Source organism: Physcomitrium patens, chromosome 18, assembly GCF_059467195.1.
Source record: "Physcomitrium patens ecotype Gransden chromosome 18, ASM5946719v1, whole genome shotgun sequence".
NCBI classification, from domain to species: Eukaryota; Viridiplantae; Streptophyta; class Bryopsida; order Funariales; family Funariaceae; genus Physcomitrium; species Physcomitrium patens.
Window position 1 is genome coordinate 9,010,973 of NC_143427.1, and position 72,089 is coordinate 9,083,061.

Below are 72,089 nucleotides of genomic sequence, written 5' to 3' on the forward strand. Positions count from 1 at the left end.
GGAGCCAATTGGATCCAATTTCGATAATCCAATCCGGGTCCTCTTATCCAATATGAGACTTGAATTGGCCGGTCAACCCAATGCAGTCTAATTACAAGAAATCCAGGTCTTACTACGGGTCTTAGCCAATCTGACGCGAGGACCAATTTGACCCAATTACGGGAACATCCAGGTTACTACGGGCATCTTTCCCAATATAGGACCTGAATTGGTCGGGCGACTCAATGTGGTCCCGATTATGGGGTTCGATTCTGTTTCAGGCTGTCCTGTTCTCTGTGCCGTTTCAGGGAACGTTTTTTTCGGTAAATGGATTTCTTAAAGGTAAAAACGGAGGAGAAAGCTTGACAGCGAGAGCCAATTTCGGATCCAAGCTTGAGGTGGGAGCCAATTCCGGATCTAAGACGGAAGATTGAAGAAATTCAGAGGATAAGGTTAGGGAAGATCAGGGGAATTAGGGAGAAGAGCTTCATGCTTCGGGTCGGGGAAGGAAAGATATAGAATTTGGATTTTTCTTCTTCGTAGAGTTTTGGGACGACTGAGGCAATTGCTGCTGAAGTCAGTGTTGTAATGGTGAATCGGGATTTTTAAATGAAGTGGGTTTGAATACTCTTGACTGTTTTGTAAAATCAAGTTACGTCTGTGATTGAAGGATTAAAGGGGTGTCTATAGGATTGAGTATGCGGAGTGAATGAAATTTATTGGGTTAATCTAACAGGACAATCAGTGGATACAAGATCGTAAGTACAAAGGGGTATTGAAGATTAACAGTTTGGGTTGTTCGGGGTTCTCTGTAACGTCTAGAGACCTACCGGCTGGGGCAAAAAAAGGACTTCGACAAGCAGTCGAAGGGCATCAGTAAAGATTTACGGTGTATTCTTGCAGTCGTTTATATTTCAGCAGTAAAAACTGATAGACTGCTTGACTATCGGTGGATCTCCATACTACCTTCTACAACCAGACGCCCGACACGTTCTCGAGCAGGAAAGCACGTAATACGACAGCGTATGAAATTCTTAACCAGATTCTCTTCAATATATTTCTTGAGTTCAACCAACTCATTTTATGATAAATTGTAGATTGGTCCAAATGGCGATTGTGCTCTTTCTTGAAGGTCAATTAAACAATCATAGTAACGATGTTCTAAAAGAGTATTCACTTTTTTCTTTTCAAATACATGTTAAAAATCTTGATATTAGCTTAGAATGCTACTTAAAGTCTTTCCACCAATAGAAATAAGTGCAACATAAATGACACAAGGTGATCTTTCTTTTGCAACATGCAAGAAAGCACTTGCACCTACAAATACAGGTGTAATTATACTAGACTTATGACTTTCTACTTGATTAGCTATGCTCTTAGTTATACTTTCAAAAAAGTCAAGACTACGAGAAGTCCAATCTATTTTAGGATTATATTTTTTTAGCCATGATAAATCTAAAATAAGTAAATTAGAAAGAGATTTAATGATATTAAATATTACAAAGCTACTATGACCATTAGTTACTACTTCTATAGGAAAGGTTTCATGACTAACATCTCTTGAAGACAACAGACGACCATCTATGACTTCTACATGAACAGATTTAATTTTCTTCACTAAAAGTATGCTAAGTCTTTTAGCAAATTCTTCATCTAAGAAACATGCTAAGGCTCTTGAATCTAACAAGGTAGAGGCTTTGTAATGTTTAGGTCCTAAAATAATATTTATCGTAAAATAAGGAGAGGATACTGATAAGAAAATAGGACCTTCACTAGATGTTGTACAAAGTTCCAAGTATACAGTCCCTATTATAGCTAGACAAACTCGTTTTCTGATATACCATCTTTTTTGATAGATGTACTCCTCATTTTATGGTTGTGTCATTTCTTTGGATAATTTTGAGTAGTTTTATTAGGTTTTCCATAATATAAGTACAATCCTTCCTGACGACGACAAGTCTTTTCTAGCTTAGTAAGAAATTTGAAACATACCATATCAATTTGTATATCTTCTACTTTCAAATGTATATGTTGAAGAGATGTTGGTATTGCCATTGAATTATAGTAATGTTGAGGTCTACTTATATAATTTTCAGATCGAAATTCAAAAAGACGATTGTTGCACTTCACAAGAAAAGTTAATTGCTTGACTTAATGTTTGAGGATCAAGTAAGTTGAGCATTAAAATAAATAGAAGAGAGGACTTGAGAACAAAGAAAATACTAAGAATAATATCAGTGTAGAAGAGGGTAATCCGCAACTTCTAATACACTTATGTCTTATCAAGAAAAATAGATAATCTACTCTTAATCAAGATTAGATAAAGCTCTGATATTATAAGTACACTTTTGTCAATCTGCCAAGGACAAAAACTTGATAAAAATAAATAAATAAGTGAGACTTTTTTCAAAAAAAGATAAAAAATAGAAATAACTAAATATGTATATTAAAAAAAAAATTGGAATAGCTATTGCCAAAAGACAAGAAAACTAGAGACCTTTGAAATTAAACTAGAAGGAAGAAAGGAATTAACAAGAGTAAAGAAAGCTTCACTCTTGCCTCTATATATACTATCTATCTAAGAGCTATGTGGCAACATTCTATAGGACCTCCAAAAACATGGTGACTTTATACAACACGTATCTTAACTTACAAGACAAGTTTTCTATATGGATGCTACATAGTTAGCTTGTTTCACAAGCTATCAATATGTGTGGCACGTGGTTAACTTGTTGACCAAGTTTTTAACCTATCAATCAAGGATAAACACATATAAAGTCAAAACAGCATCTGTAAAGCTTCTAGGAAGCTTCTCTAGAAGATATTATGAAATTAATCTACTTTTACTTACTTCTACCTATTCATATCATCTAAGTAACAATCACAATAAATATATGTCCATGACACTTCTTCATCTTCATTGGTTTTTATTGCTCTTATTCTTTGTTCATTTCATTTCATAGTATCTCCTATAGATTATCATTTTTTCTTTATTGTATCAATAATAACTTCATAAAATTCATACTTTCCAATTCTTAGGATTTTATTAATTCTAAATTCAACCTAACTATTTAAAATCTGATCTTTTAATACTTTCTTCAAATTTGTAGTAGCTTCAATATTTAATTGTAATTTATAAGTAAGAGCCTTTTTTTCCTTATATATATATATATATATATATATATAGAAAAATATTTTTTATTATCTTTTATTGCAGTGCTTTTTTTTCTCATTTTAGTTCTTTTTTTTGGCCCTTCATTATTTTCATCTTTTCTTTGTTTTTTTTCTATTAATACTTCATTTGACTTCTTATAGTATGAACATGCACCTCTAATCCATCTATTAGATTATTCCACCCAATAATTTGTTGAATTTTATTGCCAACATATTTTAAATCATTTTTAGTAAATTTTCTCTTTTCAACATAATTGATTACATTTGACCATAACAAACTAGATTCTTCTAAAAAATTTAGATTTATTCTTAAATATTTTCTCACATCTGCTTCCATTCAATGTGTTGATGCTTTATTTCTTGAGATTTTAAATGCTTCTTTTGTAAGTACCTTTATCCCCTCCTTATCAAATTTTCTTTGAATTTTTCTCTAATTTCTTTTAAATTTATCATACCATCCATAATAAAAATAATATCTTTGCATAATACCTCTATAAAATCTTTACATTCTTTTCTTAAATGATCTACATTATTACATTACATGGACCTATGCACTACACCTTCCATTGGTTTTGATATTTGACTTATTGATATTCTTGATGATTTTCTTTTCTTCTCAAGTTTTATAAATTTTATTTATAAATCTCTCATCTCTTATATGATTTCATCAATGACCATTTCTTCTTTCTTTGTTGTAACCATTGAAGGTTGAATTATATATTTAGGATTAATAATAGGTATTTTTAGCTTAGATGCTTGTAATAAACTTCGAATATCTATTCTATTCTTTCTTCTTTTTAATTTTGCAAGCAATCCTATTGCCTCTTCTATTTACTTCTAATTTGTTGTCAATTCTTCAACTTTTTTTTTTTTATCTTCAAGGAAGATTTCCAACTTCTCTTGCAACTTTTTATAAGATGCTTGAAGAAAAAATTCTACTTTACTTGGATTCAATATATATATATATATATATATATGATAAACTAGAATATTGCTTTTTAAAATCTCTTAATAATTTTACTACTGAAAGATATTTTTTAGGCCTTTCAATCCATTCAAAAAATGACTTTTTTGTGACTCAAAATTAACCTATCAAAATAAATTTAAAAGAAGTTACAAAAGAAATATAAAAAATTCTTTAAAATACTAAAAATATAAATTTTAATTAAATATTAATTAAATTCTAATTCAAATCTTAATTAAAATCCTAATTGAACTTTCATCAAATCTTAGGTCAAATTCTAATAAAATTCTAATAAAATCCTAAATCCTAGACAAATCCTAAATAATTTCTAAATCAAATTCTAAGCAAATACAAATCCTAATCAAACTTTAGATCAAATCTTAAATAAATTCTAATTTTAATTAAATCTTATATCAAATCTTAAATCAAATCCTAATCAAATCTTAGATCTTAAATAAATTCTTAATAAATCTTATAGAAAAATAAAACATCAACAACTAATGATTGAATCATTGATATCAACTCAAAATTTATATACTTCTCAATTACTTAATAAGAAAAAATTACAAGAAAGATGAAATCAATTGCACTTATCAATTGAGAGAAATACAAGATAATTCAATCAGGTGTTGAATAGCTTCATATTTCAACTTGAATACTAAACTTCCATTGCCAATAGCTCCTTGAACTACAAAATTATTCTTAGATTTTATATAAACCTTAGAAATTAAGTCTAATATCTTTATAAAAAAATTTCACTTCAAATCAATTGATAGATTGCTACAGATCTTAGAAACACTCATTGAACTTCAAACTCCAATTTTTGAGACTTCAATCGACAAAAACCTTCATATACTTCAATCTAATTATTTGATTAACTTCAAAATTTGCATACACATTTAAAACTAGTACACCAGTATACTATCCAAATTTCACCTATATACACACCGCAAAACTCAAGAAACTTTCAAATTTATAAACATATTTTTATTTCTCAAATCCTAATTCTACCAAGAACATTATTAACTTTGAAAATCTCTCAAAATCTCAATATTGATTCAAAAAATATAAAACTAATTTCTAAAAATCTCTTATCAATTTTTCTCTCAAATCTCATTTTGTAATTTATAAAAAAACTCTATAGTCACTATACGTGTGTAGTTTTGTACCTTGAGGTTTGATTTTCATCTTAATTGACAACCAATCTTCTTTAGATATTAATTCTTAACTTTTTTAGTGAATTTTGCTAAAATAAATTTTTAATTCTCTCCTATACATGCTTATATTAATTAATTTTCTAATCTACTTCATCTTGCTATGATTGTCATTTTACATATTCTATAATTCCTTCCAGAATAAACCTGTATAGTAGAATTTGAACACAAGAAAAGACTAAGCACATGAGTTTCACTTGTTAGGATCACACAATTAATTGTATTCCGAACTACTAAAATACTAAGAAATACTACAATGCTTTCTCTGTGAGCTAAATTCCTCCACCCTTTATTGCGTTTAGTAGTCAAGTGGATTAACTTCACTCACACGTAATTTTTATAAACCCTAAGTTCATTCATAAACCCTAAGTTCATCCATAAATCCTAAGTTCATCCAAAAACCCTAAGTTCATCCAAAAACCCTAAGTTCATCCAAAAACCCTAAGTTCATCTATAAACCCTAAGTTCATCCATAAATCCTAAGTTCATTCATCCTAAATTTCCCTTCATCAATCATCCATCCCTTAAATCTCATTCATCCTATAACATTCATTCATTCAAAGTTTGTTCATCCAATTTTCATCTAAAGATTCATTCATCCAACCATAAGTCAACTTATCATCCAACTGACAATTCGTGCAATTGACCTAATTCATCCAAGATTCATTCTAAAAATTAAAGAAAATTGGAAGTCGCCACCTTCCAAGTCATGGTAGCGACCCCCTTGCACGAATTCCACTACAATGGTTGCATCACTAACTTGTTTATAACAAGCTTTGCTATTTTAGAAAGTAGACTTACAAGCGCTTGTCTTCCAACAAAATTCAATGCAAAACAACAATTAAGCTAAGAGAAATCTTGCCTCAAAGTTGCCTGACTTTCTCGGCCTAGTCAGAGCACCCCTGGCCACAAAAACCCTTGCCCTTGCTCCATTCCAGTTGTGCAACGCATATGCTTTAGCATTCCAGAAACTAGAATTGAAGCCGCATCACCTCCAACAATTTTTTCTTGAAAATCTTGAGTGAATTTCAAGATATGACCTTCCAAAGTAGCTTGAGTTGGCGGAGTGCTACATCTTCACCACGGCCGACTCCTCTTCACTCCAACCACCATAACTTCCTTGGCCTTTACTCAATCTAAGCGTGCAAATAGTCCTTGCAAAGCTGACAACAAGAACCATCTCCCACAAAAGTTTCAGCTCCAAATTCAATACTGTCCGCCAACACTCGCCTTCCAAAGTCGGACCTCCAGATCTGGCCGGCAGCTGACCTCCTTGTCACTAAAACCACCACAACTTTCTTCAAGCAACATAAATCTTTTTGAGAAGTTTTCTAATACCTAGTATATATTAGAATCAAAGTTGAAGGATTCTTCATTTTCAACAACAGATTTTTTGGAATTCTAACTTATTTCTCTCATCATTGATTTTTTATTCACTTAGTTTAATTAAGTTCGTTCAAGCTTTCTTATTGAAATTCTTTTATTCAACTTTTTATTCAATATCTTGTATAATATATCTATGATATGAAAAAAAAGACAATAGATATCAAAGATTATTAGTAGTTATTTCTTCTAATTGGTAAGATTTATTTTTTATATTCAATTTCTTTGTTTTTTTGCTAAAGATTAAAATTTCATAAAAAAATAATTGAAATAAATAATCCAATTAACTATTATTAAAAGAAACTATAAAAAAAATAATTAGAATTTATTTAGATTTCTTTAAGATTTTTTTAAGAATTTATTATGATATACTAAGAATTTATTAGGAATTTACTTTTAAAAAATTTAGAATTTTTAGGGTTTTATAATGATTTTATTATAATTTGGTTAGGATTTTGCTAGAATTTTTTTTAGATTTACTTAGGATTTTATTAAGACTTTTTTAAGATTTTTTTAAGGTTACATTATGATTTGCTTGAGATTAACTTAGGATTTATTTTAAATTTTAATTCTTAGTACTTCTTTAGGATTTCTTTATTATTTCTTTAGATTTTTTTATTTTAAATGTTAATTTTAGATTTTTTATTTTTATTTTTAAAAAAATTAAAATTAAATTATAAATTTTTATATTTATTTTGTAATTTCTTTAAGATTTCTTTTGGATTTGATTAAAATTAGAATATGATTGTTAAATTTTAATTTGAATTTATGTAAGATTCTATTAGATTTTTTAAGACCATATTATTATAACTTTTAATTTATCTTCTATAGTTAAGTATCTAATACATTCTTAAGCAAGAATTCACCTAATACAACATTAGTGATTACATGTTGAAGAAGTCTAAGATACAAAAAAATTGACTTTGTTTCATAGTTTGATCTTAGTTTTCTACAAAATTAGTTAATAGCTACTATTAGCTATCAATAGTATTTTAAACTAGGATAAAAGACCACTCTTTATTTGATTATTGTTAAGGCCTTTGTAGCACTTTTCAATAAAAACATTAGAAATACTATTAAAGGTGTTTTCTACCTCAAATAACATCATTAAATATTGGAAGTCTTTTCTAAGGTTATAATATCAAATATATTCTGTTTTACTATCAAATTAAAAAAGATATGTTATTTTTTGAGGTCTTTATCTCTAATATTAAATCTTCAAGGCTAAGACAATTTTAATGCATCATTGGATTTGATGATGTCAAGCTGCATCGGTTGTAATGGTTGAGGTAGAACGAGTACTGAAAGAAGGTAGATTGTTGGCATTGTGTCAACAAGGGCTAAGAGCTTGGTTGCATTTGGCTTGTATTGGGCTTTGACTTGACAAGCTGTAGATCTAATTCAATATTAGTATATGAAATTCAAAAGCAATTCAAGCTATGATGAGATTGTGATGGTGGATTGCTTCAAGCTGCCATTGACTTTCAAGGAGGTCTTTATGTAGTATTAAAGTACTATGAAATTACTGAAGTGATGGTGATTACTAGCAAGCTATAGATCTAGGCTATGAGCTAATTAGGTTAGAACTATAGAATTTAAATTTATGTATTAGTACAAAGGAGCAAAGATGTGATAGTTGAGGTACTTGGATCATTAATCTAGTAGTCCAATAACTCTTATATAAATTGATAGAATTTTAGTAAATCTACAAATAATAAGAATTATCAAAGACTTCAAGAATTTTTCAGGCCAACTAGTGATTGTGAACTCATAAGAATAATTTAGCATATCTATTATTGCAATGTTAATTCAATTCAATTTAGCTACAAAATCTACTTAGAAGCATTGATGAAATGATAGAACATTTAGTGGATTGTAACTAAAGAAAAATTTAGTGTGGTGAGTGAAAGAACGACAAAAGGCTACTAGAAAAGAAGATGATCTTGCAATTAAGTTAAGATACAATAAAATTAGAATTTGGGATGAATTATTTTCAAAGAATTTTAAAATTTGGATGAATTTAGTTTAAATATGAATAATAATTTATAGATAAATGGTTCTTTAAATTAGATGAATTTTTATTCATAGATAAAAAGACACTTTTGAATGAAAATTTGATTATAAGTGAAAAATTGCTTTAGATGAATTTTTAATTTTTGATAGAAAATTATACTAGAAAAAATTAAAATTAAAATTTCATGAATTAAAAATTAAATCATGAAAAAAATATATATCTTTATGTATATGGTTGTAAGTTATGCAAGTAATTTATATTATTATTATAAGATATATGAGGGTAAAATTTATATAATATTTAAAGCTTTAGGATCTTAAATAAAAATTAGAAGAATTTTTTTCTTATAACAAGAGGGTTGTAGGACTTGTTGGACATTATTTATAAGATATTCATAAAATGATAGAATTAAGAATTGATTAAATTTATTATAGATTAGAATAGACTTCTAATTAATAAGGAGTTATTTTAGTTCACATTTTGGTGCATTTGCTAAGAGCCAAGCTATTCTAATCATTTGAAAGATAAGTAATTTAATTTTTTTGGTTGATATTTGTGTGTATAATTGTGAAATAGAATGTAATCTTAAAGTGGCTAAAGAATTGGATTTTTTAGAGCAAGAATTTTTTTGCAAGGGTCATTTCTTTCTTTCTTATTAAATTTTTCTATTAAAGGTATCTCCTTAGTAGTATGAGGATTTAATCACCTCCTCTATCTCTCATGCCATTTCTTTTTGTCTTATAAAATTCTAGTGGAGGATCTTTTTTTAATTGTAAGAAGATTTAATTACCTCTTCTATTCTTTGTATCCTTTTTATTTATAAGAATAGTATAAGAGGAGTTAACAAGGTCCTAAAAAGATTTTTTCATCAACATAAGAAGAAGAAGAATTTTAAGAATAAGAATTAGGTAGAAAAGGTAGATAGAAGAAAGTTTGGAAAAAATAGGAAGGAAAGAAAGAAGAAAAGAAAAAATCTAAAATTCTAAGTTATAATTTAAGATAAATATTTCTTCAAAAAATTCATTAAAGCTTTAATTAACTTTATTAATATAGATTTTGGATTGAAGAGAATGAGTACAAGAATAAAGGAGTAGTATTAAAAGCTATAAAATAAGTAAATAAGTCTCTAAATTCTTATCAATTATTTCCTTCTTTGAGTTTTTGGCAAATTACTTAAATACGAAGAAAAGTAGCTAAGAATTAGAAGATAAAACCTAGGAAGAAGATGCAAGAAGAAATAACATCTTGATCTTCTTTTAGATTTTTTTTGGAATCAATAGAGTCTCAAATTTTTTTTTTTTTTTAATCTAAAAATAATTTTTAAAAAAATTAATTTGGAATTGATTAAGAAGAAGTTATATATTTTGGAGATACTTTAATAAGTATGAAGTTGGCAGGAGATGCAACCAGGTGAATTCTTTTGAAATATGGTATGAATTATTTTACAAAGAAGTATTTTTGTAATGTAAATTTTTTTGTTAACTATAGTAGTAGGTAATTTCTTTAATATCTTATTATGAAAAGGTAAGAAAAAGAAAGAACTTAGGCTTTTTATTATCTTAAAATAAAATTCTTTTTCATAACTAAGATTACTTAGAGTTACTTCTATACAATGGTAGTTTTGTATAATAATCAAAGACAAAAAAAAAAAAAAAAAAAAAAAAAAAATCTTTCTTAGATTGATATTTAAGCAAGAAATTTATTTTTTACTATTTTTGTTCTATTTTTCTTTCCTATCAAAAGATACTTTAAGTAAGTTACAAGTAGAGGGATTTAAATTTAAAATTCTTATGATTTATTAGATAAAATTATATTGTCATAATGTAACATGACTAATAGGTGAAAATAATGAAGAAATTATTATATTATAGAAGATCTTACTTCTAATATTATAGAAAATTATCTTAAAAAATAGGAAATAGTCTAAAAGAAGTTAAAATTAAAGATATAAATACTATATTTTTACAAAGTAGGCTTCTACTTACTTTATAAGGCCATAAATAAATAAAAAATAAGATATAAGCATATATAGGAAGAAGTAAGGAGTTGATTTTAGCAAAAATTAACTCAAAAAAAAAAATTAATACCTAAAGAGGACTGGTTATAAACTAAGGTCGAAATCAAACTCCAAGATACAAAATCAAGTACCTATGGCAACTCCATGGTTTTTTAGAAGATCCAAGAGTGGAATTTGATAGTAGATTTGATAGGATTTTTTTGGGCGTTGATTTTAATTGACTTTTCTTAGGATTTAGAGTTTGCTTAGGATTTAAGGATAATTTTTTTTTAAGCTTAAGAATTTAGATTAATTTTAGGATTTAGAATTTAGATTTTACTTAGGATTTAGAATTTTTTTGGATTTAGGGTTTGGCTTAAGATTTGATTGAAGTCCATTAAGATTTTAATTAGGATTAAATTAGGAATTGATTGAAATTTATTTAAGATATATTTTTATTTAATTTAATATTTCTATAGGATTTCTTAAGAATGCTTTTAAGATTTATTATACATTTCTTTGAATTTCTTTAAGATTTCTTATTATTTCTTTTATAATTTTTTAAAAGATCCTTTTGAATTTGATTAAAGCTTTCATAATATTATTAAGGTTTAATTATAATTTATTTGATATTCTATTAGATTTAAGATTTTATTGTTGCAACTTCCATTCTACTTTCCATAGTCAAGTGCCTAGTATATTCTCAAGCAACCTTTATATAATATAATAGAATTAAATTAAATGATAGATTGATAGTCATATAGATGCATCATTCTACTAAATTTAGGTAACTCAAGCTATCATCAACCATAGAAAATCCAAAAGTAGTAATGAAGAAAAATAAAAAAAAAAATCCAAATAAGAAGAGACTCAAAATAAACAACTTACACCTCCAATATTAAGAGATATTTTTATCTTAGATCCATTTGAAGAAAATTTAGTTAATGAAGTAAGAAAAAAAAGGATTAAAATTTGATTCATTCAACTCATTTATATAGATAAGTTAAAAAAAAGAAAAAAAAAAAAAAAAAAAAAAAAAAAAAAAATCAACACCTTCTTCTTTTCCAATGGAATCCAAGAGAGAAACTACTTTCAATCTTAAATCCATCAATTCCTTGATTCAACTAAGAGGCTTGTCAATTATAATTCTTAAGGATTTACAAGCAACTTCTAAACCTCACAACTTTTTAATATTTAAAAGAAGTAGAGATGATGACCAATTGGCATACATTGAGAGGCTCATAGAACTTCTCACAACACATTTAATAACCTATTGAAATTGTTACCTTGTATGATTTTCAAGTTTCTTAAAAGATGAGACTTACAAATGATATAGAAACCACCTCTCTTGTCCCTTCTCTCTTCTTCAAAATCTTTAAGAGCTATGATACAGTAATGAGAGCATTTTTAGAAAAATTCAAATCAAAAATAGGACAAAGTAATGCTCTTATGGCCTTTTTTTTTTTAAGACAAAAAAAAAGAGAAAAAATCACCAAATATATTTGTCAATTTGAGCTTGTAGTAACTCCATTCATGAAAAATCTTCTCATAGATGATACCGTCATCAATTTTTTATTGAAGAATTTAACAGTGAAGAAAAAAATTCAAAGATCTTTAAAAAAAAAGGCCAGATAATTTTTAAAAAATCAAGATAATTACTTAAATAGTCAAAAATATCAACAATTAGTAAGAAAAAATATGAAAGAAGACCATAGAATTCCCAATTTCATTCCTATACCTGCTCAAAATATAAGAAATTTTCAAGAATACTTATGTAGCATTGAGAAAACTCAATTTCAGCCTATAAATGACTATCCAGCATCTTTAGAGGTAAGACTACCTTCTATTCTTTACAAATTAGCATACTTAAAGGATAGAAATAGATGGAAGAAAGATATTAAGAATGAAATCCATTAAAACCAATGAAGGTTCTAAAATGAACTTTCTTAGAAAATGAAGACTATGAAAGAAAAAATAAATCTTTTCATTAAGAATTAAAATCCAAACCAAGCTTCACCTTCCATAGAATCCAATAGGTATATTTTAGAGCTTTGGTGCACTCAATATAGCCAATCAATGCATACATTTCAATTTTGCTCAAATCAACAAAATATTAAGTAAAATTGAAGAAGGCCACAATTGTATATTCCATCTTATAAGAACCAAAGTATGGTGGATTCTATTTTCCAATTTCAACCTCAAAAAATTTCTACCTATACTTTTAGAAACCAATAATGATAATAACAAGAGATACACCATCTTTGCAAAAAAACCACCCACTATATAGTTGTTGGATAGAAAATAGAATAGTATGTCAATACTACAAGATCAACCATCTTATTGATGTGTATAAATAATTTGATAAGATAATTCTCTTAAAAAGTTTATAAAGAAATTATCAACAATAAGTCTAGGATCATTTGAAGGAGAGAATAACATCAAATTCAAATAATAGCTTAAGACTTTTTAACCTATTTTATAATAATAACTATCAAATCTAACATCTTTCTTTAGGTTTAAATATACAAAGAAGACTTATTCCATTAAACAATAGCTAATTTCAAAATAGCCAACAAAATAAAAATAAAAATTATAAGATATAAAATATTTAAAAATACCAAGTAAGAAACAAATTTTTTAACCTATAAAAAAACAACTGTCATCATCTCAAATAAATTATATCTTCCATAAAAAAAAATTCTAATAATAACAAAGAACTTTGTAATATGCCAGCCTTGGTAATTATGATAAGGTCTAAGTATACTAGTTCTTTTCTTCCTACTTCAATAAAAAGTGAGAATATTTCAAAAGATTCTCTTCACTTCTCAGATCTAAACAAAGCAACAAGAGAGACAATGGATAATTTGGAGAAGTTAAAAATATTTTTTTTATATTTTAAATCCAATTTTCTTCAAAAATATAAAATAAAATAAAATAAATCATATAAAGAGATTTCTTTCTATAAAAGAATAGAAAGATCCTAGGATTATTGAACCAAAATATAGTATCTCATTTTTCTTAAAAATTGAAGATCAAAAGAAATCTTATGATTTATTAAAAAAATTTAAATGAAATTAAGGCTTATAAAATCATTACTCAACTATTGGAATTTTTTCTAATAATAAAAAAGATTTTTATAATAGACATGCTTACTAGAAGACATCAAAGGTTTAAAGCAAAAATCCAACTCACATAAAGATAATTTAAGGAGTACAAAAAGTCAAAGTAATAGAATTGGAAATATCAATAATTGATAAGATCATCTTATTGAAGAAAGAGAAGTTAGAAAGCACAACACTTAGCATCAACAAGATTACACACAAAGTGAAGTGTGGAATAAGATGTTTTTTACTTCAAACACCCATTACTTATAAAAAGTGATTGCTGCCCTAATGAATAACTTCCATTTTTTGATGAATACATTCATCCAATATTCTTCCAAGGCTATCCATTTCTATCTTATCTACCATAGTAACATCTTTTAATTCTTTGTTATCTTTTGACTATTAGCAACTTATTATGATTTAATTTTATGTGATAGCAAGTATGTAAGTTTTTCATGATCTTCAACACTCCCACTTTGCTAATTGTCAAAATACTTTCAAGCCTAATGCCTCTATCATCATATCCATTGCATCTCTTTTAGTCCTAAACATTCACTTAGAACCAACACTAGATCGATTTCCTAGAAGAGGTGACAATTTCCATGTATTATTATTCATAAAAGATTGGTACTCTCCTTGAGAAGAGATTTTTAATTATATATCTTTTTTGGATTAATTACCAAAAAATTAAGATTTTCAATAGTAATCTTATTTCTATTAAATATTTAATGGAGCTAAAATTTAAATGCGATCTTTAATTCAAAATAATTCAAAAAAATAAAATAAAATAAAATAAAATAAAAGTAACCTTAGTAGCTTTAGACAAAGAAAAATAAAAGAGTCAATATATTTTTAAAAAATTAAATATATATATATATATATATATATATATATATCAAAAGAAAAAAAAATAGAAAAAGATTCAAATTAACTAGTGTACAATTGACTATCATGATTACAATTAACTGCTAGTATAAGTAGAGCAATAAAATTTTGTGATTTTGGCAAGGCTCAATCATATTGTGATTGTGATTTAAATTGTAAATAGTTCCTTGTCCAAACTTCTTTCTTCTAGTTTTGATGTCCATATGATATGGAGGCAACAATCTTTAATTTTCAAGGAATTCATATTCTAATGCATCAATATCAATATTCTTAGAATCAACGGTACAAAAAAGTTCATATTGTTGATATTCTAGTACTTTTATTTATTATTGTAGTTTGTTCTAGTAGTAGAAATAACAATCTTATAATCAACAACTGTCTTATTCTCAATAATTATGATGTGATAGCTAGGGATTCTATGGATTTAATTCTTCAAATTGTTGGAAAGTAGCTAGCATATGCATTTGGTTCCTTCAATTAGCAGATGTATTATTATCAACTTATAAAGTTACAAAAAGATCCTTTGAAGGATGAAAGAAGCTTTGCTTGAGCTAATTGGTCTAAGCTTCTCAAAACATCTCTTATTCTCAATTTTTGTAAATATAAAGCTGAAGGTTTTTTCTCTGGTGAAGATTATAATATAATTGTCACAACCACCAAAGATCACATCAAAATAAGTTGTAATCTATATAAGAAAATAAATCAATTTTTATATGCAAGTCATAATAAAAGACACAATAATTCTTGAATCCAATTCTAGTATTAATTTAAAAGATATAGTACTTGAATATAAAAACAACTTAGACCTATTACCTGCACTACTTTGTTTTGCCATAAGAAAATTGTGGATTTGATCCTTATTCTTGTCTTCACCACTATTCTAGCACTCTATAAGCATTGGTGTGGATTTAATTATATTAAGCTACATTAGTTGTAATAGTTGAGGCAAAGTGGATATTGAAGGTAGATAGATTGCTAGCATTGTGTCAACAAGGATTGAGAGCTTGGTTGGATTTGGCTTATATTAGGCTTTGATTTTATAAGCTATAGATCTACTTCAACGCTAGTATATGAAATTCAAAAGTGACTCAAGTTGCAATGAAATTGTAATGGTGGATTGCATCAAGTTGCCATTGACCTTCAAAGAGGACAATATGTGGTATTAGAGTATTGTGGAATCACTCAAGAGACGGTGATCACTAGCAAGTTATAGATCTAGACTATGAGCTAATTAGATTAGAACTATAGAGTTTAAATTCATGTATTAGTACTAAGTACTAAAAAAGTGATGGTTAAGGTACTTGGATTATTAATTCAGTAGTCCAACAATTCTTATATAAATTCATAGAATTTTAGTAAATCTATATACAATAAGAATTACCAAGGGTACAAAAGTCTTTGAGGCCAGCTGGTGATTGTGAATTTGTAAGAATAATTTGGCATGTCTATTGTTGCAATAGTAACTCAATTCAACTTTAGCGAAAAAATCTACTTAGAGGCATTGATAAAAGGATAGAGCACCTAATAAATTGCAACTAAAGAAAATTTAGTATAGTAAGTGATAGGATAATAAAGTCTACTAGGTAAAAAAGACAATCTTGTTTACAAAAGATAATCTTTATTACAATACAGTCAATTTGAAAGTATGAACATCTTAAATAATAAATCAAGATGGAAGCGTCCCAAATTCACCATCAATTCTAAAAATTTGAATGAATTAAGTTATAAGTAAGGAATCAATTAAGTTAAGTTGAAATTAAATTAAAGTTTGAAATGAATTATTTTAGAGAAATTTTTAAATTTGGATGAAATTAATTTAGATATGGATAATAATTTGTAAATTAATGGTACTTTAAATTGCATGAATTTTTATTCATAGATGAGAAGTCATTTTTGGATGAAAATTTGATTGTAGATGAAAAATCCTTTTGAATGAATTTTTAATTTTTGATGGAAATTAATACTGGAAAAAAATTAAAATTAAAATTGGATAAATTGAAAATTAATTTATAAGAAAAAGAAAAATTATCTTTACATGTCAGGTTGTGAATTATGCAAGTGATTTATATTATTGTTATAGGATGTATGAGGATAAAAATTAATTAATATTTAAAGCCTCAATCTCATAAGGAAGAATTAGAAGGATTTTTTTTTCATAATAAGAGAGTTGTAGGACTTATCGGACATTTTTTATAAGATAATCATAAAATTATAGAATTAAGAATTAATTAAAAAATTTGTGGGATAAAATAGGCTTCCAACTAGTAGAGGGTTATTTTAATTCATACTTTGACACAATTCAAGTCCCTTTATTTGATATAATTTCTATTAGAAATTTATAATAGTAATACATATATTATTAAAGAAATTTTAAGCTATTTCTTCATATGTGATTATTTTTTATATGGTACAAAATATATAATCTTAAGAAAAAAATCTACTATCACAAATATAGAATAATAAGAAATTGAGATTTGAAGATCCATTATTATATTATAACATGGCCATTAGGTGAAAGAAAAAAAGAAGAATTATATTATAGAAGAGCTTAAATAAAAATATTTTACCAAATTATCTTTAAAATATAGATAATAAAAAAAGAGATATTAAAAATTAATAAATATTAATTTTTCCTTTTATAAAAAAGACTTCTACTTACTTTATAGAATCATAAATAAAAAAAAATAACTTAAAAAAAAAAAACTAATTTTTATAGAAATATTTAATACAAATTTTAAAATAATTTTTAACAAAAATTACCTTTAAAAACTAAAAATTGATACCTAGAGAGGACCGGTTATGAAGATCAAAATCAAATTTCAAGGCATAAAACCAGGTAACTATGCAAATTCAAAAATTATTTAATTGATTGAAGAGTAAAATTTAAGAGAAAAATCAAAAGAGATTTTTTAAGCATTGATTTTGAGTGAATTGAATTTGTAATGACTTTGTAAAGGCTTTATAAAATTAAGGTTATTTTTAAATTATTTTAGATTTTGAGAAATATTAAAAAAATATATTGAAAAAAAAATTATGTAATTAATAGATAATCTATAAAGGAAATTAAAAATATATATTTAGAATTTTATTAAATTTCATAGAACTATATTTAGTTGAAATTTCATAATTAAATTTTAATAAAAGTAGTAGATTTATTTCAAAAAATATAAAAAAATTAAAATCATTCAACAATGCAATTAAAAAAATTAGCACTTAGAAATTGACATTAAGATTAGAAAAGAAGTCCAACCAACACTTAGATAGATTTTAGGATTTATTTTCTATTTGATAAGTTTGATCTTCTATTTGCTTAATTCATCTATTCTCTTCATCTATTAGTTTGATGATAAAAAAACAAAGATAGTTTTATCTACCTTCAATATCTTAAAAATGATTCTTGATATAAATTAAGTTTTTTTATTTGATATAATATCTATTGGTAATCCATAATACCAATATATATTGCTAAAGAAAATTTTAGCTATTTCTTCACAACTGTTAGGTTTTTTACATAGTATAAAATATGCCATTTTAGTGAAACAATACATTATCATAAATATGGAATCAAAAGAACTTGAGATTAGAAGATTTGTGATAAAATCCATAGAAATAAAAGATCATGATTGTTTTGATATAGATAATAATTTAAATTCTAATTTTCTTATATGTGTACTACAAAGCTAATTAGTACCAAAATTGGTCAACATAATAAGACATACCAAACGTGTTGGCCAAGTTTTCAAGCTATCAATCACCTACAAAGACATAAAAATTCAAATCTGCATCTATGATGCTTCTAAAAAGCTTGTCCACAAGATATTATCAAATTTATTTACTTCTATTTATTTCTATTTATTTCTATTTAATCACTTTAATATAAATAAATATATATATATATATATATATATATATAATATCTTTTAAAGTATAAAAACATCTTTAGAACATAAAACATTATCTTTAAATCTAATCTTATTTAAATTTAGTAATAATTTTTTCTATTTTTAAATATAAGAAGATTTATTGATATAAATAAAATAAAAATCTTAAGATAAATACTATAATTAAATTTATAGTTGAAATATATAATAATTTTAAGTTTGAAATAAATTAGATATTATATTTTTTTTAATGAAAGTGATTAGTATATTGAAAACTTGGCCATGTATTGTTTATGTTGGTAACTTGTAACAAGAAATAAAAAATAATTATCAAAAGTTTTAAAACTTTTAAAATTTTTAATATTTATATGTATTTTTATATTCTTTATTTTTAATAATATTCATAATCAACTATATTATTCATACAAATAATTTTAAAAAATTATAAAAGATTTCTATAAAACGTACATAAATACTAAAATACTAATTCTAACATAAAACTATTATCAATTTAAAAAAAATGACAATCTATAGCAACTAGGTTTTTAAATTATATCGAAGCAAAAATAGGTTTTTAGTATCATGAAAAATAAAAATAAAACTAAAACTAAATCTAAAAATAAAACATAAATTAAATATTTTATTTTTATTTAAATATAAAATATTAAATTCTTAATAATATAAAATTAATTAAATCAATGAAATCAATAAATAAATCATATATTATTATTATTAAAATAAAAATATATATAAAAAAAATAATTTTTTTATAATAAATATTATTAAATCTAAAAAAATTAAAAATACTTGAATCATGACTAAAATATAAGAAAGATATTGATAAGATTAGAGATGGTTTGAGTTGTGTGTATACATAATAACTAACAAGAAAATATAGTGAAAGCTTCTTAAAGACCATAAGACTTATAAAACAAGAATATTAGTTGTAGAATCTTAATACAATATTATTGTACATCCAAAAGACTTTTAGAATAATTTTCTTTATCCACATGCAATATAAAGAGTTATTTATGAATATAATCTACATACACAAATTCTTCATAATAATTTAAAATAAACATATTATCAATCTAATATATTTCTATTACCTTATATATATCTAATTAAATAACATAGATATCTCTAATGTCAAAAAAATCTTTTAAGAATTAATTAAAATATAAAATATTTTATTATACTTAATCTAAAAAATATTAATAGTAATAAATATAATAAAAAATAAAATCTGTAAGTTTAAATTCGATATTTTATGAAAAAATATTTTTAAATTAAATTTTTTTTATTTAAATTCTATATATTTAATTATATATTTTTAATGAACTTCTAAAAATTATTTAAAGATTAATTGATAATTAGATAAATATTTATGCCATATTTTATTATTTGGTTAATTTTATTATATATTTATATATATATATATATATATATATATATATTCAAATAAAAATTTCAAATTTTTTTACTTGATAAAAATCTTATCTAGTTATTTGTAAATTTAAAAAATTTATTCTTAAAAAAATATTAGTATTTAGTTATATATATATATATATATATATATATATATATATTTAAGAAAATATTGCAAATATTTAAATTTGAGTTTTCAAGCATGCGAGGAATACGGTGTCGTAATACATGAAGTCTTGCTTGAGAATGCACCAAGCACTTGGCTATGGAAGGTAAAAGAAAATTGCAACAAAAGATCCTAATAATCTAATAGGATTATAGAGAATTTACAATTAAATGTTAACAATCATAATCAAACATTAAGCAAGATCAATTAAATTTTATTGAAGTTATAAAAGAAACACAAGGAAATCCTAAAGAAATATAAAAGAATATTAAAGAAAACTTACTCAAACCCTAACAAAAATCTAATAGAAACTTAAATTCTAACCAAACCTTAATCCTAATCCAACATTAATCAAATCCTAGATAAACCCTAAATCCTAAACCAAACCCTAATCAAAGCTTAATCAAATCCTAAACCTTAAACTAATTCCTAACCAAATCCTAAACCAAACCTTAAACCTTAATCCAATCCCTAAATCCTAAATCAAATCCTAAACCAAATCCTAAATCCTAAATCTTAAACCAAATCCTAAACCATATCCTAATCCTAACAAACCCTAATCCTAAACCCTAATAAAATCCTAACCCAAACCAAACCCTAATCACAGATTTGAAAATTAAATAACTAAAGATTGAACCGTTGATTCTAATACAAAATTTGCACACTTCTTGGAATTTAAGTTTGAAACGAGCACACAAATTTTGAAGAAAATCGCACTTACCAATTAGTCGATGACCTCAAAATTCCGCTCGGATGTTGGTTTGTCTCTCCTTCTCCAATCTTGATGCCAACTTCCAGCACTGATATCTCCCTTTTCCACCGTTAGATTTCTTCCAAATTTTACTTGCATATAGGAAATCAAGTCTTCTACTGATAAAACCAAAAATCTCTCCAATCCAACTGGCAAATTGTTAGATATCTAAGAAAACCTTAATGGTCCTCAAAACCCTAAATCTTGAGACCTTAGCCCACAAAAATCTTCATATGTATCGATCTAACCATTCGATTAGCCTTAAATCTCTTATACACATTCACAACAAGCATAGCAATAAGTTTCTAAATTTTCACCTGTAAAAATGCTACAAAAGACACGAAATCCAAACATTTGTAAACCGGTTTTATTTCTCAAAGATCTGAATTCACAAAGAACATCACTCGCTTTGAAAATCCCTCAAAAATCCAATACTAATCCAAACGATACGAAATCACCTCTCAAAAATCCCTCCACAAGTCTTCTCTCGAATTTGGCTCTTCAAAATCCCTCCACAAGTCTTCTCTCGAATTTGGCTCTTCGATCTCCCAAAGAACCCTTGAGTCGCCGTCAGAGTGCGGTTTTGTGCCTCGGGGTCTGATTTCGACTCAGGTTCATAACCGGTCCTCTTCGGGTATCAACTTTCGTCTTCTTGAGGTAATTTTTACTAATTTGCACTCCTAACTCCTTCCTACATATGCCTATATCCTTTATTTTTCTAATCTACCTTGTTTTGCCTTATTTATGGCCTTACAAAGTAAATAGAAGCATAATTTGCAAATAGGCAGTATTAGCACCTTTAATTTTTCTACCTTTTGACTAATATCTATTTTTCCAAGATAATTTGCTACAATATTTTTGAAGTGAGATCCTCAAAACATGATATTTTCTTCACCCTTTCACTTGTTATCCGTGTTACATCACGACAACGGTTTGTAGATATATTGATATCCATTTATTTTATACTTGCTTTAAATCTAAAAATATTAAAGAATAGTTTATTGCATATTTACTAAAAAAAATTAAATAAAATTATTAACATATATTTTTTATAGATTTTTTTAAAAACAAATATCAAGTTATAAAACACTCTAAAAAATATTTTAATTCCAATACAAAGGTAACAAATACTTACATATTGTAATGAATTTCAGAATTTAAGCTGTAAATTATAGGTTATTCTAAATCACAAATTCCTTTGATTTTTACACAAAAGTCACTATTCAAGTTTTGTATTAATATTTGCCAGCATCAAGTACATTTTTGGCAGCCAATCAAAAAAAAAAAAAAAAAAAAAAAGGTAAAATATCAATTATTTATAATTCAATTTTAACTGTAACAGTTTTACAGTATTGAGAACAGTGAAGGATCTGCGAAGCATATTACAGAATCCAGGTAGTATACTAAAAAAAACTTCAAGTTTTCTTTTTTCTATACCATAAATCTTTGATACCCAAAGGGGCAATGCAGCAGAATTGACAGTTTTTCAACCACATTTGCTGATTGGTGCCAAGTATTCCACCCTTGCAAAATTCAAGTGGCACTCACAGATTTACACTAGACAAAGAAAGACAAAGGCCACATTGACTCTTGACTAGTAGCTATAATAAAAGCAGTCAAAGCTGGAAAATATGCTTCCCAAAAGCTCATTATGCATATGTGAGTATTCACACATATAAAAGTAAATAAATAAAACAATGGACCATGCCCATCCCTCCATTGTTGGTACTATAGTAGGGGAGAAGAATTTTCTCTCTGGAGGATTACTACAATCCGTGAGAGACCATTACAATTTTTTCTTTGTCTCGTCATGTTGTATTATATATTTATTTATTTGTGTATGTTTTGAAATGAAACATAAGAAACTCTCAATTGGAATGTATTAAGGTAAAAATACTCCCAAACCAAGGCAAGTCAAGTTTGCACTCCAATCAGGCCAGGAAAACAGAAAAAGTTGAAGAAGACAAAGGATATGGTCCATCTTAGTCATTAACACATAACTCTCACATCTTTGTCTCCTACAGAAACACACCTGTTCTAGTGGACCATATCTTATCACAAAGAACAAAACCTTGAGACTAGGGGGGTTATTGGCCCCATGATGCTCAAAAGGAATTGGGGCCAATGCACACATTTCAAAGAACTTGGGACTGCATTTGCCTTGTGGCACACTCAAGAAAAATATTCACACTGAATCTTTGTACATTGCAACCATCATACAAACATCTGTTGATGTATGTGTTGGAAGACTGTATATCTTTTAGGCAGTTTTTGACTCCTAAAACACTGTTGAGTTCAAGAAAATGAGTTCATCCAAATGGCACTATGTGGGTCCAGGAGATAGTAGGTGAGAAAACCTAGACTGCTCTTTGGAGACCAGGAGGAGGAGGGCTGTGAGCTCTGAGTTGAGACTGAGATTGGCTGCTTAAGTGGCCATAGTGTGGGATGTACATTTGGATGATGGCCTGCATGTGTTGATGGCCAACTTGTAGAGTGGTCCAAATCTTTCTCAATGACATGCTTTATTCTTACACCAAGTACTTTGATGTGAAGCAGCCATACCCACCACTAGAAACTTCTTATTCTCTACACCATGTGACCACCAACATGAGTATATAAAAGGGGCCCTGACTAGTTTGCCATTGAGAATCAATCAATCCCCTGTTTGGGTACAAAAAGACAATGAATGTTTGAAATTGGAAATCGCCCAAATAACATTTTGGACAAGTTTGAAAGTTTTGAATTGGTACATGGTACAAGAGTCCATTTCACAGAAGGAGGCTGGTATGGCCAATAGAAGCCCAAGCAAAAGGATGCAGGAGAGCAAAGAGATCAAAGTGAGAGCAATTGAATGGTAGGAGGCTGAGGAAATTCACAAGAATATTTTGTCTTGTAAACTTGAAAAGGATAAAGAGATAAACCACAAGTTTCAACTAAAGGCTATAAATCAATGACCTCTCAAGCAATAAGATCTCTCTATTAATGTGTTAGCAAGCCTCTATGGCAAAATTAGAAATGTGAAAACAATTATGAGTACATTTGGTTGTCTCTTGCTTGTTTCTCACCTGTTACTCCTTGGGGCAGTAGGCAAGGGGCACCCTATGGTTGTTTAACAATTTTTTTGAATAATCTATTCTATCACTATACTAAGAAAAATCATTGGAGGTTTTAAGCTTTAAAAAATAATAAAAAATATTTTTTTTTTTAAAATATTGTGCATTCATTTAAAATACTATATTTTATTTTAATTAAAGTTTCTATTATTTTTTGCAAACATTCATTGTTCTTGGTAAAAAAACTAGATTGTATATTTTTTATTATAAAATTTTATATTATTATAGATATTTAATATTTTATATTAAATAATAATTCTTGTGTTTAAAAATCTATAAAATCAAATACACCATATATTCTTTTAAAACTTTGATACATAATATGAAATATATTTTTATTATTTTTCAAAAAAATATGTACATTTATATATTATTATACTATTAAAATTAGACCAATAATGATGAAGTTTAAAAATACAAGAAGCATAAAGATAATAGCAGGAACAATATTTTGATTTAAAAAAGACAATATTATCACAAAGATATAAAGAAGAATAATGAGATTAATGATTAATTTAATTTATAAATATTTTGATATATACAAATAAAATTTAAAAATAATATTTAAAATAATCCTATATTAAATATTATTTTAACATTTGTCTAAATAAATTTCAAAGCCCTTTAGAAAAATATCATGGACATATATATTTATTTCAATAATTACTTATATAATTAGATAGAAGTAGATAAAAATAACTTAATTTCATAATATCTTCTAAACAAGCTTCGTAGATACAATTTTGACTTTATAAGTGTTTATAGTTGATTGATAGATCAAAAACTTGATTAATAAATTAATCATGTGCCACTTGTGTTAATTGCTTGTCAAACAAGTTAATATATTACCATTTTTAAGTGATTTTTTAGTCTTTTCAAGTGACACAAGAGTGTATTAAGGATTTCTTTTTTTGAGATTCATGTCCTTAAAAATTTGACAAGAGTGCTAACTTATTATTCTTATCTTCTTTTAGAAGTAAGTAGATTATTCCACGTTTATTATTGTATTTAATTTTTTATAAAAAAATAACAATGGATGCTATTTTTAATAAAAATGAAAATAGATTTATAACTATTACAGATCTTCAAAAGCTTATCAATATTCTAAGAATAAAAATTTTATACATTTTCAATATGAAACATAGAGATACTATTCTTTTACATATAGAAGAAGTCCAGAGTCTATGCTAAGAAGTTGTATAATTGAAGGAAGCAAGTAGATGAACTTCACAACTAAATTCAAGAAGTCTTATTTTTATAAATATGACAAAGACAAAAATTAATATGCTAAAGAAGTTTCATGGACCAAGTCAAAAATTTTGACAATTTTTGCAACAAGCCAAGGTCTATTTAAGGTTGCATTCTTTTTAATATCCCAATGGATTTATTCAAGTTAGATTTATAGGTGCACTTCTATTGAAAAGTATTTTTTTTTGGTTTGTATCTTTGATAGATAAAGATTCACAACTACTCTATGATTTGAATTTATTCTTGAAAGTATTTAGGAATATATTTAGAAAAAGTAATCAAAAAAGGATAGTAGAGACTCAGCTTATATTGCTACAATAAGGATCATGTTTAACCACCACATATGCTGTTAAATTCTAAAATCTTTCTTGTAATATGGATTCGAATGACAAAGCTCTTGTCAATAAGTTTTGATATGGATTAAAAGATAATATCAAAGATTTACTATTAATAACTCCAAGAGCAAATTCATTGAAGCAATTTATTACTTAAGTCATTGCATGCAACCATTGATTCTTTCAAAGTTGTCAAGAACAAAGATTTGATTGGAGAAGTACAAGTCAAGTCTCAACAATATTATTTAAGTTTTTTTTGAAAGCTTATTTATTTAGGCCAAAGCCTATGCAAATTAATATGGTACATTTTAAACCTCATACTAAGCAAAAAAAAGACTTACAATTATCAAAAAAATTTATGCCTATATTATAAAGAATCAAAGAATATTCCTTAATATTATTCTAAAAAACAATGCAATCACAAAATGAAGAGTATGGTTGCTAAAGAAGATGATGTATTTAAAAACAAGTTTTTTCAGCTACAATAGAGACTATATGGTTGAAATCTTGTATAATACCTAATAAAGATCTTATTCTCTCTTTAGATTTATTACTTCTTTTTACAATAGTAGTTTATTTAGGACCAAAAAATCACAAAGTCTTAGTCTTCTTACATTCAAGAGCCTCACCTTGTTTTATAGTTGAAGACTTTCTCAAAAATATAGAAATATCATTAATCAAGGAAACAAAATTTATACATATAAAGATCATAGATAGTCGTTTTTTATCTTTAGGAGATGTTACTTATGAGACCATTTCTTTAAATGTAGCAATTAAAGATTATAATAGCATAGTAATATTTAATATGATAAGTTTTTTTTTTTTAATTTGATTATTTTAAGATTATTATAGTTAAAAAAATATAATCTTTAAATAAATTGAATTTCTTATAAATTTCATTTTTCTTATAGTTTGATCCAAAATTCTATTAGTCAAGTAAAAATACTTAAGTCTAATATATCCAAACCTTTATTGATAGATACAAAAGGTTTTATTACTATGGAAAAAAAATGGTCATCTTTTATTATATATGCTATGCCTATTTTTAATAATAGAAAGATATCAAATAATATTTCTAAATGTTATTAAGATTTTTAAGTATTTTTTCAAAAAAAATAAAAATATTCTCTAGAGCATCAATCTTATGATTATTCAATTGATTTATAAGAAGGAGCTCAACTACCATTCAAATTGATCTATGGCTTATTGCAAAATGAGTTGGCTCAAATAAAAGAATATATTGACAAGAACTTGGCTAAAACTTTTATACACCATTCAAAATTTCTAACAAGAGCTTCTATCTTATTTATGAAGAAAAAAAATGGATAGAGATACAGATGTGAATAGACTATCAAGAACTTAATAAGATTACCATTAAGAATAAGTATTCTCTACCTATAATTTTAAGACTTCTTGAACAATCCAATCAAGTAAAGATCTATATAAAAATAGATCTATGAGGAGCATATAACTTGATCTGCATTAAAAAAAGAAATGAATAGAAGATTGTTTTTCGAACTAGGTATGAACATTTTGAATATAATGCCTTTTGGACTCATGAATGTACCAAATGCTTTTTTAATATGTCATAAATAATACTTTTTGAGAATTTCTTGATGTTTTTTTTGTCTATTATATAAGCAATATTTTAATCTATTCTAAAAACATAGATAAATATGAAATCTATCATCATTGTATGTTACAAAAACATGGATATACACAATTATATGCCAAGATAGAAAAGTATATATTCCACACTACTCAAGTTAATTTTTTAGAGTATATCATTTTCAATGAAAGGCTAATGATAGATCCAAAGAAAGTCCAAACTATCATAGATTAAAAGATTCCAAAAACATTAAAAAAAAAGTACAATGTTTTTTGAAAATTACTAATTATTAGAAGATATTATTCAAAAAAAATTCTCAAATTATGGCTTTTCTTATATATCTAACATGTAAAAAAAATTAAGTGGAGTGTAAGCTAAAAATCCTCCCTATCCATTTTAAGGAAAAAAATAATTACACAATAAGTTTAAAAGATAATAAAGACCAATTATGAAATTACTTTTATGATTTATTAATTAATCAAGAGGTTTTAGTTTCAACTCTCTAGATAATGCCTTCCAAATAATAATTACAATTTGATTTAACTTATAACAAATGATAAAAATTAAAATAAATAAATAAATAAATAAAAATAGTTGAATGAAAAAAATTGATAGAATAAAATAGCTAGATGGAAACAATGTAACTAGATGAAAACCATGCAATTAAATGGAAATAGTTTAGTTGGATGAAAATTATAAAATTAAATGGAAATAACACACTTAAATGAAAAATATACAATTAAATGGAAATAATACAATTGGATGAAAATTATGTAATTAGATGGAAATAACGTAATTAGATGGAAATAAAACAATTGGATGAAAATAACAAAGAATAAATTAGCAATTGGAATAAAATAGTGCAATTAGATGAGAACAAAAAAAAAAAAAAAAAAAAAAAAAGCAATAGCAGTAGAAGCAAAAAAACCTCTCAACTTTAAATCTTCATAATTTTTAGCTCTAAATTTGATGATTCTTTTTTCCAATCTAACTATTTTTTTTCTTCTACATAATGAATATATTTAAACACAAAAATAATCCTATTAACAATGAACTTCAAGAAGATCAACAAGGATATAAATCAATCAATTTATAATATTAATTTATAATAAATAAATAAATAAATAAATAAATATAATTCTTTGGTGCCTTAATAGGCCACCTTTATCAAGGGCTCAATCAAAAAGTGAAAGAAGAAGAATAAGGTTTTGAGAGGGCCTTATATAATCGAGCCTCAAGCCATTTACTAACAATTATTGTTATTAGTAATTTATTAGTGATAATTAATTTGGAAGCCTTTCTATTAGCAAGTCCATACAAGTAATATAACTTACATGCTACCTAATCTTATTTTAAGTAGTTTTAATTACCAACCAATGGTTTTAAAACCACTTATTATTAAGATGTCAATCTACACCTCCATGATTTCCAACCAATACTACTTAGAAGGAGGTCTAATGGTTGATATCTATTTGTCACAAGGTAATGATAAATTATCATAAATACCAATTAATGCATAGGTTTTAATTTCTAATAATTTAATTAGCCAAAATAATTTATCAATTTACTAATAGAAAAATTAAACTTTGAGAGAGATTTGCTAAGAATCAACTTAATTTGTTGTTGTAGGAGTAATGGTGAAAGGTAGAATAGATAGCTAACTTCTTCATTTACCATCACTTGTGGTTTCAAGAGCAAAGAAACTTTCTATCTTCTTCTTTCACCATCTCTTTTGGTTCCAAAAGTAAAATATTTCTTCATCTTCTTCTTTTACCATTTCTTGTAGCTTCAAGAGTGAAATAATTTTCTATCATATTTTATCCTACTCTAAGTACAACTAGATCCACCTTTCTTAATAACTTTATTTTGAACAAGAATTAATATTTTTTAAATATAATTTTTATAACTAGATTCTATTAACACCGATTTGATAATTTAAATTTTTGATTTATAATTTAGGCCAAAAATCCTATAATTAATAAATAAAAAATATTATATCTTATCAAAATACTAAAAAATAACTAAATAAAATTTTGGTGCATAATCTTAGGTCCACATAGAGCAAAGAAGCTAAAACCTCTTTTGAAGCTTTAAAGATAATATTTATTTTTGTACCAATTTTATATTGCATCAATTTTTTTAAAAAATTCTTCATAGAAACAAAAACATCAAATTTTGCTATAGGTATCATTTTCTCACAAATAAGAGAAAATGATAAATTCTACTTGATAGCTTTTCATTCTAAAAAATTTTCAATAGCTGAGATTAATTATGTGATCTATGATAAAGAGCTTTTTTTAATTGTGGATTCATTTTAAGAATGGCATCATTATTTAGAAGGCACCTTGAGTCCAATAATTATATATATAAATCATAAGAACTTTGAGTATTTTATGTTCGTATATGTTTTGAATTCCTACCAAGTTTGTTGGAGCATATTTTTATCAAGATTTGATTTCAAGATCACTTATAAACTTGAAAAACAACTAGATTTGTTAGACGTCCTTTGTAAGCATTCATATTTTGTATCAAAAGAAGAAGATACATTTTTTTTTATCAATAAAAGGTAATTTCTTTTGAAACTAAAGCATTTTTACCTTTGAGTAATAAAATCAATATTGACTATTGATTCAACCTTTTTTAAGCAAATTCAATCAAATATGTCCTCTTATCTTTTGTTTATAATATTAAAAATAATTCTTTCAAATTTCATGATACTTTTAAATTCAAATTATAAGATAATCTATTTTATTTCAAAAAAGAATTATATATTCTAAAAGGCAAAATACAATTACATCTTCTTTAAGTTCTTCATGACTTTTTAACAACAAGACACTTTAGATACAACAATACTTTTAGAACTAATATCTAAAGATTTTTAGTGGCTTCAAATATAGAAGACAATTATAGACTTTGTACAATCATGTGATATTTATTCAAGATTTAAAACTCCTAATCATCAATCTTATGGAATTTTTTAGCCATTATCTATTTCAAAAAAACCATAGTCTTCTATTTCTAAGGATTTTATTAAGGATCTTTTAATCTCAAGTTTATATGATTCTATATTCATGATAGTAGATTATTTTATTAAGATGTCACATTTTGTATCATATACAAAATCTATCATAAATGAATAATGGCTAAGTTTTTTCTTAATAATATCTATTGCTATCATGGATTGTTTAAGGATATTATATTAAATAGGAAGATTCAATTTGTATCAAGATTTTAGAGAATCCTTTTCAAGATTTTAAAGAAGGATGTAAAGCTATCTTTGGCTTTTTATCCTCAAATTAATAGACAAATAGAATAGATGAATCAAATTTTGAAGCAATATTCAAAGTGTACTATTAATTATCATCAAGATGATTAGATAATTTTTTTACCATTGATAGAGTTTGTGTATACTAATTTAATACATATTTTTATTCAATATTTTTTTTTTATTAATCATGGTTACCATCTATAACTTGATACTTTTGATTTTTTAAAAGTTAATAATCTTGCAATCAAAGATTTGGAAAATTGTTTATCAGAGCTACATGCAACAATGAAGGCTCAATTAAAAGAAGTTCAAGAATGACAAAAAATTAATGTGGATGCCTATCACAAGGAACAATTAAAATTCAACATGGATAATAAGGTATGATTACATTGTCACCATATTAAGACTATTTAACCTTGTAACAAGTTAGACTTTTATAAGCTTATATCTTTTCATATTTGTAAATAAGTCAATTATGTTACTTATCAATTATATCTATTAGAGTTTATAAAAATCCATCTTATATTTTATGTATCTCTTCTTCAGCCATATAAAATAGAAAATATCTTAGGATGAAGATAAATGCCACTTCCTCTTATAGAAGTAGATAATAATTAAGAATTTCAAGTAGAAGAAGTCTTAGATTCAAGGCAGCTATAAAATAGATTAGAATATCTTATTCATTGGCATAAATATAATATTAGTGAACGTTTATGGAAGTTAGCAAAGAGGATTAAAACTTCTCATTGATGATATTAATCAAAATCAAGATGAATAATTAAAAAAAAATGTTATAAAACAAACAAGATCCAAAAAAAATATCATTCTATCTTTTATCTTTTTTTGTAGCTTCTATATAGTTGTCACACTAATGAGATGGAGAATCAATATCTAATAGATTCAACTCAAGTGCTATCATTTGTTGACTTATCAAATGAAATATTATAATTGTCACAACCTTCAAGATGACATAATTGAGATGAAGATCCTTAAGAATGATATATTCTTCTTTAAATAGAAGGTAAGTTGTAACATATTTAGTATCACGACCTTAGAAGAAACTCTCAATATTTGGTGATTTTATTCGAGGTAGGAATAATTACTAATGGTATTCCAAATGTTTTATTTGAAAGAAGTTACAAAGGCCTACACAATAATCAAATAAAAATGGACATTCAACCTTGATGTAAGATATTATGAATAGCTGAGAAAATCTACTAATTATCTTAAAAAAATAAACAAAGATTCGAGTATGTGGCAAATATAATTTTTCACATTTTGGATTTCCTCAACATATGATGACCACTCTTCATCAAACTCATTCCTAAAAAAAATGATAATATCATAGATATAAATATTTATTCCAATAATTACTTATATAATTAAATAGAAGTAAGTAAAAATAACTTAATCTCATAATATCTTCCAAAGAAGCTTCTTCAAAGCTTTATACATATGGTTTTGATTTTATAAGCATTTATAATTAATTGATAGATTAGAAATTTGGTCAAAAAATTAATCATGTACTAAACGTATTGATAGCTTGTTTGGCAAGCTAACTATGTGGTATACATATAAAAAACTTGCATTTCAAGTTAAGATATGTATCTTCCAAAGTCAACACATATTAGAGGTCCTATAGACCATTGCTATATAGCTCTTAATTAGATAGTATATATAGAAGCAAGAATGAAGCCTTCTTCACTCTTGTTAATGACTTTCTAGTCCTTAGTCTTGTTTCAAGTCTTTCTAATATTCTTATTTTTAGTAATAGCTATTTTGGTTCAATATATTACCATCTTTAAGTAATTTTTTAGTCTTTTTGAATAACACAAGAGTGTATTGAGGATTTCTTTTATTAAGATTCATGTCCTTGATAAAAAAATAAAGTAAAAATTATATATATATATATATATGATAATTATATATTTTAGTATATTTAATTTTTTCATACTTATTTTTTATAATTATTTACAATAAAATATCTTATAATTTTTACTAATATTATAATATTAATTATTTTATTTTTTTAATATAAAATTATACTTAATATTGTATCAAATATATATAAATAGATAGATTTAAAAATTAAAATTTTATTTTTGCAACATAAATTACTTCTTGAGTATGTAATATGGTTTGATTTAAATAAGTATAAAAAATCTAATTTGATATCAAATAATTTTAAATTTAAAAATATTTTTTTATATTATGGTATTTAAATTTAATTCTATTTTTGTATATCTATATATACATATATAATGATATTTTTACTTTGATTTTTATTTGATATAATAGTCTCTTTTAATGGAATTTTAAGACAAACATATAAAATATCTATAAAGTTAATAGTTTTAAAAAAATAGTATTTTAGAGATATACAAAATATCAATCTTTTAGTAAAAAAAATATAAAATTTATTTTTTATATTACTTTTAGTATGTCGATGTAAATAAATTATAAATAGATTTAATTATTTTTTAATTAATTATTTATTATTTTAATTACAAAATATTAGAAATAAATAATAAAATACTCCATAATTATCTTAATTAAATATTAAGTATTTTTAAATGACAAGTATAAAATCTAGAGATATTTATTAATCCAATCCTAAAAGATATTAATAAATAATATAAGATATATATTCTCATAACTTTCAAAATCCTTCAAGAACTTTAAAATTATAATTGAAAATATAAGCTTGGTTTCTTTCAGTTTATTTTACTAAAATAAAACATTTTTTTATAATAATTTTTGTAATAATCTTGGTCTTATTAAAGTAATCAAAATTAGTATCATATTTATTGATTTTAAATCTAAAAGAATAGTCTTATGTACAATCTTTAAAATAATAACTAAAAATAACTTAAATATATATATATATATATATATATATATATATATATACATACATACATACATAAATATAGTACAATTCTTCTATCTAAGCTAAATCTATTTTTTTTTATTAAATTCAAATTATATAATTAATAAATTAATAAGAAAATAATAATAGTTGTAAGAAATTATTTCTTACAACTAATTAGAATAATATGAAAATATTTAATTTTTCTAGTAAATTTAATAAAAAATTTACAAATTTTTCTCTAAAAAAATTTTATTTTATGGAATTTTTTATATTTTCATATTTATTTCTATAAAAAAATACTAATATTACTAATACTATTAGATATTTTATTTATTGATAAAATATAGTAATTAATATTAATAAATATTTTAGATAGTACATAATATTAAAATATATATATATATATATATATATATGTATATATATAATAATATTTTCGGCTCTCATAATAATCACATATTAGCAAAGTCTTTATATATATAAAAAAAATACGAATTTTTTATGGTAATCTTAGTTCTTAAATAAACTTTATTAAATTATATTCAATCCATTATTATTATATAGAATATTATTAACAAAATTCATTATTTCTCTTGAACATATAATACATTCTTTCAACAACAAAAACTTAAAGATTTCATTTCATGTGCAAATTCTCCAAAATATGTCTTCACTACAATTGGTCGTTTTGAACACCCCCATATCCAAAATTTCAACAACAACAACAAAGAGAGAGAGAGGTAGAGAGAGTTAAGTGAGGAAGAAGATATTATTCCAAAGATATAATGAAGTGAAGAAGAAGACATTATTCCAAAGACACAATGAAGTGAGGAAGGAGATATTATTCCAAAGATACAATAAAAAAAATAAAATAAAAAAAAAGATATTATTCCAAAGATACAATGAGTTGAGGGAAGAGATATTATTCCAAAGACACAATGAGGTGAGTAAGAAGATATTATTCCAAAGATACAATGAGGTGAAGAAGAAGATATTATTCCAAAGACACAATGAGGTGAGGAAGAAGATATTATTCCAAAGACACAATGAGGTGAGGAAGAAGATATTATTCCAAAGATACAATGAAGAGAGGAAGAAGATATTATTCCAAAGAAAAAATGAGGTGAGAAAGAAGATATTATTCCAAAGACACAATGAAGTGAGGAAGAAGATATTATTCCAAAGAAACAATATGGTGAAGAAAAAGATATTATTCCAAAGATAAAATGAGGTGAGTAAAAGGTATTATTCCAAAGATATAATGAAGTGAAGAAGAAGATATTATTCCAAAGATACAATGAAGTGAAGAAGAAGATATTATTCCAAAGTTACAATGAGGTGAGGAAGAAGATATTATTCCAAATACACAATGAGGTGAGGAAGAAGAAACTATTCCAAAGATATAATGAGATGATGAAGAAGATATTATTCCAAAGACATGATGAGGTGAGAAAGAAGATTTTATACCAAAGACACAGTGAGATGAAAAAAAGATATTATTCCAAAGATACAATGAAGTGAGGAAGAAGATATTATTTCAAAGACACAATGAGGTGAGGAAGAAGATATAATTCCAAAAACACAATAAGATGAAGAAGAAGATATTATTACAAAGACACAATAAGGTGAGGAAGAAGATATTATTTTAAAGACAAAATGAGGTGAAGAAGAAGATATTATTTCGAAGATATAATGAGGTGAGGAAGAAGATATTATTATTTTAAAGACACAATGAAGTGAGGAAGAATATATTATTCCAAAGACATGATGAGGTGAGAAAGAAGATTTTATGCCAAAGACACAGTGAGATGAAAAAAAGATATTATTCCAAAGATACAATGAAGTGAGGAAGAATATATTATTTCAAAGACACAATGAAGTGAGGAAGAAGATATAATTCCAAAAACACAATAAGATGAAGAAGAAGATATTATTACAAAGACACAATAAGATGAGGAAGAAGATATTATTTTAAAGACAAAATGAGGTGAAGAAGAAGATATTATTTTGAAGATATAATGAGGTGAGGAAGAAGATATTATTATTTTAAAGACACAATGAAGTGAGGAAGAAGATATTATTCCAAAGACACAATAAAGTGAGGGAGAAGATATTATTCCAAAGTTACAATGACGTTTGGAAGAAGATAATATTCCAATGACTGAATGAGGTGAAGAAGAAGATATTATTCTAAAGACACAATGAGGTGAAGAAGAAGATATTATTCCAAAGATATAATGAGGTGAGGAAGAAGATATTATTTCAAAGACATGATGAGGTGAGAAAGAAGATTTTATGCCAAAGACACAATGAGATGCGAAAAAGATAATATTCCAAAGATATAATGAAGTGAGGAAGAAGATAATATTCCAAAGATACAATGAGGTTAGGAAGAAGATAATATTCCAAAGACACAATGAGGTGAAGAAGAAGATATTTTTCCAAAGACTCAATGAGGTGAGGATGAAGATATTATTCTAAAGAGAGAATGAGGTGAGGAAGAAGATATTATTCCTACGACACAATGAGATAATGAAGAAGCTATTATTGCAAAGACACAATGAGGTGAGGAAGGAGTTATTACTCTAAAGATACACTGAAGTGCGAAAGAAGATATTATTCTAAAGATACAATGAGGTGAGGAAGATGATATTATTCCAAAGAAATAATGAGGTGAAGAAGAAGATATTATTCCAAAGATACAGTGAGGTGAGGAAGAAGATATTATTCCAAAGACACAATGAAGTGTAGAAGAAGATATTATTCCAAAGACACAATGAGGTGAAGAAGAAGATACTATTCTAAAGATATAATGAGGTGAAGAAGAAGATATTATTCCAAAGATACAATGAGGTGAAGAGAGGAGAGGGAGAGAGGGGCCACGGATGCCTAGATCCTACATGAAAGTTGTTCCAATGTCCCCCCTAGGCAGCCTGCTTTCATCCCCTTCCCCTATAGGAACAATTTTCCTTTATTGTTCTCCACCACCACTGCCACTCTAACTGCAGTGATGTATACACATGTACCAATGTGAATATGTGGCAAGTCGATGTGCAATGAATGTGGGAAGCAGATTTCTCTTGTAAAGGACTTTAATATATCTTATTCAATTTATTATTATTTTTTTTTGATTCCACATGATAATCATTTTTAAAAAGGTTGATGATAACATATGTACCTTTAAAAAGAAATAAATGCATTATTATTTTTTATTTTTCTATTTATGATAAATTATACACAATAGCTTGAAAGTCCCATTTTTATATTCTCAAAAATTATTTTTACTTAGAAATTATATGTATGTAATATATTCCTCATTTAAATTCACTCAAGAATTTACATGTATTGATCCTCAAGGACTAATTTTATATATATATATATATATATATATATATATGTAAATACATAATTTAAACAGCATATGTTAAAACAAATACATATTTTTTAATGAGTTATTTTGATTTATAAGTATTTGGTAGCTTTTATACAACCATATGTCCAAGTTCAAAATTACATGAGGATGTGTACATACAATGCTATGAATACAAGAAGAGTCCTAATCAATTCATTACTGAACTACGTTTTTTAATAAAACTTGTGCTTCGCATTGACCCAAGAAGTCTCATACATTATACTTTTATTTTCAGGAACATTACATAAATAAATAACCAACTAAACGCACACGTTCAATAAGTTTATGTGTAAAATAGTATGCAGGGCATCTGATTACGCATATATCTTAGTTTCTTTTAACTTGTGTACACATCATTTAATTCAAGAATTGTACAGGAATAATGTGTAAGAAAAAAGTTAAAATGTGGTCCGAATTATCAACTGAGTTTTAAAATCCGCATTAATCATTTGGAAGACTCCAAAAACAAACATGACGTTCTTGGGATGCCCGACATTGAAGTGCTCACGACACTGCAACCTACTTGAGTTACCTGCTATACCAAATTCCTTACAAACCAGTTTACAACTAGTTGCCTCATCTGCTGATTTGTAGCCTACTGAAACAAGCAACGTGACCCTTGTCCACAGAATCAACTGACTATCCAAATGAGGATCTTGTTAAGGATCTTTGCTGTTTCGGGTCATCTAGTCTATCAGTCAAGAATGTCCTGAATGTATACTACGACCCACTTTAAAATGGCGTCTTGGGAGGTGCAGGATTACCACGAGTGCCTATTTGGAGGACTGCTACACAAACAGAAAAGCAGGTCGGATGCTTCTTGGACAGCTGATCTGTATGACTAATGTACATCTTCCTTACCTTCTACCACCACGCTCCTTGAGACCCAGGGTTAGGATATCTCCAGGACCAATATTGTAATAAGCAAGAGAGAGATTGTCTTTTAAAAACCCAGCTTGACTGCTCAACTTCTGTTTGTTAGCTGGCAGTTGAACCTCCCCTGCAATTCTCTCTTTGAGACTTTTGATCGATTCCGACAAAGATAACACCGTCAGCTCCAAGGTCTGGCCTCTGAAATTAGACTCGCCTTCAACCATTGGAACTGAAACACGGATTCGTACAGCACCCTGTACCAAGAACGATAAGTCAAAGCATTTTTTTTTTAGTTTTCAGAAGAAGCAAATGACTTCAGAAAATCCAGTGATTCCAGGACACACTACTAAAAGAATTAAATCAAAACTGAATAATGGTACAGACTGCCAGGCAATTTGAGCAGTGATCAACAGTTGCATCATTTCGGTCCCAGAAAACTTCGTGCAAGGTGCAGCAAACCGTGTAACGTCTGCTCAAATGGATTGAAAAAGAGCAGACACTTGTAGACAAACCTGCTTGTACTGTATTACCAGTTTAAACATCGAACTCAGAGAGACTGTCAATTGCAGAAGAAAACTCGAAGCGGATGAACATACAATAACTTGTGTAACTTACAATGACTTCGGATATAGGTAGATACCCACATTCCAGCGAACAGAACATACAGATACAAGGAAAACAAAGGTGAAATGTGGGCATACCGGATGTTGAGCAAGAAACTGGTCCTCCGGCAGAAGAAGAATTTCATCAAGTTTTTGCCTCTTCGGTTCGGGCTCTTCTGGAGGTGGCGGTGGAGCTTCATCAGGGGGAGGAGGAGGCATACCCAACTGAGGTGGCGGGGGTGGCAATGCCACAGGTGGGAGATATGGCCTTGGAGGTGGTGGAGGCAATGGAGTATACTGATTAGGTGCAGAACCTACAGGGGGGATCAACATATGAGGAGCAGGAGGGGGAGGACGAACAAGCATCACAGCTGGGGTGGGAAGAGTAGGAGGAGCGGGTGCAGGCCTCACAGGAGGTGCAGGAAGAACCATTGCTGGTCGAGGAGGGGGCTGGAGTGATTGGGATCCGCTCGAAATCTGCCCTGCTAGATTGGGAGGCCGAGGTATATTTAATGCCAGACCTGGAGGAGGCATAGGTGGACGTGCTGGTGTGGGAGCTAACCTTGGGACGGGGGGTACAGAAGGTCCAGGAAGAGGTCTTCCATCAGGAGTCAGATTGGCTTTCTCTCTATTTATGGCAGCTATTTGCTCATCGCTCGTCATCGTTTGAGCCAGAGCTTGAGAAGCTGTGCGACCAATGCTACCCGTATGACCATCCCATATAACTTGTTTTGGCTCGTCTTTTTTTATCTCTATCTCTGCCATCACCGCGTTGGATACTTCCTCTTCAGTTGTCCCGAAAATGTCCGGTCGAGTGCGTGCTAACCCCACAATATTCCGTGAAATCTCGTCGTCTGTAGCCAGTGTAGTCTCCCGCAATTTCGCCATCATGCGCTCCTTCTGTTCCTTGTACTTGGGATCGATAAGCGAGATGCGCATGTGCTCCGCCATCTCATTCACAGGTATCAACTCACCTGTGATCGGGGACACAACCACCTTCAAGACATCCTTCTCTGCTGCCACCCGCTCCTCGGGTCGTTTCCAGTTCGTCACAATTCTCATGGGTACGTCCTCTTCCTCATCTGCTTGATCATAAGCTGGATCCTTGCCCTCTGAAATCGTCGTAGTTTTCATACCCTCCTCCACTAATTGCAGCTCCTCTTCGTCCATGTCCATCTCCATTTCTTTGCCTTCTTCGGTCGCCTCCACTTCCTCCTCATCCGCGGGCGTCAACTTGCTTCTGGCAATTACCTCTTCCAGAGTCATAGGTTGCGGCAATTCACCGTCTTCGTCTTCAGCGAATTCGATTGTCTCCACAACCACAAAGTCATGCCAATCTATCAAAGCCATTTGCATCCTCTCTTGCTCAATTTCATCTTCCGCTTTCTGCCGCGCTGCAGCCTGAGATCTCTCCCATTCCAACCTATTCAAACAACGCTCTAAAATACCCGTTTTACTCCCCACGTCCTTTCTCAGCTTGTCCACCAGGCCCTTCGGAGGCACCAAAACCTTCGAATAAGCATCGGCCAACGCCGTGAAGAAAGTGAACATGCTGTGAGTAGGCTTCAAAAAGTAAAACTGGGGATTCGAATGCTCCCTGCTCGTCAACCCTGTGAGAAAACTTTTCCCATTTCGTGCGACATACTGGGCTGTTAACTTAATAATATCCACATCTAAGGTTGTAGCCAGTTCAGGCACATGCACTGTATACGCATCTGGTTCCGGAGGCTCCAATACTTTCCCAGGGGGTTTAACGGCACCCACTTTTATTGCATCAACATCTGCTTGTTCCTGTGGAGGTTTGGCTTCAGCTTCTTCATTCACCGACACATTCATCGGCCCAGCAACGGCAGGTGCAGCGAGCTGCGCCTTAAATTCCGAAACTCTATGCTGATAATATGCATGATATGGATCCAGAGCATTCAAAAAATTAAACTTCACATTGTTCTTCTCGTTCGCAAGAATTCTCTTCTCAAATTCAGGGCCGTTCTTGGCAACGAACTGCGCCGTCTTGTCCACAATACTACGAATATCGGGAGGAGGGTGGATCATACCAATCGTCTTCGTCTGCGTAGCTACCATCTGCGGCGCCTTGTGCGCCACTGGCGCTTCTTTCATATTGACATCAGCAGGTAGCTGTGCCTCCGGCAACACTCCCAGCCCGCCCTCGGGAGGCGCTGGCAGAGCCAGTACCTCGCCTATTCCTGGCATCTCTAAATTGTTGCAAAACCTCAGCTCGAACCAGCATGCGACTGGAAACACTAATACTTCTTTTACTTTTTCCTCTTTCCCTTCAAATGCGAGCAAAACAGAAGCAAATACCTGGTGCAACAACGGCTCTTCCTTCAAGGCGCCATGTCCAGAGGGTTGAACCAGATCCTCCAAGTTCCCCAGCTGAAGCCTCCTCTGTTTATTGTCCGGGCTTCAAACCCTATAAAGGGCCATCGGGGTTTTCGAGGTCCGACTGGTCGCGACGTCATTCCCGTTCGAATGTGACAATAAACCCCAATACCGTATTCATATGATATATAGGAGTCTATAAATACGTTAATCTTTTGTGAATGCGTACACACGGGCTAAATAGATGATGAAGTAATCCAACTTCAACAATAAATCTCAGAATCATATGTGCTGAAAAACTTTTCATCAAATTAGTGGGAGGTTAATGTGTTGAGCGTTTTCGAATGTTTGAAAATTGTAGGTATCTTTTTTGATCCTTTACTGTTCTATGACATTTTTTCAATTATAAATTTAGAGATTCCGTGGTTTTCAGGAATGCAGATACATTCTTGTGCATGAGTTAAATAATTTCATTAGTTCTTAACAATCATGTTTTTAAATTTGATCTTGCTATATCTTGATGTAAATTCAATCTTTGTATTACAATCTAGAATTTTGAGGTTATATGTAGATTGCACACCTATTGAGAATATTATAGTGAGTTATACTTATTGAATGAAAGCATAAAATATGAGCTTGTTAATTTTTCTAATTTCACTTTTTGTTTGCTTGTTTTTATTGAATGAAGGTGCATAATTGTTATAGTATTGGTGACATGTGAAATCTAATAATACATGACTCACCTCGATAATCATCTTTATTTAGAAAACAATATTGGTTCAACATTTTAATACCGCAGTGATGAATTTATTTAAATGGAAAAGAATGTCCATGTTTTGTTTTTACATTAATATAAATTTAGATATTATTACATTCAAACACAACACGAAATCGTATTATTTTAAGATTGAAAAGTGGACGTGCTATCAATTTTGCAGTGAGGGTACAATCATGAAGAACGACAATCATTGACAAATCCAGATGGAATTGTCGTGTGGTCGACGTCGTTGACTATGACCGCCTTCGGGTTCCTTGGTGCACAAGCTCCTCCGGCAGAATGTGCGTCCACTGTCGTGGCTGGACGACAATTCCGATTATTCAGTTGCCCATTCAGGAAAACAAACTTCCCACTTCGTGTTTCGCATAGTTCAGCTGAGCAGTCCTCTAGAGCTCAATTAGAGTATTCTTCATGTGAAGGTCGATTTTAGGATTGACCGATGCTGATAGAGCTCATGTTATGTATTTCTGCGTGTGAGTTGATTGTTCCTGCTCATGTAGTTGAGGGTTGGATTGGATGCCCAGAATTTAGATAATTTTGCAAGCAACGCCAGTTCCGGTTGTCTGTGCTCACGTGTTTTCGTTTGAACTTTTTGATTGTTTTTTTTGTTTTTGTTTTGTTTTTTTGTTTTTTTTTTGGTGAAGGTCCTTTCATGCTAGAGTGAGGTTGAGCTACTGAGTTGAATTATTTTAGGCGTATTCCAAGTCTACCTGAGTTGAATTGGATGGGTGCTCGATTTTGCAATAAGATTGAAGTTGTAAGTTATCGACGATAGAATTCATAGTTATTTTGCATTGAGGATAGACGATTTGGAAATATGTTGCAGTTTCATGAGCAGATTGTTGGAGAGATTGTGGAAGAAAATGGCGTCACTGTAATTGCAGCAGGTTTAGGGTTAGCTAAAGTTTTGGCTGCTCTTGTTAGAATACATTCTGCAGAGAATGGCTTGGTACTACTTCTTTCGACCTCGGATGTACAACGCCAGGCACTTGTGGAAGAAATTCAAGAACAAGACGCTGCTGCCCCCCTTCCTAAGGATATCAACAATCAGTATACGAGTGCAGAGAGGATTGAAATGTACAACAAAGGGGGTGTGTTTTCCATCACGTCGAGAATTCTTATAGTTGACATGCTGAATGAGCGTGTTCCATTCAAAAAAGTAGCAGGAATTATGGTCAACAATGCGCATCGTTTGACGGAAACTTGCGCCGAGGCATTTATTGTAAGGTTATTCCGACAAGCAAATAGAACAGGATTTATTCGGGCGTTTTCAGATCGACCTCAAGCAATGAGTTCCGGTTTTAACAAAACCGAAAGAATAATGAAATCATTGTTTGTGAGGAGATTATATCTTTGGCCAAGATTTCATCTCTCAGTAAGCGACGTTCTTGAGGAGAATCCCCCCTGTGTTGTTGATATACGGATGCCGTTGACATCCGCCATGGCTGGCATCCAAACTGCCATTGTAGAAGTGATGGATGCCTGTTTGAAGGAGCTTAGAAAGACGAACAAAATTGATGTAGAAGAATTGACTGTTGAGAACGGTCTTTTGAAATCCTTTGATGAGATTGTTAGGTCACAATTAGATCCTATTTGGCATACTTTAGGATGGAAAACGAAGCAGCTAGTAGGCGATCTCAAAACTTTAAGAAAATTAGCTGATTATCTACTTCGATACGACTCTGTGACGTTCTTGAAGTACTTGGACACTTTGCGAGTAACAGAAGGTGTGAGGTCAGTGTGGATTTTTGCGAATCCCACCCACAAGATCTTTGAATTAGCAAAGAAACGGGTTTATTCGCTAGTCAGGGCGGATGGTACTCGCGTCGCTCAAGCGAAGACTGGTCGTGGAGGTCGAGGAGGAAGAGGCCGAGGAGGAAATCAGGTGCGGTCAAAGAGAAAAATGGGAGGTGAGCTAAAAACATCAAAGAAGTATCTTCGTGTGCACGTCTCTTGATATGGATTGGATGGAATAGACTGTAAATTTGCAGCAGCACTGCGGCCCTTGAGTTTGAGAATTTACATATGTGTTGTGCATTTTGCACAGCTTTGTGCTAATCTATTTCTGATATCCTATTGCTTCTTGTCATTTAGTCCATCATTTTTTGTTTTGTTTTGTTCTTTTTCAGGTCAGTGCGGAATTGGGTAAATTCAATTGTTTCAATCTTATGAAAATTGTGTCCTCACTAAGCTGTTTGTGTTCAGGTAATGGAGAGTTAGAACATGAGAACATCAGTGCAACCAAGCTAGAGAAAACTAATTCTAGTACAGATGTCAATTCTGCCGCTTCTTCGAGCTGGAAAGATCCTCAGCAGGGTGCAAGTGCTCAAGATGGTCCGGCCGAACTCTCTGATGCTACAGAGGGAACTCAAGAAGTTCAGGTCGAAGTTTTTATAGAGGAAATGCCCAAGTGGAGACTTCTGCGGGTACTCTTCCGTCATTCGATTGTGTCTTTTTTTGTCCTTGCTTGGCTAATACGTACTAAAAGCTCTGAGAAATTTACCTCCTCATTGTCGTTCATAAAATTTCTCTCGCGTGCAATGCAGGCAGGTATTGCGACTTTTGCACTAATTAAGATGCGAATTAGGTTCTCAGTCAGACATGTATTATGTGTTTCGGTAGTCGACTCTGATTCGTGTTGTTCGTTGCGTAATTATTTGCTTGAACTTTCAGTTCTAATCTTCGTACTATGATATCGTTGCACGAAAGCATTTACTGTTCATCGTTTTCAATGGTAGCGACTTCTAGCCTCATTTTCAGATAGTCTCTAACATCTACTGCGTGGCATCAACTTTTTTTGGGGTTTCAGGAAGTGCTAGAGGAGATTGAGGAGGAAAGGCAAAGGTCAAAGGCTGAAAAAGCAATAGAGGGATCGTCAGAGTGTGCTGGAGAGGAAGTTGAGGATGTAGTGCTTGTAGCATGCAAGGACGAACGCATGTGTCTACAGCTGCAAGAAGTTGTGCATTATGGACCTGAGAAGGTAATGACGACCGTAGATTTTACTTATTTTATGCCTCTTTTTTCTGATGAATACTGTCAGTACTAGTTTAGTTCAATAGAACTGCTGCGCAATACATAAAACATGTCTTTCTCTTTTTTATAAATCAATCCACATGAGATGCGTAAAATTACTTGGCTAATTAAACTCACATGGATGAGTGGTTTGGCAGCTTTGGCAAAATTCCACATAAGATCTTATTCTTTTCCATGCTTTGACATGTGCTTTAGACGATTTCGAGGATAGCCCCTCTGTGGTTTCAAAGAGTTCTTGTTTTATATGTTGCAGGCCATGCGAGAGGAATGGACAAAGTACTTGCTAAGTAAAGCTGACCTTCAGAGAATGAAGACGCGCACCAAGAAGGTACCAACTGGTTCCAACCCAAAGTGGGCTGGGGTTATGATTGGAAAGGGAGGTCATCCAGTATTCCCAACAGGCGAGGTTAGGAATCGAAACGAGTCGAGTGAAGAACTGAAAGCTTTGGCGGCTGCTGCTAGTGAGGTTGCCCAGGCAAATGTGGAAGTTATTGGAGTTGGAGAAGATGCGGCTCCACGAAATGAAACAAGTTCCAAGGGAAGGGCTACAGGCAGAGGAAAGGCAAGGGGGAGAGGAAGAGGAAGAGGAAGGGGAAGGGGAAGAGGCCGTGAAGTAAGCAGTGAAGATCAGAAAGGTACGTCAGTGTGCAACTTGGATGCTATTTGACATAGATTACACGTCCTGTAGATGTTTCCTGCTCTACATCATATTTGTTTTTGAATATCTTCTGTTATGTAGCCATCTCGGAACTTACTTCCTGGAGATGTTTCAATTTGGCGTTGAGTATTCCGCTTACAGTGCACCGATTTACAGGTTCCTTAGATTTGAAGGTTGCTGATGTGGATGTTGCTTGCATAAAGCAGTTCAATGTTGAGGTTGATGGTCTTTGTCAAGGCTTATGTTAGTTCTTGTGACTACATTTTATATTTAGTGCTTCCTGTGTATGTTGGGTTGAAATACATGAACGTGTAAGCCACACTTGTGTGGCTTCTTAATTTTCACGGAGATCATTGGCGACCTTTGTAGGAAAGGGATTGAGTTCTGCTCAAGGATCCAGCTTGGAGAACAGTAATACCATCGAGTCAGCAGTTAAGATAAGGTTGACAGGGTCAGCGCTAGACCCTTCCGAAGTTGCGCATGTTAGAAGAAACACCTCAATCTCTGAGTCTGGAAATGAGGTCTCGGAAACGGAAACGTTCTTGTTAGGAGAGAAACAACCCAAGTCAGTACCGCCAGTGCATTTCTATGCTTTAGAGAGTGAGCAACGAATTTTGGAACTTTTGCGGCCATTATATGTTATAGTGTACGATTCTGACATGGCGTTTGTACGAGAATTGGAAGTGTACAAAGCAATGAATCAAGGTCGTCCACTTAAGGTGTATTTCCTGTTATATGAGGACTCAACTGAAGCCAGCAGGTTTGAATCCAGTATAAAGAAGGAGAATGTTGCTTTTGAAAATCTAATACGGCAAAAAGCGACAATGACCATTCCTGTGGACCAGGTATTGCATTGTCTTCTATGCTTGAGTCGCTAACGTCTTTGATAATTTCAGGTTGTCTTGTATTTTTAGGGCTTGTTTCGTTCATCCTCTTAATGTATTTGTTTATAAGTTGCAGCTCTTAGAAGTCTTTGTAGCAACATCTTATCTGATGATAACTTCTTCTTTTTCTCAATATAGGATGGAAGACTGTTAGATGCGTCTCCAACAAAAGCCACTGCAACAGGTGTGACGTTGGATACCAGGAAGGGTGTTGGACGTAAGCAAGCTCAAAAGCAGATGCAGGTAGATCCCTATACGCTAAGATATTTAGTTTTTTTTCAGAGAATATTTTTTCCGTTTAAATGTAAACCTAGGTTTTGATTTTATCATTTAACTTGCATTGTCTCTTATTCAGTTTCTGCTGTCCAGTCTGCTGAAAAAGTGATTGGAATGTGCAGGTGGTGGTTGACATGAGAGAGTTTGGAAGTAGTCTTCCTTCCGTGCTTCATCAGCAGGGTATGAAGATCTTGCCAGTTACTCTTGAAGTTGGTGATTACATCCTCTCTCCTGACATCTGTGTAGAACGGAAGAGTATTGCAGATCTATTCTCCAGTTTTTCATCTGGACGATTATATCATCAAGCTGAAACCATGTCGCGATACTATAAGTATCCAGTGTTGCTTATTGAGTTCTCTCAGGATAAGAGCTTCTCTCTCCAGGTAAGCTGATTCATTGTGAACATCTGTCTATTCTTCGTCATCTTTTGGGAAGTTGCAAGTGCTTTCATGCAAGGATATCTGATATTGTTGACTGTGCACTCTTCAGGCTGCCAGTGACATAGGGGAAGACATTGCACCTGCCAATATTATTTCGAAATTATCATTGCTGGTGCTCCACTTTCCACGTCTACGAATCGTGTGGTCCCGTAGCCTCCATGCAACTGCCGACATATTTATGGCACTGAAGTCTAACCAGAATGAGCCAGACTTAGACCGAGCCATGCGTGTTGGGGTACCTACTGAAGATGGACTTATCGAAGGTGATATCAGGTTTGAAATTTTCACTACCCTCTTTTCTGCCACCATACTAAAATTCTGAGCGATCTTGTTATATTTTAATGATTAGATTGAACGATTTTTTGTTTTTTAGCTTGCTATGTATGGGCGTCATGTTGGACAATGAAGGGATAGGTTTTATTAACATTCTTGGCCTTTGATTGTTTTGTAGAGCTGAGAATTTCAATACCACTGCCGTGGAGCTTCTGCGTAGATTGCCAGGAGTCTCGGATGCAAATTACCGGTCACTTATGGCGGGATGTAAGAGCATTGCAGAAATGGCTTTGCTTTCAGTGGATGAATTAGCGGAGTTGATGGGAGGCAAACAACCGGCGCGTATGCTTCGAGAATTTTTGGATGCGAAGTGTCCAACTCTGGTGTAAAATATTTAATGTAATATAGTTTAATTAATGGTGGGTTTTCAAGCAGTAAGCTGCTGGATTCCAGATGTCTTTTATCCAGAAGTATTGTCAAAACTTTACAACTTCCAAGGTCGATGCATGTCAAAGTTATTTGCTTGCTGAATCATTATGTCAAATGGTTAAACAGTAGGAGACCCTTTTTAATGCAATTCATTTGCCAATTGATTCTTGTATCTGAACCGAAGTTGCAACCCTCATCAATTGTTACTGGCTGTATGCTTACCACTTTTATCCTTGTACTCAAGCTAGAACTTCTCATGCTGTTGAGTCTTCAAAGTTCTGTTGGGTTTGTTTCATCCATTGAAGTTCCACATATGAAATGCATTACAGAAGATGACCAGGAGAAAACGTTTTAGTAAAAGCTACACCTAATAGAAGGATTACGTGTGGAGATTAATGGGAGAAACAGTTTGTTGGAAAGGAGGAAATTCGTTTTTCCATGATGTGACCAACCTAGACTGTGGTATCACGTCACAGACAGATGCTCTGCTACCAGCCCTTCTCCAATTGTCCAACATGAAAACTAGGTGACCCACACTCTATTTCCATTGTCATGGATAATTTGACTGGTGAAAAGGGGGGTAACTTGGAGACATTTCTTGGGGAATACAAAAACCAATAGAATGTGACTTGTTATCTCTTCTTTAAAAGAAAAATGTAATATTCTAAGAACAAGGTATTTAAACTATGTTGTTTTAAGGACAGATTTGATGAGGGGTTGTGAATTGGATTGGATTATTTATTTGTTTATGTATAAAATAGTATTGGGATTCTATGATCATAGTCTTCAAAAGTATTAAATTAGTCTAAATTTATTGTTGTTAGAGTGGTCCACACGGTTCTTCATATTATTTTTATATTTATTTTTCTTTGTTATTATTTGATAATACAAAATTATTAATAACATCAAGAAATAATGGTAGGCTAAAGAGAGAGCATTGTGTTTTTTACAACTATTGTTCACAAGAAATCCCTTATTTATATTGATGTCTTATAACATCCATTTTGAGTTTTTTTATAAATAATCTTGATTAGAATTTGTTAAAATTGGATACTTTCTATTTCAATTAATTTAATATAATTTATGATTTTTATAGATAGGATTTTATAAATAATCATATTAATATATATTAGTTATTATATATTATTCATATTAAACATATAATTCTTAATTTAACAATAAATCTTTGTCATAATTATTATGTAGAAGTATAAAGAGCATAATATGAAGTTTTACATAAAATACTAATTTAATCAATGTATCTCTACTTCTCAATACTTCATCTATGTCTTTTACAGATTTTCACCTTTCTTAAGAATAATAATTTGTTAGATATAAATATAGATATATTAGATATATTATAGAAAAAATATCAAAACTATCTTTAATTTTTTTTGAAATACTAAGAATACCCCGTATTCTTGATAATAGCAAACATACTCCTCAGTTTTGTTATGATATCAAATCTACCCCTATGTCTGATGAGTTATTTCAAAATCTCCAATTTTAGGTTGAAATGGGCCCAAGCCGCGTGTAGCGCGTTTTATTTATTTATTATTATGATTATTATTATTATTATTATTTTATATAGTTTTTTTTTACCGTGTCTGCAGTTGCCTCCAGAGAATTGAGCTACGACACGCATTCCCTGTCGCAGTCTTTGGTGCCACTATCACCATGCTCGCCTCACCGTGCGCCTCACCGCGAGCTTGCTAGAGGCAAGTAGAAACTTAAAAAGCGAGATAATGCACGCAACACTGCAATGTGATAATTTAGGGTGGCAAGTCCACGCATCAGAAAGAAACACACCTAGTTAGTAGAAAAATTAAAATCATGTTCAAATCAACAATACTCCAACTTTATTTTGCACTTGAAAGATGTCAAAAATTGTCTTGACGTCGCTGTTCACTTATTGTGTTGAATCGAACATCGCAATTAATCTTAGAAAGACATTGTTACTAATATATCCATGGTACGTTGATTGAGTCTGATAAAGATCTTGGCTCCTATTCGGCTCTCAAAGCCATAACGGAAGTTGCATGTTTGCAGAACTTCTTTCTGAAACACTTGAACAATGTCAACTTCTTGCAATGAAAATTATAAACGATGGTTACGTGTGATTAGAGACTTGAGAGAAGAAGTACCTGAATTGCAAGTTCCTGAGCTTGCGTATCCAATGCACTTTGGTGTCGACTTGGCTCATCCATTAGCCCGGTGGAGCTGGTGTGGAGTCCAAACCCAATGGCATCACATGGGACACCATGCCTTCGTTACGGGGATCATCATCGCTGCAACTTAGAATTTGCCGTCGTCTCGTCACCACTTGCACTTACAGATCTAAAGGAGTGAGTGAGTGAGAGTGGTGCTGCAGGACACTACATGCAAGGCCACAATCGGGCTATTCATGTGATTGAATCTGATGCTCCTGCACTACAATCTTTTGATCAGGCTTTGTGCACTCACTTGATTGTAGGTGTCAATGGAGAAGGTAGAGGAGAATATGTGTTGAATTCAACAGTTTCAAGACATGGCGCATGAGTCACTGACTAATCGGTGGATTGCCACATGTTTGTTTATTTTTTGGAATGTAAGTGAATGTCTCTTTGCTGTTGATTTTGAAGGATAAAAAGGTTTAGTCAAATCTTTGGTCTTATCCAACATTTTAGAATAGGACAATAAGTGCAAATCTTAGCAAGTGGGTATTTATTTCACCTTAGATTTTTTTTTTTTTTTTTTTTTTTTTTTTTTTAATAATGTCTAGTTTTATGATTCCAATTCACCCTTGAACAAATTTTAGATAGTTTTAGAAGGTTTTATAGGTTTTTTTAATATGAAGTTTTTTTTGTAATCTATAACAAATATGTGTTTATTTTGCTTCAATAAAATAATGTTAATAATAATAATAATAATAATATTTTTTTTGAATATTTTAGTATAATAAAGCTCTTATGAAGTCTAAAAGCAAGCATTGTCATCAATGATTGTAATATCTTCACATAGCTTTGCTTGAAACTATCTTTTTTAAATTTTCCTTATTATTGATTAAAAAGATTAACATGCTTATGTATAAAATTTATTTTCATATTATATATATATATATATATATATATATATTTATATTTATATCTATATTTGATAATTTATATTGAAATAGAGATAATATGATTTTTTAAATAAACTTCTAGATTTTTTGTATAATAGAAGTCTTTTAGATTATAGTTTAGTTAATTTATTGGTCTATAGAATATAGATGAAAAATATCTAATGTTTTCAAGACTTTGGCATTTAGGAACTTTATAGCTAAGTATCACAAACATACATATTTAATCCATTAATTATCTATATTTTTAAGTAGAAGTAGGTAAATATAGATTAATTTCATAATATCTTCTAAAAAAGCTTTCTAGAAGCTTCATAGATGTTGCTTTGACTTTACACATATATATGGTCAATTGATAAGTTAAAAACTTAGTTAACAAGTTAGCCACGAATCACACATGTTGATAGCTTGTAGAAGAAGCTAACTATGTGGTGTATATATAGATAACTTGCCTTCCAAAATAAGACATGTGTCTAGCAAAGTCAATACATATTGGAGGTCCTATAAAACATTGTCACATAGCTTCTAATTAGATAGTATATATGGAAGCAAGAATAAAGCCTTTTTTATACTTATTAATACCTTTCTAGTTATTAGTCTTGTTTCAAGATTTTTTAGTCTTCTTATCTTTGGTAGTAGCCATTTTATTTCAATATATTATCATCTTTGAGTGGCTTTTTAATCTTTTTGAATGACACAAGAATGTATTGAGTTTTCTTTCTTTAAAATTCATGTCATTTACAGTTTGAGAAGAGTGATAACTCTTTATTTTTTTATTTGTTTGTTTTTTTTTTAGAAGTGAGTAGATTATTCTACTTCTATTATTATCTTTTGAAGATTTTAGACTATCCACCTTCAAATAAATAGTTTAATTTTTTAACACTGATTTTTTTTTAAAAAAGCAGATCACCTCTCTTCGTAAAAATTTTCATTTGACATTAAAGGTTGTAGATTATCCTCTTCTAACTTGATTTGTGGAATTATTAATTTATTTGAAATAGAAAGAATAATCATTGATGCTATATTTAGCAAAAGTGAGAATAGATTTGCAAATATTGTAAATCTTTACAAGCTTGTCAACATTCTTAAGATAAAAAATTTACACATCATTAATGCCAATTATGGAAGCATTATTCTTACACCTATGGAAAAGTTCTAGAGTTTATTCTAAAAAGTTATATAATTAAAGGAAGCAAGTAGATCAATCTCACATCTAAATTTAATAAATTTTACTCCTACAAAGATGATAGTGGCAAGCATTAGTATATGTAAGAATTTTGATGGAATAAGATCAAAATTTTGAAGATTTCTTTAATAAATTAAGCTCTATTTAAGATTACATCTTTTTCAATATCAATGGATTTACTCAAGTTGGATTCATAGTCATACTTCTTTTTGGAATTTCTCTCTTTTGATTTGAACCTTTAATGGAAAAGAATTCATGACTCCTTTAAGATTTTAATTCATTCTTAGAAGTGTTTATAGCCATATTTGGAGAAAGTAATTGAGAAAAAGTAGCAAAGATCAAATTTTCATCTTAGCAATAAGAATCATGCTTAGCCACCATATATGTTGTTGAATTCCAAAACTTTATTTGCGACATGAATTGAAATGACAAAGCCTTTATCAATCAATTTTGATATAAGTTGAAGGATAACATCAAAGATTTATTGTTTATAATGCCAAAAGTAGATTCTTTGAAATAATTTATTACTCAAGCCATTGCATGCAACAATCAACTATTTGAAAGGCATCAAGAAAAAAGATTTAGCTAGAGAGGAATAAGCCAAGTAATGATGGCAATTCTTAAGCTTTCAAAAACCTATTTATCAAGGCTAGTGTTGTATTATGTGTGTACTTACTTGAGAATGCACTAGGCACTTAATTATGGAAGATAGGTAGAAATGTAACAAGAGTCTTATCAAGTCTAATAGATTCTTAAATAAACTTTAGATGATCCTTAATAATCTTAATCAAACTTTAATTAATCCAACTTTTATAATATTCAAATTAATTTAAAGCTATATTTTTTTATCTTAATAAAATTTTATAATAATAAAATTAATTTATATCTATTATAAATCCTACTTTCAATATAACTAACTAAAAAGATATGAGGTTCATTCTCATGCTTCTTCTAATTATTAATTAATATGTATAGTTTTTTTTATAAATAATATATATAGATAGAAGGCCAATGTAAATATTGATCTTAATAAATAATCCTTAATACTCAATAATAAGAAAAAATACTAAATCAACTAAGATAATTACTTCCAAGTCTTTTAAGTTTCTATTTTTAAAATGAACATTTTTATTTTTTATTTTTCTAAGGATTTTTATACTATTCATCATATATTGTGATTTTAAGCATTCTAAATGCATTTTTTTGTCCTAAAACAACTATTGAGTCAATTTGATGATCCATAAGCTTGATGGAATAGAAATAAGTAAAGCTATTGGAGCCTTCATTCCTATTAGTGGTCTTGCTTCCATCCTTGTCCTAAATCTTCTAAACTTTACAAGTTGTTGTTTAGCAAAGAGGCTCACATCCTCTTCCAACCTTCTCTAATTAGTGATAAAACCACCTTTTGTTCTTATATCTTAAAGAAGGAGAAGCAATCTATCTTCTAATAATTCATTTGTAACTTACAAGAACAACTTTGATTTCTTTACCTCTATAAAGTACTTTTTAAATAATAAAAATTATCCATTTTTTTTTTAAAACTCCATCAATAGCTCTTTTGATCTCATATGTTTTTTTAATTGTTGGTCTATCCAATCAAAAAAATCTCTCTTCACCATCCTTTTATTATCTTTATTAAAGTATTCATCTCTCAATCTCTCTTCAAATATAAAAAATATAATCACATCAATGCTCCTATGTAGCTATTTCACCTTTTTTCTAATTTTTGAGACAACTACTAAATCAAAGGTTTTAATTATCTTGTGTTTTAAAACTTAATAGATTATTATTTTATAAATGTAGACCTTCAAAAACATAGTGATATTCTTGCTATCAAGCCTCCTCATCTTGCCAATAATATCCTTCAATGCTTTGGTGGCCCCTTACAAAATTACATTAGTAACTTGTTGGCCTATAAACATTTGCAAGACCTTTAAAAAATAATTTGTAAGATTTTGACCACCTCTATTATTTGAACCTGCTTGCTTTGTATCTCCCATTTTGACTTATTGAAAAATTAGTTTCTTAAGGCTATTTCAATAGAAGTATCAAATGTCATAGTAGAAAGAACTTCCTTCAAAAAGATGTTGGGCCTCTGGCTACCACTATTTTTTAAACAAGTTACAAGTTTATAAATACAAATCTTATTTATAACTTGTCTTCAAGAAGAAAATTATATCAAATGCACAAGTCCAGAATGCACAAAAATATCCAAGATATTATTAGATATCTTAAAATCAATTCTATTCTTATAGAAACTTCTTTCAAATATGTATTATCCTATAACTTTCAATCAAACTATGTAATTGGACTCAAAGCCTATTTGGCATGACTTTCAATCAATAGGAATGAATTCCTCAATCACTTACCTTGTCCATCCACATGGAATGGCCTAAGAGTCATAGTATTATTTGAAAACAAAGCATTTCTAAACTCTTTACTAATAAATCCTTCATCTTTTATTTTTAATTATAAAATTTAAATTAAAAACTCAAATAAATAAGTTAAATATTTTATTTAATTTATTTTAATTATAATCCAAACTTTCATAATATTTTTTATTATTTTTATATATTATATTATTTTCTAGCATAACATTGCAATACACAGTAATATCTAATAAAAAATCATAGCCCACAATCTAGATATAACCATTGAAACAAAAAGAATTTTAGTCATATTCTATAGACACAAAAATAAATTAATAAATAAATAAATAAAACAAAAGATCTATTCTATTATGCCACTTGCTAAAGGCACACATACAAGTAATACCAATAACAAGAAAGTAGAAAAGTGTTGTACTGCAACACTTTAATCAAGAATAAAACTTGCAATACTACCACATCCACAAGCAAAGGACCACACAAAAGTTGAAGTTGCATCCTTTTCAATAGCAATTAATACTAAAAAATAAAAAATAAAAAAAAATAAAAAATAAAAAAATCCAAAGTGGCCCAGATCTCTAGCAATGAAGAGATTGCTAGGATTTGGGAGCAACCTCTTAACCTTTCCACCATCCTCTCTTCCAATCTTTTCCATCTTTTTGTTTCATCTTTATTTCTTTTTTTTTTCTTTAATTTATTTGACTTTGATTTTAATTTATATTTAATTTTATTTATTTTTTTATTAATATATAAAATATCTATATATATTATTTTTATTTTTATTTTTTATTATTAATAATTAAAAAATTATTTTATTTTTACAATGAAGGCTACTTCTATTGAACCAATATCTAATTTTTTCTACAAAAAATAACTTCATCATAGAAATTATCTTAATATATTTTATTTAAAATTACATATCCTCTATTTGCAATCTATTTTTTATTTTATTTCAAAATTTCTACTATTAATTCACAAAATATATAATTTTAAGTATAATAAGTTCATTTTTTGTATTAAATATGTAAATAAGTTAATTCAATGACTCAAAATCACACTCTTAGTCATGGTTGTAAATTATTTCTTTGGACTTTTTCTAAATTGGTGGCCTTCTTTACCACAATACATACATAGATATTATTAAAATTAATGCTTCTTTTTCTTTGCAATAAAAAGTTTGAATTATATTGCATTAATTTTCATATCTTCAACTCTAAAGTATAGAAATAATATAATTTTTAAAACAATACAATATAAATTTTTAGTATGTTGCTTTGTTAAAGTGCATAAGCATTTATCTTGATAATATTGAAATTATCAATTAGTACACTTTTTAGTTTGTTTGATAGCTTCATTAAATTTTTGAGGATCAAATAATAGTAGTAATAGGTCTTTTACATCATCCCTTGGTCTCTAATAGAATTGACTTAAAAGACCTTAATCATCTTAATTGATGTTACAAGATAATTATCTAAAATTAGATATGTAAATTAATAAAAAATATGATTCTTGACATAATAAATAAATCTTTATTTTTATTAATTGGATCTTATTATGTTCTTCAAATACTTCTACAAATGCTTCTAAGAAAGCTTTAAAGTTGCTCAAGAATAAAAATATTTTTACAAATAAAGAATTCAATCAAGATAAGGCTTGACCAATAAACAAGATTCTAATTAGATAAACTTGTGACTCCTTTATTGGATAGCACTTAGGTTGGAAAAAATATACTAATTAAATTTGATTAATAAACCCTCAAAATTTCAAGCGTATGCTATCAAATCTTTTTTAAAGATTAATCTAAGATTTTTTATGTTATTGAATAGGTAAATTTTCTTATTGAGGTATAGATACTACCACCTCCTTAGATGTAGAAGCTTCAAAAAGTAGTTGCATCAAAGGCTAAATTGCTCCAATTCATGTATTACTATGAAATTTTGTAAAAACAAATCCTTCAATTTTAGTAATTCTATGAGATAGAGCATTCAATCTATTCATAATAACTTCTAATTTAGACTTGAAAGACTCAACTATATTAACATCTTCACCTCCAATCATCTTGAAAAAAAAAATGGAAATTTCTAATCAATACTAATTTAGAAGAAGATACTCCACAACCTCTAAAGCACTTAGATGCCTTCAAGAAGAAGAATAATCTATTTTCTATCAAAAAAGATCAACCTCTAGTATTGATAAGAAGGTAGTGTTAACAAATGTCATAGATAAATTATATAGGAAATCAAAGAAGAAGTTGAATGAAAGAAATTTAGCAAAAAAGCTGACAAGAACTTGATTAAACTAGATGAATACAAGAACAATATTAAAAGAGGTGAGCTAGAGCTCTAAGACATGTGTTGTTAAGGGTGAAGATTTCTTTAGCCTTGACTTCAATATATATTAAGTATTAAAAAGCTTCTTGAGAAGTTTGCATGTTGCTTGAAGATCAAGCAATCTTAGAAGCTTATTAAATAACTTTCTTAATTTTTTTAGAATTTTTTAGAATCTATTAAAATATTTTATGAATCTTTTAAAATATTCTAGATTTTTTAAAAAATATTTTATTAAAATATTTGAATAATATTTTAAAACCTAATAGAATATTAAAAAATATTTTTAAAATATTTTTTATTAGATATTTGTAACACGTACAATTTAGTCTGTATAAAAATAATGAATAGAAGAATGCTTTTTAAACTATGTATGGATATTTTAAATATAATATCATATTTTTTGGATTTATAAATATAATAGTTATTTTTTATTATTTCATAAATGATATTTTTTATGATTTTTTTGATGATTTTTTTGATGATTTTGTTATCTAGTATTTAGACAATATTCTAATCTATTTTAAGATTACAAAAGAATATAAACTTTATATTCATTGTGTATTACAAAAATTTAGAGATGAAGGATTGTATGCCAAGATGGAAAAGCATGTATTCTATACTATTCAAGTTGACTTCCTAGGATATATTATTTCTAACAAAAGACTAATAATAGATCAGAAAAAAATCTAGATTATTATAAATTAGAAGATTTATAGAACATCAAGAGATGTGAAATGTTTTTTGAGCTTTGCCAATTACTATTGGATCTTCATTAAGAACTTGTAAAAATAAACTTGGGTAGAGTAAGAAGCCAAAGCATTGTTTGATGCTTTCAAAATAAAATTTATTTCTATACCAATCTTGTATTACGTCAACTTCTCTAAGATATTTTTTATAAAATAGATGCATTAAAATATGCCTTAAATGCAATATTATTACAAATAGGAGTAGATAAAAAATTACATTTAATAGCTTTATATTCTAAGAAATTTTTAGTAGTAAAGATCTATTATAAAATCCATAATAAAGAAATTCTTAGAATTATCAATTCTTTTTAGGAATAGCATCATTATCTAAAAGACATTTCCAATCTAGTCACAATGCATATAGATCACAAGAACCTCAAATATTTTATGTCAATACAAATGTTAAATTATTGTTGGATTCATTAGATCATGCTATTATCAAGATTTGATTTTTAGATCATATATCAACTTGAAAAATAATAAGATTTGTCATATGTATTTTTTAGATATTTTTATTTTATACCAAAAGAAAAAAATATAGCTTTTGATCAATAAAGAATGGTCATCTTGAAGCTAAAGTAATTTCACCTCTAAGCAATAAAATCAATATTAATTGTTGATTCAACTTCTGTCAAGAAATTGAATTAAGTATATCATTTGATCTTCTTTACCATGATATCAAGAATACTTCTTTTAAGTCTCATGATACTTCGAAGTTCAAGTTCAAAAATAACCTACTCTATTTTGAAGGTTGCCTATCTTTATCAAAAAGAAAAGCATGTTCACGTATTCTTCAAGTACATTCGACTTTCTAGCAGTAGAACATTTTGGATACAATAAGACTTTAGGACTTATATCTAAAGATTTTTGATGGCTGCAAATCTATAAGGCAATTTAAGACTTTGTACAATCATGTGATATTTTTTTAAGATCAAAAACTCTTCATCATCAATCTTATGGACTTCTCCAATCATTGCTTATACTTGAACAATCATGGCCTTATATTTTTATAGATTTTATTATAAATCTTCTAAGTACAAGTTCATATGATTTTATATTTGTGATAGTAGATTACTTCACTAAAATGACATATTTTGTACCATGTACAAAATCTATTTTAGATAAAAAATAGCTAAGTTTTTTCTTCACAACATCTATTGCTATCATAGATTTTCCAAAGATTTTATATCAAATAAGAGGACTCAATTTGTATAAAGATTTTTAAAAATCCTTTTTAAGATTTAAAAGATAGATATAAAGTTTTTTTTGGCTTTTTTTCTTCAAACTGATAGGCAAATAAAATGGATAAATCAAATTCTAGAGCAATATTTGAGTTGTACTATCAACTATCATTAAAATAATTAGACAACTCTTTTGGCATTGATAAAGGTTGCATACAATAATTTGATATATTCATTTATTCAATAAATAATTCTTTTTACCAATTAGGTTTATCATCTATAACTTAATACTTTTGATTTTTTAAAAGTTAATAATTATGTGGCAAAAGGTTTGAAAAATTATTTATCAAAGCTACATACAATAATAAAGGCTTATAAAGGAAGCTTAAGAATGACAAAAGATCAATGCCGATGCATGTTATAAAGGACAACCATAATTCAATGTAGATAATAAGGTATGATTATTTCATTATAATATCAAGGCTACTCATTCTTATGACAAATTATACTATTTTAGGCTTAATTTTTTTGTTTTATATATAAATAAATCCATCATATTGCTTATTGATTACATGTATTAGAGTCTATGAAGAACTATCTTATATTTTACATGTCTCTTTTTAAGCCATATAAGATAGTCAATATCTTTAGAAGAAGACAAATGCCACTTCTTCCTAAAGAAGTAGATAATTATCAAGAGTTCAAGGAGGGAGAAGTCTTAGATTTAAAACGATATGATATTGTAAAGCTTATAATATGTAAAAATTAATTAAAACATATTTTATTTTTATAAGTCGATGTATTTTAGAATGATTAATAAATTAATTTAAAAAGAGAGGTTATAAAAAAATTTATTTTGAATTTCATCTATTTTTATTATAATATTTAAATTATATAAGATTTAGAAGTTTAATATAGAGCTTTAAGAGAATGTAGAAGCCTAAGGATGAAAATCTAAACTAATAGGAGGCTTATGGAGAGATGAAATCAAGGCATGGTCGGATGAAGGCAAAAGGTAAAGATCTTTATTCCTATTAATCGAAGGCCATATCCAATAGGCATTCAATAGGCTATCTGCAATTATAACAAGGCTTTTAGTGACTTCAAAAGAAGCATTCAAAAATCAAAAGTAAAGATTATAAGGTTTAGGATTTATACTATAATTTTTATATAAATTCTAAAATATTTGGAGTTAGGATGATGAAGTTATAGCCATTTGAAGTTAAGGTGTATTTTTAAGACATACTATTGTTGTTTTAAAGATAGAAGGAATTTTATGATAGATTTTGGAGATTGGAAGATACAAACACAAGAATGATTTTAAGATCTACATTATTTGTGAAGGAATTTCTGCATTTGCACTTTGTAAGAAGAAGTTATAGAGCATTGAAGACATCACATGTAATTCAAAGGCAATAAGTAAGTCATTTTGTTGGTAGTAATGATTAGAACCATATATTGAGTTTCTGGATGAATTTTTTAGCTAATTTTTTTTAAAAGTATGTATTATTAGTTGAAAAGCTATATATCAAAATTTTATGGTATTTGAATACTTAGTTTGTGAGTTATAAAGAAATTTGCACATAGATATACGTAAGTAAGGGTTTGAAGCTATTTTTAGAATTTTGACAATATCTTAAGATTTGTAATGAATTAATAATTGAAATTTGTTATGATAGTTGTTAAAAGTACATTAGTACTTCATGTAAAATTTGGATTTGTTTGGATGGTCCAATTGTGAGATATGAGTTGTTGTAGTTCAAAAAGAATTCACTTTAAAGATATATAAGTTTTTTATGATATTTTTATCACATTTTTGGTGATCTTTGGTACTTAAGGCTTATATATTGATATAATTGCCCCTATAGAGATAATTTTATATATAAACTTGGTGTTTTCTTTATCTAGATGCTTGATTGAGCATTTAATGAGAATCAAAAGCTTAAGACTTTTTTAAGGCAAATTCTCTCTACGATAATAGCGGTATTGAAATAAATTAGAATATCATGTTCATTGGCATATATATAATATTGGTGAATGTACATGATAGCTAATAAAGAATCTATCAAGGATATAAATTTCAAAGAAAGAAAATCCTCAATACACTCTTCTATAACTGAAGAGAACTAGAAAGTCACTCAAAATGATATATTATTGAACTAGAATGGCTATTGCCAAAGACAAGAAGACTAGAAAGTCTTGAAATAAGACTAAGGACTACGAATGTATTGATAAGAGTGAAGAAGGCTTCACTCTTGCCTCCATATATACTATCTAACTAAGAGCTACGTGGCGATGTCCTATAGGACCTCCAACATGTATTGACTTTACTAGCCACGTGTCTTATCTTGCAAGGCAAGATATCTATGTATGCGACACATAGTTGGCTTGTTCCATAAATTACTACATGGAGATAACTTATTCCACAAGCTACCAATACATGGTTAGCTTTATGATCAAGTTTCTAACCTATAAACACATCTAAAGTCAAAACCGCATCTATAAAGCTTCTAAGAAGCTTCTCTAGAAGACTTTATGAAATTATTCTATATTTATCTACTTCTATTTAATCATATAAGTAACTATTGAAGTAAATATATATGTCCATGATATTACGTCCTCTTTTAGGGACGAGTTCCATGAGGAGCGGTCTTCATATGTTGACGAAGTCCAAGATTTGGCGAATTGTATTTGCTACATACTCCGATATTTCCTCTCTTTGAAGATAATTGATAGGTCCTCTCAACCATCTATAGTGTCTCATACTAGGGCGAGAAGACCATCCTATTATTTGGTCATTGTTGATGCCTTCATAACTTCCTTCAAATAAAATATTTGGAACATTGTCAGGAGTTGTTTCTACCTCTAATAAAATCACTAAACATTGGAAGTCTCTTCCAAGGTCATGATATCAAATATGTTGTATCTCGCCAACTATTTGAAGAAAGATATGTTGTTCTTGAAGATCTTTATCTCAATTTCGTCATCTTGAAGGTTGTGACAATTACAATGTCTCATCTGATAAGTCTGTAAATGAAAGTTCTTGAGTTAAATCTGCTAGTTATTGGTGTTCCATCTCATCACAAATACATAGAAGCTACAATGAAAGATAGAAGGTAGAATGTTATTTTTCTTTAATCTTGTTTCTTTTATAGCAAAGATTTGCTATTCTTCATCTTAGTTTTCATGGATGTCGTTGATGAAAGATTTCAACTTTCTTCGCTGCATTTGCAAGATTCTTTGATGGCTTCCATGTTCGTTCACAAATATCATATCTGTGTCGATAAATAAGATATTTCAACCTATTTCGGCGCCACCTTGAGTCTAAGACTTCTTCCACCTCAAATTCTTAGTTATTATCGACTTCTATACAAGGAAGTGGCATTTATCTTCTTCTTAAGATATTCACTGTCTTATACAGCTCTAGAAGAGATACGTGAAATACAAGGTGGATCTTCAAAGACTCTAGTAGATATAATCGATAGGCAATAGGATTGATTTATTTACAAATATAAAAAGATCTCAGCCTATGATAATCTAATTTATGACAAGGATGAATAGTCTTGATATTACAACAAAGTAACCATACCTTCTCACCGATATTATATTATGGTTGCTCCTTTTGATAGGCATCTATGTTGGTCTTTTGTCATTTTTGAGCTTCTTTTAATTGTATCTTCTTTGTTGTATGTAGCTCTAACAAAAAATTTTTTAAATCTTTCGCCATAAGATTATCAACTTTTGAAAAGTCAAAAGTATCAAGATGTAGATGATAACCATAATTGACAAAGAATGGTGTTTTTTGAGTGGAAGAATGTACCGAATTATTATATGCAAACTTTACCAATGGTAAAAGAGTTGTCCAATCATCTTGATGATAGTTGATGATACATCTCAAATACTGTTGCAGAACTTCATTTATCTATTCGATTTGTCTATCAATTTGAGGATAAAAAGCTAAAGAAAGCTTTATATCCACCTTTAGAATCTTGAATAGGATTCTTCAAAATCTTGATACAAATTGAGTCTTCTTATCCAATATAATATCCTTTGGCAATCTATGATAGCGATAGATATTATCAATGAAAAGTTTAGTTGTTTCTTTACTTGTGATAGATTTTGTACATGATATAAAATATGTCATCTTGATAAAATGATCTACTATCATAAATATAGAGTCATAAGAATCTGAGATTGGAAGATCCGTGATGAAATCCATAGAAACAAAAGACCATGGTTGTTCTAGAATGGATAACGGCTGAAGAAGTCTGTAAGGTCGATGAGAAGGAATTTTTGATCTTGAGCAAACATGATAAGATTGTATGAAATCTTTGACTACCTTCCACATTTGCGGCCACCAAAAAACCCTAGATATTAGTTCCAAAGTTATATTGTATCCAAAATATCTTATTCCTGAAAAGTCATGATAAGATTGAAGAACACATAATTGAGCTTCACCTTCTGGAATATATAGGCGTCCTTCAAAATATAATAGATTATTCTTGAATTCAAACTTAAAAGTATCATGGAACTTAAAAGAAGTATCCTTGATATCCTAAACAAGAGGATCAGAGGACATGCTTGATTGAATTTGCTTCACAAATGATGAATTAATAGTCAATGTTGATTTTATAGCTCGAAGATTGAAATGCTTGGGCTTCAAGAGAATTGATCTTTGTTGATCAAAAGATGCATCTTCTTCTTTTGGTGCAAGATAAGAACGTCTAGAAAGAGCATCTGATAGACCTTGTTGTTTTTTGGGTTGATAAGTGATCTTGAAATTGAATCTAGATAAAAACATGCTCCAAAGAGCTTGAAGACGATTCAAGGCACATACTGACTTGAAGTACTCAAGGTTCTTATGGTCTATATATATGATAACTGGACTTGAGGTGCCTTATAAATAATGACTCTATTCTTGAAATGAATCCATGATTGCAAGGAGCTCTTTGTCATGGATCTCATAATTAATCTCGACTATTGAAAATTTCTTCAAACAAAAAGCTATTAGGTGGAGTTTGTTATTTGTTCCCATTTATAAAAACACAGCACCTATAGCAAAATTTGACGCATCTGTTTCCATAAAAAATGCCTTAGAGAAGTCAATGCAATATAAGATTGGTACTGAAATAAATTTCTTCTTTAAAGCATCAAATAATACTTCTACTTCTTTATTCCATTGAAGTTTGTCTTTACAAGTCAAACGAGTAAGTGGAGCTACAACTTGAGAAAAATTCTTGATGAAGATTCAATAGTAATTAGCAAAGCCCAAAAAATATTATACATCTCATACTATTCTGAGAATCTTCCAATCTATGATAGTTTGAACCTTCTTAGGATCCATCATAAGACCTTCATTGGAAATGATGTATCTTAAGAAGTCAACTTGAGTAGTGTGAAATACACACTTTTCTAATTTGGCATATAATCCTTCATCTCTAAGTTTCTACAACATGCGACGAAGATGAAGTTCATGTTCTTATGTATTCTTAGAGTAGATTAGAATATCGTCTAAAAAACAAACAACAATATCATCTAAAAACTCACGAAAAATATTATTCATAAGATGTTGAAAAGTAATCCAAGCATTTGTTAGTCCAAAAGGCATGACATTATATTCAAAATGTCCATACCTAGTTTGAAAAACAGACTTCTATTTATTTCCTTCTTTGATACAAACTAAGTTGTATGCTCCTCATAGATCTATTTTGGTATAGATCTTTGCTTGATTGAGTTGATCAAGAAGTCCTGAAATTAAAGGCAAAGGCTACCTATTTTTGATGGTGATCTTGTTGAGTCCTCGATAATCTACACACATTTGTAGAGATCCGTCTTTTTTCTTCACAAATAAGATAAGAGCCTCGGGTGGAGATTTAGAATGGCGTATGTAGTTCTTTGCCAAATTCTCATCAATGTACTCTTTTAATGCAGCCAACTCATTTTGCGATAAGTTATAGATTGGTCCGAATGGTGGTTGAGCTTTTTCTTGCAGATCAATTGAACAATCATAAGATCAATGCTTTGAGAGAATATCTACATTTTTCTTTTCAAAAATACCTTAGAATTCTTGATATTACTTAAGAATACCACTTGACCTTGTTTCACTATTAGAAATGGGTGTAGCATATAAAACAAAAGCTGATCCTTCTTTTGTAGCATATATGAAGGCTTTTGCACCTACTAGTAAAGATTTGGACATATTGGACTTACGTACTTCTACTTTGCTAATGCAATCTTTGATTAAACTATCAAGAAAGTTAAGATTATGAGAGATCCAATCTATTTGAGGGTTATATTTTTCTAGCCATGATAATCGTAAAATAACCGAATTAGAGAAAATTTTTATTATATTAAATACTATTACGTTGTTATGATCTTTAATTGCTACATTTAAAGGAATAGTTTTATGGGTAACATTTCCAAAAGAAAATAAATGACCATATATGATTTCTACATGTACGGATTTAATTTTCTTTACTAAAGGTATTTTTTGATTTTTGGCAAAATCTTCATCTATAAAACATGCTGAGGCTCCTGAATCTAACAAAGCAAAGACTTTGTGATTATTTGGTCCTAAATATACTTCTACAATAAAATAAGGTGAGGGATCTGAGGACAGGATAAGACCTTTATTAGGTATTGTACATGATTTCAACTGCACGATCTCTATTATAGCTGGAGAAATTCATTTTTTGACACATTATCTTTTTTGGTAATTGTGCTCTACATTTTATAATTGTGTTGCTTCTTTGGAAAATATTGAGTAGTGTGATTAGCTTCTCCACAATATAAACACAATCCCTTTTAGTAACATTAAGTCTTTTCCTGCTTCGTGAGAGATTTAAAACGTATCATATCAATTTGCATTGGTTCCGGCTTTGACAAATATGTTTCAAAAAACTTGGGAGCTACCACCATTACTTGTCTTGTTCATCTCCAATCAAATCTTTGTTCTTGATACCTTTCAATAAACGATTATAGCATGCAATGGCCTGAGTAATAAATTGTTCCAAAGATTCTACTTTCGACATTGTTTATAATAAATCTTTGTCACTATCCTTCAATCCATATCAAAATTGGTTGATAAGTACTTTGTCATTCCAGTCCACGTCGTAAGCAAGATTTTAGAATTTGATAGTATATGTTGTGGCTAATCGTGATTCTTGTCGTAAGAATAAAAGCTTCATCTTTGCTACTCGTTCTTGATCACTTTCTCCAAATGTGGCTGTAAATACTTTTAGGAATGAATTCAAATCATAAAAGAGTCGTGAATCTTTTTTCACTAAAGGTGTAAACTAAGAGAGAGTACTTCTTGATAGTAGTGTGCCTATAAATCCGACTTGAGTAAATTCATGAAGATATTGGAAAGGGTGCAACCTTAGATAGAGCTTGACTTGTTATAAAAATCCTCGAAATTTTGATCTTGTTCCATCAAACTTCTCAAGCATACTAATCCTTGTCCTTGTCATACTTATACAAGTAAAACTCCCTAGATTTCATTGTGACGTTGATCTACTTGCTTCTTTCAACTACACAACTTCTTGCTGCAGACTTTGAACTTCTTTCATAGGCATAGGCATAATATTTCCATGATTCACGTTAGAAATATTATAGAACATGTGTTGACTTTACTAGCTATATTTTTTATCTTGCAAGGTAATTTATCTATATATGCGACATGTAATTGGCTTGTTCTACAAGCTATTACATGGAGATAACTTATTTCACAAGCTACCAATACATGGTTAGCTTTTTGGCTAAGTTTCTAACCTACAAATACATCTAAAGTCAAAACCACGTCTATAAAGCTTTTAAGAAGCTACTCTAGAAGACTTTATGAATTTATTCTATATTTACCTACTTCTACTTAATCATATAAGTAACTATTGAGCTAAATATATATGTCCGTGACAGAATCTTACAAATGTAGCAAAAAAATTGAGGCTTTTCATTAATAAAATCCATCAAAATCAATATGAAAAAAAAACAAATCTTTGTTAAAATAGAAATAAGATCTAAAAAAGGTAAAATTCTACTTTCTATCTTAATTTATAGCTTTTTTATATTTGTGGCATTAAGAAAATAGAAAACCAACAACTATCGAATTCAACTCAAGAGCTATCATTTCTTATCTTGTAAGATGAGACATTACAATTATCACAATCTTTAAGATGGTATAATTGAAATGAAGATCTTTAAGAATGACATCTCTTTCCTCAAACAAATGGCAAGATTTAATATATTTGATATCATGACCTTAGAAGAGACTTTCAATGTTTGGTGATTTTATTAGAAGTAGAAACAACTCTTCATAGTATTTCACATGTTTTATTTAAAAAAAATTATAAAGGCCTTAATAATGATCAAATAATATGGTAGTCTTTTCACTCTAATTTGAAACACTATTGATAGTTTAGAAGACCTATCAATCATCTTCAAAGTAAATAAAGATCAAAGTATGTGCCAAATACAATTCACTATATCTTAGATTTCTTAAATATGTGTTGTCAAGAGTATTGATAACATATATTGATAAGACTTCACTATTGTCAATGCCTTTTTAGTCTTTAGTCTTATTTCAAGACTTTCTAATCTTCTTATCTTGGATAATATCTATTTTAATTTAATATATTACCATCTTTGAGTGACTTTCTAATCTTTTTGAGTGTCATAAGAGTGTATTGAATTTTCTTTCTTTGAAATTTATGTTCTTGATATTAAAAACAAGTAGATAGTAGTAGAATTTTTTTAATAGGCTTTATTTTTTTAGAATTTAAGATTATTAATTTTATATCTTGTTTTGATACACATGTTTATATAATTATTATATAAATTCTTTAGAATATTTTTATTTTATACTTCTAAATTTTTCTTATATTATCTTATATTTAACTTATTAAAATTTAGAATAAGAAAGAATCTCAAGAAGTATCAAGTTTGTTAAAGATTCTTACTTTTTCAACAAACTTGTATATAGATTTTTAGTTCAATTAATTTGAATCTTATAAGATAGAATTTTTTTGGTATATCATATTATATATATTTTTAATAAAAATTATATCAATACCTTGGCTTTAAAACATTTATTTATATAAAGTAGATGTTATTTCTAAATTATTAGAAATAATTAAATATCAAGCAAAGATAATTTTAAAAATTGTGTTTAATTTCTTTTGGTTTTAAAATTTTAATTATTTTTTAAAAATAAATTCTATATTTTAGATCTTATATAAATTTTATTAATAATTAGGATATTTAATAAATATCTATATTTTATTTTTAGTATTTTTTTTTATACATATTGGATTTTTTTTTTTTTTTTTTTTTTTTTTTTTTTTTTTAAATTTAGGATTGTACGTCACGTGGCTTGGATTCCATTACAACCTAAAATTGGAGATTTTATGATAACTTATCAAATATAGTATAGAATAGATATTAGTTTGTTTTTTTAAGATATTGGTAAAATAGATTAATAGTCCATAGAATAGTCAGTTTAGGAGGACGGATGATTGATTCAGTTATTAAAAGCGGTTATTATAGGATTATAGTTAGAATCTAGAAATCAGTAGCAATTATATAGGAATTGTAGAAGTTTGTTGGAAGGCCAGACTGTGATAGTCATGAGCTAGGGTTAAGCTTGGTGCTTCCTCTTTGTTTCTTTTATTTTCTTTGTTGTTGAAGAATAATGGATAGTTTTTGAATACTAAGAAGTGAGTTTGTGGAATAAATCAGAGATTGATTTATGAGTTATTGATTATGTAATTGGAGTATTAAGTGATTGAATTATATGAAAAGTTATTGGAAGATTGATTATGGATGAAAGATTATGATTTTTGTTTATTGAGAGTTGTGTATGTGTGTTTCGACAGAGGAAGTCTGTGATTATAGGAATTCTGTGAATTCAGATTGGTTGGAGTGAAGCTTGTTATTCCTGGTGTTGGATGGAATTTATTGAGTTTTGAGTGGTCTTTTGAGAGTGCAGGGTTGCACATTGTGGTTGTCGGGTGATGAAGGAGTATTGTTACTAGGAGGAAGCATTGTAGTATTTTTTAGTATTTTAGTGGTTTGGAATATAGTTAATTGTGTGACCCTAACAAGTGAAACTCATGCACTTAGTCTTTCCATGTGTTCGAATTCTCCTATATAGATTTATTCTGGAAGGAATTGTAGAATAAATAAAATGACAATTATATTTTTGGCGCCGCTGCGAGGGAATGACAATAGCATTGAGTGTTAGGAATTAATTGTCAGATGAGTAGATGGGAAATAAGAAGCAAATTCAGTAATATATAATGAAAGATTATGGTTATTAAGAATGCAAACATTGCAGTAAAGAAAATATATTAGTCGAAGGAAAGATAAGAGAGAGCGCAAGCAAGAGAATCATTGCAAAATGAGTAAGAACGTAAGTTAAAAAAGAATCATCAACAAAGTTGGATTAAGCCATGGTTGCATGCATATCGGCATATTTGAGCATACCCAGAAGCTGACCGTTTTCTAATATTTTAGATATATATATTGTTAAAAAAATTGCCAAGAACACTCATAGGAAATTTTGTCAACAGCTCAGCGTATTTCTTGAGCTTGTTAACTGCAAGTGGAAGAAACACAAAAGAATTGGGTACTCTGTTAGATACCTTCTCAATAGCGAAAACTACCAATTCTGTAAAAATTGGTTCCATAGAATGGCATAAATTGCTTGTCAATAAAGACTAATTTAGCTTATTTCAAAATCCATTGTTTTTACCTCAAATTCAACCAATAATTTTATTCAGGGATAATAACAGTAAATTAAGGAGGTTGGAAAGTCCAAAAAAGATAATTGGAGAAGGTAGTGGTAATTTTATTAAGAGATTAGGCGGCACATTGTCTTCTTCAATGGCGACACCTGGTCCAGTAGTTCCAATAGTAGTACAAATGGGTGACGTGAGCGATCACACAATGAGCGTAGCTCCATTACCTACTTTTAGGAATTTTCTCGATGCGGACCCCGATCAACATTTGTCTCAGTTTCTGATAGCATGTGTAGCCAATAATGGAAGAACCAAAGATATTTGGTTACAATGGTTGTCAGCAACCTTAAAGGATATGGTGTTTGAATGGTACAACTGCCAACTAATGGGTCAATTTTTGAATTAGAAAGCATTGAAGAATGTATTTTTATCCCATTTTTAGCTAATAGGTTTTGAAGATCGTCTTCGAGAGAAGTTAATGAACAACAAAATGATCCTAAGAGAGGCAATGAAATCGTATTATGGCCAAGTGGTTGATATACTCAATAAGTGGCCGAATCACCAAATACTGAAGGTATTTATCTTATCCATATTAATCAATGGTTTACAACGACCAGAGTTAAAAATATTTGTGAAGGAAACCCAACCCGTTACGGTGTATGCATCCTTTAATAGAGCCAAGGTTTGAGAGAAATGCCATTATGATCAGTTTTTAACTGTGGGAGCTACTTTGATTCTAGTTCAAGGCAATTATCAAAATCTGACTTAGAATGGATCAGTGGGTGCTTATCCAGAGATCTTAGATACAAGGACCAATACCGATGCCAATATTCAGGGGCCAGTTAATGTCACCCCATTACAAGCTATACCATCAAATGTGACTATAGCATATGCTCCCTATTTTTCGTATCAACAACAAGCGTTAATTGTGGCAGAGTTACCAATAATACCAGCCCCAAAAGATTTCAATGAAGCCTTGTTGTTGAACCTGAAGAAGAAAATCGAGGAAATGGCTATCAATATGGCCAAGGATAAAGAAAAGAGGCAAAAGCCTACCAATACTAGAACCAATGTTTGGTGCAGTAATTGTAAGGGCCACGGTTATTTGATAACAAAATGCACTTCACCCTCACAAATGATGGATCAATGTACATTTTGTATAGAAAAGCACTTAACAGCTAATTGTTGGAATTTACAAAGGCAACAACAATTCAATAATCAGACCATGATCCCACCAATCCATTGGAATGTCAATCAAGTTCAATCGAAAAATACGTTTGGATGGAATGGAAATCGATCTAATCGACAAAATCGAGCATTTAATAACTTTCAAAGTTCCAATTTTAATCAGGAATCTGCATCAAACTTCAAGAACTACGAGAAGAAGCAGCAGAGGTATTAGCAATATGCTCCACTGACGTCATCAAATCAAGTTCCCTCTATTCCAACGAGACAACCAAGATCATTTTCTAATCCTACATGGAACAAGCCTAGTAGGTATATACTGGTGGAGACACCCAATATGCCTAATGGAGGTGTAAGAAGACCACTGCATTTTTTTTGTTACAGACAGATTGGCCATTATGCCAGTGAATGTCCCAATCCCAAAGCCAGTGATGATTATATGCCAATTTGTGGAAATTGCAAGCAGTCAGGGCATACTTATCAGTAATATAATGCTCCGTTCAATATCAATAATCGGGATCAGCAGATCCAAAACCAAGAAAAAATGGAAGAGATATATCAAGGGCCTCAAGATTCTCTGGTAAATTGGGTGGAATATATCCAAGCCATTCTTACTAAGAGTTAGCAAAAAGGGAAAGGACCAATTCAACATTTAGGTGATCCTGAAGCAAAGGGCCAATTTGACCCAATTATGGGGACATCCAATTTAGATCCTATTACGGGCTAGTTACCCAATATGCGACCTGACTTGGTTGGGCTACCCAATAAGGTACCAATTACGGAGGCTTCTGATCCGTTTCAAGCTGTTTCGTTCTCTATGCCATTCTGAAAAACGTCCTGTTCATTGAAAGATCCTCTAAGAGGCTTGAATTCCAAGGAAGCTCCATCTGCTGTTCCAATTCTGAGTCTAGGGCGGAAGAATATCATACTTCAAGGAGTTAAACTCCAACCAATGAAAAGAAAGAAGACATTAGGTATTACCCTAAATATGGAACCCTATGACATATTGAAGGATCTGGATACTATTCAGCCTTCTATTTCTATGAAGCAACTTCTAGCAGTCGCACCAGAGTACCTTTTTACATTGAATTCATCGTTAACATGGCATAGGCAACGTAATAAGGATGTTTGTGAAGTCAGTTTGAATCCTGACCTAGGTGCACCAACCAAGGATGTTTTGATTGACGATGTTATGATCTTGGGTGTTCAAATAGATGGTGGTTCTAATGTCAATTTAATGAACGTAGATACAATGGATGCTTTAGATTTAGAATACTTAGTACCCATGACATCTGTATTATGGATGGCAGATCATAGCTGGGTTAAACCAATGGATATTTTACGCAGTGTTCAAACTATAATTGCTGATATTGCATATGCAATTGACTATATCATCTTTCAGCTACAACATTTGATTTTATCATATCCAATTTTATTGGGATGATGCTAGCTTTATCAAGCAAAGGCCAAGAATGATTGGGATTGGGGTACTTTGACAATTGGCAAGGGCGGAGACAAAATGGTATTACAAATGTATCCAGTATGCTATCACGGAGAACCTCAATTGCCAGCATCTAAATTGACGTTGCACAATGAACTTAGCTCTGATGATGTTGCAGTTGCACAGATTATAGAGGCATTCGTCGAGATAGTGCAATACCTTAGAGTGGTGTACCAATGTGGAGGTTTGGAGGAGTACTTGATATATCCGACGGATTCAGAAAACTCTGAGTATATTAGTATTGATTGCATGGCCAAGTATGATGTATACCATATTAGTACCCAGGACACAAGATTCAATACTTTGTACATGTCGGATTTATCGACTCATTTTCAACCAAGGCGAGGGTTGAAATAAA

At 29.2% G+C, this 72,089-nt stretch overlaps 2 protein-coding genes across 3 annotated transcripts; one reads left to right on the forward strand and one right to left on the reverse strand.

Moving 5' to 3' along the window:
• Positions 1 to 37,202: 37,202 nt before the first annotated feature.
• Positions 37,203 to 40,726, reverse strand: LOC112295436 (putative splicing factor 3A subunit 1). Of its 2 annotated transcripts, XM_024547035.3 has the most exons (3): positions 40,594 to 40,726; positions 38,371 to 40,475; positions 37,203 to 37,923 (listed from the first exon to the last, which is right to left on the reverse strand). In XM_024547035.3, the coding sequence occupies exons 2-3, from the start codon at positions 40,387 to 40,389 to the stop codon at positions 37,654 to 37,656; spliced, it is 2,289 nt and encodes a 762-aa protein (XP_024402803.1). In that variant the 5' UTR covers positions 40,390 to 40,475; positions 40,594 to 40,726; the 3' UTR covers positions 37,203 to 37,653. The 2 variants fall into 2 exon arrangements, with proteins under 2 accessions (XP_024402803.1, XP_024402802.1); XM_024547034.3 differs by having other exon boundaries at positions 38,371 to 40,692.
• A 1,040-nt stretch (positions 40,727 to 41,766) lies between these two features.
• LOC112295634 (DNA repair endonuclease UVH1) lies at positions 41,767 to 47,423 on the forward strand. The gene is made up of 9 exons (XM_024547473.3): positions 41,767 to 43,299; positions 43,595 to 43,815; positions 44,199 to 44,369; positions 44,676 to 45,057; positions 45,450 to 45,925; positions 46,103 to 46,207; positions 46,363 to 46,623; positions 46,730 to 46,953; positions 47,132 to 47,423. The coding sequence occupies exons 1-9, from the start codon at positions 42,207 to 42,209 to the stop codon at positions 47,340 to 47,342; spliced, it is 3,144 nt and encodes a 1,047-aa protein (XP_024403241.1). The 5' UTR covers positions 41,767 to 42,206; the 3' UTR covers positions 47,343 to 47,423.
• Positions 47,424 to 72,089: the final 24,666 nt, after the last annotated feature.

What these genes read in the sequence shown, in the direction of transcription:
- LOC112295436 (XM_024547034.3), bottom strand. Translation starts at nt 40,482, where the DNA reads ATGCCAGGAATAGGCGAGGTACTGGCTCTGCCAGCGCCTCCCGAGGGC. An exon ending in AGTTTCTTGCTCAACATCCG is followed by an intron (nt 37,924 to 38,370) that starts GTATGCCCACAT and finishes TTCTTGGTACAG; the next exon opens with GGTGCTGTACGAATCCGTGT.
- LOC112295634 (XM_024547473.3), top strand. Translation starts at nt 42,207, where the DNA reads ATGTTGCAGTTTCATGAGCAGATTGTTGGAGAGATTGTGGAAGAAAAT. An exon ending in GTCAAAGAGAAAAATGGGAG is followed by an intron (nt 43,300 to 43,594) that starts GTGAGCTAAAAA and finishes GTTTGTGTTCAG; the next exon opens with GTAATGGAGAGTTAGAACAT. An exon ending in ATAAGAGCTTCTCTCTCCAG is followed by an intron (nt 46,624 to 46,729) that starts GTAAGCTGATTC and finishes TGCACTCTTCAG; the next exon opens with GCTGCCAGTGACATAGGGGA.